This window comes from Anas acuta, chromosome 1, assembly GCF_963932015.1.
Source record: "Anas acuta chromosome 1, bAnaAcu1.1, whole genome shotgun sequence".
NCBI classification, from domain to species: domain Eukaryota; kingdom Metazoa; phylum Chordata; class Aves; order Anseriformes; family Anatidae; genus Anas; species Anas acuta.
Window position 1 is genome coordinate 165,081,124 of NC_088979.1, and position 71,360 is coordinate 165,152,483.

The following is a 71,360-nucleotide window of genomic DNA, read 5'->3' on the forward strand; positions in this document are numbered from 1 at the left end:
ATAGCAAAGGCAGTGTCCTGTGAAAGTTCAAAGGAAGGACCTGCGCAGTGTGATGATATCCTGACTTTAAGGACTAAGCACACATTGTGTTTCAGTTACTAAAGGTTTTTCTTACATATTCTATTGCAAATCCTTATTGTTTTTTTTTTGTTTTGTTTTCTTTTCTTCAGTTCTCCTATGCTACCATGAGTTCAATTGTGTTTGTAGGGGAATTCTGACTCCTTTATCCTTTCCATGAAAGGATGCTCCTTTGAGCAGAAACAGGTACCATATTTTCTTCCTACCACCCCTGTTCCTGTCAGTGGCTATTTAATTCAAATCTGAATTATTTCAGGAATTTAGGAACCTCACTTTCTAAACAGAGCTTAAACTGAATTAAATTAAAAATACATTCTGAATAGTATCTAAATTCAAAGTGAGGGCTACTCATCCTTCCCTGCTCTCCGAAAAAGCAAAAAGCAAGTTCTGTCTTTGCCTTGAGCTCCATCTTCTCGCTGTCCCCCTGATGTGCCTGGGAGGGGATTCACTGCAGAGCCACCCTCTGACTTCCCTATGGCTGTGGGCTGAGGGAGTCTGGAGGCCATGAACGCTGTCTCACAAAGAGCCGTGTTGCCTGGGGCGGGACGTTTTGGGGATGAGAGCATCCCTGTGAGGATGCTGAGCTGGGAACACAGACAAAACATCTCCAGCTGAGGATCCCGCCTGCCCCAGGAGGAGTAAACACCTTGAGCAGCTCACCCCTCAGAGAGTACCTGCTGCAGCAAAGCCCAGCAGCTCGAGGGACCTCATATACTAGGTGGTATATCATATACTAACAGCATTGGGCCTAATTTATTTTGGTTCAGCAGCAGGTTAACGAGTATTTTTTGTTGTTGTTTTTGTAATGCCTCTGATCCGTAGCCAGCTATAACCTCTAAGAAGACAAATTTTACTCTGCTTAACACAGGATCACAATTTTTTGCTTATCACAATGTTTGGGAGTAGCTGTAATTCAGCTTGATGGCCCTCCAAAGCTATAAGCCATGGGGTAGTTTTAGAGGAGTTATAAGTTCGTGGAGAGGTTTATTTAACAGAAGGAAAGGGAATGTCCTCCCTTTTATTTGGAATATCTGTGGAAATTACTAATCCTGAGAGTTTTTCGGCAGGTATAAAAAGCGAATTGGAGTGGGATTTATTTGATCAGCTGTAGTTCTGTTTCATTCAGATAACATCTGCCTCCAAGTCACTGCACAAATTTTAATTCTCCCCCGATCTTTGAATAGAAAATGTGGCACATCTTACCCCAAAATTGGAAAGGATAACTGTTGGACAGACAGACTTCAGTCCTTTAGAGACTTCTCCAGGCAGGCCTTTTGTCCTACCTCCTCATACTGTTGGTAGCACCGTTATTACTAAGGAAGAAGAAAAAAACAACAAAAATAACAATAATAATAATAGTAGTAGTAATAATAATTGTGATGACAATGCCTGACATCTTTCAGTCAGTTTTCTCTTTTTATTTTCAGTCTTTTTTTTTTTTTTTTTCTGGCTTTTCTTCTACTTTTCCCTCATTCTATTCCCTTTCCCCTTCTTTTCCTAGCACCTTCATGTCTCATTTCACTTCTACCTCTAACACTGGCAAGTTAGTTGTGTTCTTGACTGTTGCTTCTCACACAAGGAAGAACAAAGTTTTTGTTCCTCTGGAACCTACAAAAGACTGCTGCTGATCTTTTTTAGGTCCCATTGAAGAAAAACATGAAATGTCTTTCTTATCACATGAATTTTTAATTTCTTACAAAAATGGGAACTATTTTCATTGTCAGAGAAATGTAGGCAAAATTAGTCTTGAAGTTGGGTTGGCCTAAAATGCACTCTCTTCTAGGTGTTCCTTATTCTTCTGTCTTTCAATTCATTGGAATTACCAGGAAGAGGACCTGTTTATCCTCAGGGCAAACCCTCCATGTAGATGTTGCAATGACATGTTAAATCCAAAAAGACAGTCTCAACAGAAATAATGAAAAATGAAGAGTTTAAAAAAATTTAAAAAAAAAAAAGAAAAGGAAAGAAAAAGAAAGGGAAAAGATGAAGGAAGAGAGGAAGGAAGAAATAAAAGATTTGGGGGATTTTATATTTTGTAATGAACTGCTGTTTCACTGGAAAATTCCTGACCAGCTATAACATATGGAAAGACAAGGTCATCATGACCCAGTATTGTCATCTCCTGTTCTTTGGAGGATTAATATGGATCAGTAATAACTGCAGCAACCAGAACAATTAATAATTGAAAGGGTGCTAATGAGTGCATTGATGAAGTCAGAGGAGAATTTCTTACCCATAGTATTTTTGTCTCTTTTTGATCCTTTTCACACCATGTGTTGAGCAAAAAATAAAATAAAAAGGTTTTTCTGCTTGTAAGGCCTCATTAAGGCCTGACCATCCTTTAATTAATGGAATTATGTTTGATGATACTGTGACTGCAGGCACCTGTCTGGCCATTAAAACCCTGCCTGAATTTCCCCAGTCTTCCTGCAACCTGTACTTCTCCTTTGAAGTTCCACGAAGTTCATTACCCTTAGGGACCTGAGACCATCCGTATTCCGAGCATTACTTTATTCATGAGCTATGCAAGTCATCAGAGAGAGGTGACCACACTTTCACCGTTCACACTTCCAGGCTGAGCACTGCTACCTGGTCAGGGCCTTTGCAATGCTAGCAGGGCACCAGGGAAATCATGAGCAGGCAAAAAATCCTACTCTCCAGGTTCATTTGCTGACTTCATTTTTCATGTAAAGTCAGTTTGGGCTGAAACCCAGACAATCCTTTCTAGATGCTCAGGCTGGTGCTCTGTGGTCTTTCTCTGCTGAAGGCTCTGGGCTAGAGGCTGTCTTAATGAACTGTGCTTAATAGGGGACCTCCTACTTCGCACATTCTTTCTCTATGAGGACAGAAAAAGCTGCACCAAGAGTGTCTGCTGTTGTTTAAGTGCACAATAAGGAATGATAGGGCAAAGGAAGACCAAGATCAAGAAAGTAGTTTCATTTCCCCAGCTGCCTCATTCTTTCCCTTCAGAAAACCCTTATAACATTATTATTTCTATCCAAAATATCTTTAGGGTTTTACTGGAGATACCTTAAAATAGAGTTTGTCCTCATGTGTGCTTCTCACCACTGTATGTTTAATTTATGGGATCTGCAAAATGCCACGTATTTTTAATGGAACATGTTTTTCATGGATATTCTGAATGTAAAGGACAGATTAAATGCAAGCTGTAGAGCTCTGAAAAGTGCTCTAAAAGCATGTCATTCTCATTAAGTTAAGAAAGGGATCCACAGCCTGCAAACCTAAAATTACCGTGGCCATTAGTAGCTACTTCTCTAGCTGAGGAACTCCTGAAGCACACCAGGCTCCTGTGGAAAGTAGGAGGAAGCAGAAGCAGGAGCAGTGTCAGTTAACGGGGCTTCAAGTAGGAATTTTTATTTCCAACAGGAGGGAAACAATTTGTTAAAATAAGGTGTAATGCAGGGTTATATATAAGGTCTCCTGGTAGACAGAAACATTGGAGCAGAGCAGCAGTTGTGATCTCCTACCCATGAAGGCAAAAGCACAGCCAATGTGGGAACAACAGGGGAGGGCTGTGAGCGTGTGGCTGATGGCATGCCATTACTTAGTAAGGAGCAGGGCATTTCTGCTCCAAGTGACCCACTTAATGGTTGCATACTCCCAGCAAACATGACTAATGCAGATGAAGCAGATAAAATACACATGCTCATATTAAGGAAGAAAAAACCTTCAATTATACTGTTCCATGGCACTAATCCCATTAAACAGAGGCTGCATACGGAAGTGCCACTGATGGGGAAACTGCATACTAACCAGATGAAAAATCAAAGCAGGGAACAATTCCAGGTGTCACTGAAAGATGATGAGCTGTTCGGTTTGGATCTCTGCAGAAGTGGATCTAAGGACAAAGGCAAAGATGTGTAACTCTATCCTTTGCTGATGCATGCTCTGCCTCCTGATTGCCCTAAGCTTCTGCCAAAGAAAATGCAAAGTTCCCTTAAAAAATGATTGCTGCCCTGTGCCATGTGTGTGCCCGTGTCAGGGAGGTCAAAAGTGGAAAAGTGTTACCTTTAGTTCCCCCCTGAGTTCCCCAACTCCTGGGAGCTGGAAGGATTTTTAATCCTCATACAAAGGGACTTTCAATGCCTTCTGTATTCACTGATTCCCTGGAGTGTACAGACACCCATCCCACCCCTTCAGCCAACCTTGACAGTACTTCACCTAGCCTAAAGCAATGAGTTAACAACATTTTACAGTCCAGGAGCCAGCTCTATGTTTTTAATTTAAAATTTATTTTATTTTGCTGAGTAATGTACGCAGAAGATCAGGCCCACGGTCATATATCATTGCCAGCACTTCACAAATTTTTCCAGAACACTCTGAAGGAAAAAAAAATACATGGTGGTAAGTAAACTACTGAGAGTAAAGAACACAGATAATGTGAGTTGTAAGTTAGCTGCAGGCATCGAGCTAAAATTCAGGAGGCCAAATGCATTTTTATTTTGTTAGAAGCCGTTCCCCATCTTAGTTAAGTCTGAGTCTAAGTAGCCTCCAATGTTTAAACATTTGTGGCATTGTTTAACAACCTTTGGAGGCTTTGGAAGGACTGGGGCTTTCCTCTGGAAGAATTTCTTTTAAATATTACGTTCCCTGCATGCTGCCAAGAACGCATGCTGTGAGGTGGTGGTTGTGTTACCTGACCGTGTTAGCCCTTAGCAGCTTTCTCGATGGCCTGAAACCCTCAGGAGAATACAATTAATGTCCTACAAAGAAGTAAGCATTTCTGTGAGGAGGGGCCTGGCTTCCCCCACAAAATATGACACAGCCAGGAAAAAAAGAAAAAATAAAAAAATAAAAAGGACTAGAAAGGAGATTAAAATAGAAAATAGTCATTGTTTTCATGTTTTATAAAACCACACAACTTTGCTCAGTGAGCCCTCCAGTCCTTGAAGCTGCACTTCATTGCACCTGCCTTCCCAGCCTGGCAGATGTTTTGGGTTCATCTGTAGGACTGAAAATGCATGTAGCAGTAATGAGGCAGTCTGACCTTGACTAACAAGTAATGATCACAGTTATTGATCACAGGAGCTGAAGGCTAAACCCGTGTTTGCAGCTCGGTGAGGAGCCTGGACGGAGCTGCAGTGCAGAACCAGGCTGGCTGCCTGGGAGGGAGACTTGAGGAGGCTCTGGGCCATGCAGCTGGTGCCACAGCAGGCCGGAGGGCAAGGCAAGACCAAAACCAGGGGCCAGGCCAAAGTCTGGAGGGCCAACAGTCAAAATCACCCATTTTGGTCCCAATCAGGGTGCCAACAGGGCTGTGGCCAGGCCGGTTATTTGGGAGCAGGAACACGGGCAAAAGGAACTGATCAACGCGGCCGATGCGCTCAGCAGCTAATGAGATCCTGGGAGACTGAAAAGCGTCCAGGTGGCTGCCTACCGCCTGCCTGCCTCCTGGGATTCAGGAGGAATGGCTGTAGGTTTGGATATTTTTGGAGTACGAAATAGCAGACTCGGTTTAACGAAGCACGATTCCTCCAGTTCACTGAATGTCAAGAAAGCACATTTGCAGAGCAGGACTACAGCAACTAATGTTGTACCACTCAGAGTGAACTAGGGCTTTGAGCATTTATAAATATTTGGAGCAGTACTTCCCCGTGAATTTATAGCCTATTTACTAATGATTTAATTATTGTAGCATCACAACTCTCATACAAATAATTCCACTTTGATGTTGTAAACTGTTCTGTAATGTGTAAGGTCTTTAAAATACTGCAATATCGATGGCTAAATATCTAATGGGAAACAAGGTAAGGAAAAAAAATATTGTTGGGTAACATGATAAAATGTAGTAGTTATATCATTAAATGCTTGTGTTATTATTTGATAGAATCCAATATATTGATGTATGAAATGCCACTACTTGGATAGTTACAGATAAATTACCAACAATAGGCTAGCCTAAAAGTAAGACTGGTTAGAGAAATCACAAGAGATCCCGAATACAATTTATTTCCTAAGCAGATTGATAGATTGGAAACTAACAAAGGTTCTCTAGAATTCTGGAATTTACTAAAGACTTGTCATAAAATTCATTTATATAATCCTGCATTTATAGAGGACACCTCACAGCTATAGAACAAATTTCATTATGCCTGTCCTTTCCTAAATTGAAGGTAGGAAACATTTTAACTACATCTGTATTGCCAGTGCTTATAAATTATTTATTCTGAAATTGTATTATTTTTCATTGTGCATTAGCAGTGAATTCATGACTGGCTGATCAGCTATTAAGAACTAATCAGAGAATTGGAACTTGGGCTTTTGACACAAAGGGAAAGTTTCCTTCAGAATCTCTTTGGGGATTTGCAGACAGCCACATTTCACCACTTATTCTGAGTTCCTTGATATTTTACCCACTATTAAATATTCCTCTGGAGTTGGAAAAAAAGCCACTCCGAAGTGATTTATTTTCAGGAAGTTTAAGTAACACATGCATATGTAGATTAACAAAACTGTGTTCTGTCTTTCCTCTCTGCATAGCACTGTTGGATCAGATGCCTGTTCACCAGTATGGCATCATGTTTGGATGAATCCTCCACGCTTTACTGCGGCCAGGTATTCTTAGCTCACTGCAGATTTGCTTACCCCAGGGACACATACTCATTGTAGCAGCTACAGGCTACACCTAGACCTTTCAGGAATCTTGGCCTGAAAGGATGGAAGGGACACAGGGGGCCACTGAGGGCATCCAGGAGGGCATCCAGATGTCCCTGGGAGGAGATGTCACCCTTACAGCTCCAAACCCAAGCTGAACAACCAGTTGCCACGTATACTGTCTGCTTTTCAGACCCAGACAGCACTGTGGAAAACATTAAGGCAAAACAGCACTCGAAAATAACATGTGAAATACAAATGCTAGGTGATTTGAAATAACTCTGTTCCAGGTGCTCTGTGGCACCACTTTGCAGGCACGAGCTGTGGCAAGTGCAAGCTGCCCCAGCCTGTTTCTGCTGTTTGGCTTCCTTTTCTTCACTTTAGGAGTTCAAAGCAGTGCCAGGGAATTTAGGTAGAATCAGTGAATGTACACATTTACACTTGAGCCAGCCAGTCTTCTATGCATTGTCAGTAGACACAAAGAGGCATTTCTAGGACACGAGCCATCCCACCTTCAAACAGAGAATTAAAACAGGTCAGGCGAACTGCACTGTACCAGAGCTTATCTTTGTCCGCTACTAGGACAAGCCCAGGAAGCTGTGACACTGAAGCTGAGAACATCTGAAGTTAGGTGGGATTAATTTCACCCCTTATTTTTAAAGGCTTTGGTTACTCCGGGTAGCAAATCCCATACCTTTTGTCAAACTTCCTCTCCTCTGCTATGCTATCCCGTGCAACTGCCCCACTTTTGCCCTTCATCTTTTTCCAGCTAATGCAGCAATACTGGAGTTGTTGAGAATGGCAGATCTGATTATGGTAGTGGAAGACAGAGAATGATAAAAAGTAAAATCAGCAACATATGGCAACAAAAAAAAAATCACACACACACAAAAAAGAATACTCCTAACTCCAAAGCAATTTCATCAATACGCTCAGTTTTTAATACTGTTATATTTCATAAGAAAGTTGCCAAAATTAGGCTACAGATTTGATATGAAATCCATAGAGGTTATAAGACTAAATGATGTAGAAGCAATCTGTTCTGCAGAACATTAAAATGCCATATTTATAACTAGAAGCCGGCACGGCTTTATAAAAAACAACAACAAAATACACACACATGCACACAAAGACCACGAATAAATGGCAGAGAACACAGCAAACTTTCGGTTCCCCAAATATGAAGGTTTTTTTTCCCCATGCAAATTTGCCTTGCAAATCACAGAGAACAATTTTGATCTGCCTTCTACATGAACTTTTTGGAATTAGCCAGACGGATGTGCCAGCACTGTGTATGTTATACATGTTATGCTACTGATTCAGGAGTTTTAAATTAATGGTAATTTTTTCATTGAGAGAAAATTAGCTGAGATATTTTTCATAACTTTTTAATCTTGCCTCCCCAAACATCAAATGCCAACAAAGCTTATATGTAAATGTCACAGAATAGTTGAGTCTTTGAGAGACCTTTGGAGAGGTTCCTCAAAGCTGGAACAGCTAGAAAAGGTTGCTGAGGGCTGTGTCCAATTGGGGTTTGAAGATCTCCAGTGACAGAGACTCCACAATCCCTCTGGGCAACCTTTTCAAGGTTGTGATCACCGTCAGAGTGAAGAAGCTTCTTCAAATGTTTAAATGAAATTTCCCCTATTTCAGTTGGTGCCCACTGCCCCCTTTCTGCTCACTGGACACTATCTAGAAGAGGCTGGTCTGTCTTTTTTACCATCTCCATCAGCTGTTCATAGCTTTCCCCATGGTCTCAGGCACCTGCAGTTCCTAGAGGCAAATCTTACCTGCTAAAACTGAAGGTACTGAGCACCTTGGACCTTCTGCAAATCAGGAAGGATGGTCTTTGAGCTTGGAGAAGGTGATCCCTGAAACTCAGTGAACTCTCCTGGACCCTATTTTCTCCAGGTCCATCTCTTATAGGATTCCTCCAAGCAGGTCCCTGAGCAGGCCCAAGTCTGCTGCCCTGCAGTCCAGCGTTGTGATCCTGATTTTGCATTGCTTCATCCTCTCAGGACCGTGAACTCCACCATCTCACAGTCACTACAGTGAAGGCTGCCCTCAGTCTGCACACCCCTGAACAGTTCTTCCTTGTTTATCAGTATGAGGTCAAGCACTGAGCTTCTCATCATCAGTCCTTTGATCATTTTTGTCAGGGAGTAACAACTGATGCACTCTGTAAATCTCCCCTGGACTGTTTGTGCCCTGATGTGTTGTCTCTCTAGCAGATATCGTGGCGGTTGAAGTCCCCCTTGAAGACAGGGGCCTGCAAATGTGAGGTTTCTTCCTCTTGTCTGACGAAGGTGCCTCAGCTACTTCTCCCTCAGCTGGTCTATAGCCAAGACCCATAACACTGCCCCTGTTGGCCTGCCCTGAAGTCCTAACCCATGAGTTTCCACCTGGCTCATCAGCTCTCCCTAGGCCGAGCTCCATGCGTTCCCGCTGCTCCTCTCCTTCCCCGCCTTGAAGGATACCTGGTCTGTCCTTCCCAATGAGCCTGGATCCACCATGGCACTCCAGTTGTATGGGCTATCTCACCACTTCTCTGTGATCCCAGGAAGACTGTAGGAACAGCAAACAGACCTCTAATTCCTCCTCTTTCCTTGCTGTGCTGCATGTGTTAGCAGACAGGGTGCTGAGAAGCACCCAGTTGTGCTGATTTCCCAGGAAAAACTTCCCCCATAGTGATGTTTTCTTGGCATTTCCCTATTTGCTATGTGTACACCCTTCAGTGCTGTACTGCTGGTCTCCAGATCTCTTGTCCACCTTTGCTTGCTGACCTGGCCCACCACATCCTCACTCAGCTGTGGGTTGTCATTTCTCTTCTGCATCATTTCTTGTTTCAAGCCATCTTTTCCAGGTTGGCCAGCCTGTTGGCAAAGATGCTCTTCCCTGCTTAATCAGGTAGCATTCTCTTCCAGCAGCCTTCGACCCTTAAAAAGGACCCATGGTGAAAAAATCAAGTCCCTGCCATTAACACCATCTGCACAAACAGTTGTTAATCCACAGGATCCATCCACTCCTTGTCAAGCCCTTGCCCCTGACCAGCAGAATCAAGAAAAAAAGACACTTGGGCACTAGGGTAATGTAGTCATGCTTGATAAACTTCAGGCCTCCCCAGCAGCATCGCTGGTGCACATCTGGAAGAGCAGCAGGGAGTAGTGGCTTGAGGACTGGACAAGCTGTGTCAGCCTCTTCAGAGCATCCCAGGTCTGGGACCCAGCAAGCAGCAAGGTACTACATCAGATTCTGCAATATTGATTTTCAGATTTTCAGATTTTCAGATTTTCAGCTGAATGCTCTTCCCTTCCCTCTTCCTCCCTCTCAGCTCCAGCCCCAGGTCAAAGCTACAGAGGAGGCAGTGCAAGAGTGAAGACAGAAGATGTTCACTAAAAAAAAATAAATTTAAATTCCCACCTTTTTTTACACACTTATTTAAACATCATGGAGCTAGTTCATATCTCTATTTTGATATTCTTCCGAGAGCTTTAGGTATGTGAGTGATCAGTCTTTGAATGCCAGCCACATGAATTGTTGTGTTTCAAATTATAATTTTGAGGCACTCAGTTATATAAGGCCTTGAGCTTTTTGCTGACTGAAGTTGGGTAGCTGCAATACTTTTAACCTGTATTCTGCGCTGCTTTGTGATGTCAAGTCTTCAGGCAAAAATGTTGTCTGTGTTGCTGAAAATACAGTTTTGGAAAAATATAATGCAAAAAGCAAGTGGTCTGTTTTTGTGTCTGTGCTTACATCTTCTCACCATCTTCTGAGTAATCAAGTTGCAAGGAAGGAAGGAACTCTGTCTCATGTGCCACATCACACTCTGACTAGGGCTACTGAGAACCTTTTTTTAAAGGGCAAGGTCAGAGATTAAGCTGGGAATCATCAATTCATTGAGAATGAAATTACTCATCCAAAAGGGTTAGCCTTGGCAAAGGTTTCAACTGCTTAAAAAAGAGCGTGGGACAAAAAGTCTAAAAGACTAAAATTGTCAGGGTTTCATTTTGACTTTTTAAAATTGCAAAACAAAACAAAACAAAAGTAATTAAAAAAATCCTGGATTTACCTCAAATTTTAATTGAAAAATCAGAATGAATGCTAGTAAAGACATACTGAAGTGGTAAAAAGTCAAAATAAAGCAAGCAAAGACAATCTAAATGGAATGTTTGGATTTGCTCCATCTGTGGGGAGGGAGGGATTACAGCCCATGGAACGGGATATTGCCTTCTCCTCTCTGTTTGGGATGCTATTTTCTTCATATGGATCAGAACTGTTCCTGGCACAGGAAAACCATCTCCTGCCAAGTTCTGGGACTGAATATGTATCTTGTCCCTGCCGGTGGTGCTACCGTGGGCATTTTTAGCAGTAACAGAGTTCTGGCAGTGGCTAGTACGCACTGCTACAGTGAAAATAAAATAAAATAAAAATTAAAACAGCAACAAAACGGAAAACCCCAACAAACAGAAAAACCCAACAAAATGAGCTCCAAACCAGGAAAACTGCAAAGGTCAAATAACTCCCTTTAAGGTAGTGAGCTTGCTCCTTTCATGTATAAGACAACTATGAGAAAGTTGTGCAGCCTTTAGACAATACATGACTTACATTTTTGCAAGACCACAGCAAAACATTGACTATATCTATCAGATTTCATGGCATTTTATCATGTGAAGTAACCAATGATGCTAGAAACAGTGACCCCTCTGTATATGGTTTTACTGTGGTGTGAAAGTTAGATATGTTCAGGCCAACCACAGGCAGTGCAAGAGATACAGCTTATTCTACTTAATGTCTTCTTTTTCTTATGACCTAACTACTTGATATGCATTATAAAAAGATTTGTTCTAATGTAATAATTTAATAATGTATCAGTTTCCACATACAACTTAGTAAAAGGTTCCATTCTACAGTAATATTTTAGTTGGTGCTCTCGTGGTTTCTTTTTCTGATACTTTTTTTTTTTTCACAGTAAGCACTATATATATATATTTATACATATATATATATATGTATAAAAGGCAGTAAGTTCCAGCCCCCAGCAATGTCCCTAAAAAACGACCAGGTGCACTGTACTTGACATTTTAACTTCTATGCTACCTGTGGGATACTTGTACATCTATTTCTTCATTGATTTCAATACATATTAACCCTTTCCTTTTTTTACCCAGTTTATCAGTCCACACTCTATCCCTATTTTCTTCAGCTCTCTCTAGGGCTCCTTTGCTGTTACTTTTGGTTTATATCTTCTGTATCTATGAGCAATCCCTATAATGTAAGACAAGAGTCACGATTTAATCCCCAGAGAGTTAAAAATATTGAGAAATGAAAGGTGCTGAAGTTTTATTATGTCAAAAAGTGTATAATCGCATTTGATTTTTTCCAAACCATGTCATTTCTCTTTGTCTTTTATTACAGTACCTCAAAGGTTATCAACACTCTATTTCTTTAGCTTGCTGCTACCCCTGCCTGCAAATATGTCCCCTAAGGGAAAATTTGCTCTCATTTCACAAAAGGAGAAGCAAGTGCACAACAGAAATCTGTGAGAGGTGTTCATTCAGCTCTACGCAGGGATTTGTATGATTTGCCACGTGATAGTTCAGCAGAACTTTCTATGCTGTCTGTGGCCCTGTTTATAAACCACAGCTTGCTTTCTGGGATGCTGTACTTTCCTTTAGAAAGCAAGTAGTTCCTCAAAAAGTAAACACTACCCAGAAGAAATAACAACAGCTTTGTATCATATCCTTCATTGGCTAGCCATATAATTTGGAATTGTCGTTCTGTAAGAGTCGAAAAAATTGCTTCTTGCAATCCAGTGTTTTAAGAGGAATATTCAGGATTTGCTCTTTTCATTGTGTACCTGTAAATCTCGTACTTCCGCACAGAATTTCATCGCGGTTTGAAACAGTACTGAGGAAAAGGCATCTCTTTGTGGCACTTGGGGAACCTTGGGCTTTTTGTTCTGTAAATAGTTCAGTGAGGGTGTTCTCATTTTCAGCGGCTGATGATAACTTCCATGGTGATTGTAACTAAGCCAGCTACCGCAGGCAGAAGCAGAAGAGGAGCACTTGTACCATCCCCTTGTTGTAACTCAGTGCTCACACCAGGAGCACTGCCAACAGATTTCAGGGGAGGGTAACCTTGGGCAGTGAGTACTGTGCAAAACTGTTGGGGTGAGCTGACCTGAAATCAGCCATGACCAGGAGTGAACAGCTATGGTCAGAAGGTCATGGCCTTTCCTGTGGCACATGTCTGCGGTGCTGAGCAGGACCCAAATACTGTAAAACTGAGCCTTTGGTAGGTGCCTAGTACTCTGACGGGGTGTTCAAGCGGGTATTCAAGTAGGTCCTTACATCCAGGTCCTTACTAAGGGTCTTTGCATATTTCTGTTAGTATAAAAGGGACTGAAAGCAGGTTAAATGCTAAATGGACCCCCTGTCACAAAGCTCTTGATCAGAACTGAGCAGACCAAGCTCCACAACCTACACATTTCCCATAACTTAACCAGTGTAGCTTTAGTTTATCTGTAGCCTGAATACGCAAGCACATAGGATGCACACTGTGCTTAGGAGAACTGGGCCTGGATGCGAGTGCCAAAACCATTTGTTGCAACAGGCTGTTAGAGAAATACTGACAGCCCTCTACAACAGCTTCAGGCCCCCCAGGTACAAACCCATGCCCATGCTCTGTCCCCAAGTGTCCTCATGGTCTCTGCCTGGAGGTGGCCGCTGCTCGGAGCCTCTCCCTACAGCAAACATGCAAGGCAGTGATGCAAGCTGCAGGGGGAAGGACTCAAAAGTGAGCACAGCTGATAAGGTCTGTGTACTCAAGGGAGAGATCAGATTCCCTGATATTTAATAGCTCCGTGAGCAGGATACTCAACTAACATCTCGGGGAGACAGTTCAAACTCTTCTTCCTCTGATTTGGGCCAGTGATTTGACCTCAAATCACTATCCTCAGGAGGCTTGCCCTAGCTGCTGTGCTATAGGGCAGTTTTTCCTGTGTCTCTTACCAAAGCTTTTCCAGTTTGGAAAAGACTGTGCATTCAATAACCACAGCTGCACGTTTCATACAGACATGTTTTAAAGCTTTTTGAAAAAAAATTCAAGATGTAATATTTTGAAAAATGATACAAGTTCATGAGGAAAATCTGCACCGGTATCTAATGCATTCTCAGGTGATTTGAATCCCAACAACACCCCAAAAATATCTGTCTGGCTTCCAGTCCAATACCAAGGCAATACTCAGCTGTGAGTTTTGGATGAAAAGGAGTTTCCCTCTAGACTAGAGGTAAGTTTGAATCACTTTTGGGAGCTTAGATCTGTCCCCACTCCTTGGCGCTGATGTTGTCTAGTTTAACACTTCTGGCTTCTGCACATCTTATTTTTTTTATGTGTATCGGTCCTCTGGAGGGGCCACTGGGTCTCACCTCAGCATGTCTCGAGGTGGCAGGCTGCAGGAGGAGGAGGCCAGCCTTCGTCTTGTGAATCTGCCCCTTCCCGTGTCACTTGTTTACAGCTGGCTGCCACTCCTTCTGATTGCACAAAGGGAATGTCTGCATGAAATGTAATCAGTGTTGCAATAAACACCGAACAATTGTTCACTTTTATTAAACGCCTTCTGTGTTTCTTCATGTTACCAAACATAGGACACCCCAGGAAAAAAAAAAAAAAAGAACAAAAAGTTATCAACTAGTATGTTCTTAAAATCTGAGGGCCGTATGTTATATGTTAGAAAAATCACATTACATCATTATATTTCTCCCTAATTGTCACACAGACTGTGCTGTGCAACCTTTTGCTTGGATTCTTTTTTTTTTCTTTTTTCTTTTTCCCAGTTTCTAGCTATCGCAAGTTGCATGTTGTAAGAAGTCCCACCTCCCCAAATTCAACATGCTGGGGAATAGAGTACCCCTAACTTCTCTGCATAAGTCCTCTTGGTCTTGCAGACGGGATTTTTATGTTTTTATTTATTTATTTTGCCACAGAGACATCCGCTTTTGGGGCCTGAGATTTCACTGGAACGTGCTTTAAAAAACCCTAATGGTGTGGCGAAGGACAGGACCCCTTATCTTCTGCTTGTTTTGTGGCTTGCGTTGTGGATGTTGGGCACATCCATCACTCTTTCTTCTTTCACTTTCTGTTGCCACCTCCGTTACTTAGAAAGCTATGTTTACACCGCCAAGTAGACAAATAGACGTGAGAATTAAGTAAAAGGCAGGGAGCAGCCGTTGGGGTGCCTGGCGTTAGGTGCTTAGCGAGCAGCCCTTGTGGCACCACGCCGTGTGCCCGGCCAGCCCATTTGCCTGTAACAACGCCGGAAACCATTGGCTCAGCCCAGCCAGGAGGAGGTGAGAGCCTCACAGACAATGTTAGGGCTCTTTCCCGGCCCAAACGGCTCCTCGATTCTGTGAAGTTTCCCCAAGTTCAGGGCGGAGGTGGGTGCTTTCTGCAAGTACGCTGGGGATGTGCCACTGCGCACAGCGGGGGGCTGGGGCTGTGAAGGGGCGCTGCGGGAGAGCAGCTCGGGACCAGCGGCCGGGGCTGCGGCCGCCTCTGCTCGGGGCTGTGCGGGGCGGCCACGTTGGGGCCTCCCCTCGGCGCGGGGCGGGCGCCAGGGGAACATGGCGGGGGGGGGGGGCGAAGGAGAAGAAGGGGGGAGGGGAAGGAGGGGGGGGGAGGGCGCGCGCGCGCGTTGCCAGGCGACGGCGGCGCGCGGCGGGCGGGGAGGCGGCGCTGCCCGTTACGTGGTGACGTGCGGTTATATGAGCGCGAGCGGCGGGAGCGCGGGCCCTTTCCCCGCCAGCCGCCTCCGCGCGCCGCCGCCTCGCTGCTGCCGCCGCTGCCGCTCCCCGCCCGCACGGCCCGGCCCGGCCCGCGCAGGTACCGGCGGGGGGGGCGCGGCGAGGAGGAGGATGAGGAGAGGAGGAGGGGGAGGAAGGAAGGAAGCGGGGGGGCAGCGCGCATGGCGCCGGGGGCCGCCGCCCGGCCTGGCGCTGCGGGCCTGGCTCCGCGCCGCCCTGCCCGCCGCCACCGGGGGGCCGCGGCCGCGCCTCAGCACGGAGCCGCCTGAGGCAGCGCCCCCGGCCCCGGCACGGACCCTCCGCGCCGCAACCACACCGCCGGGGGGCTCCGCGGGCCCCTGAGACAGCGGGGGGGGGAGCGCGGCTGCCGAGCGCCGCTGGGCCCCGGCGTGGTGCGGAGCTGCCTCTGCGCCTCGCCTGGAGCTTGCTAGTAGCTTGCTAGTAGCTTGCTAGTAGCTTGCTAGTAGCTTGCTAGTAGCTTGCTAGTAGCTTGCTAGTAGCTTGCTAGTAGCTTGCTAGTAGCTTGCTAGTAGCTTGCTAGTAGCTTGCTAGTAGCTTGCTAGTAGCTTGCTAGTAGCTTGTTAGTAGCTTGTTAGTAGCTTGTTGATGCTAGTCTCCTGTAGGACCTCTCACTCTCCTGGTGCTTAGGGCTAACAGAATTTGAGGTTAATGTGCTATGAAACAGAGGTGATGTAGGTGCCTTAGTACCAGGCAATGGTTTAGGCTCCTGGGGCTTTAGGTACCCGAAGCATCCAGTACAAGGGCTTAGGGCAGGCCACTGACACTGGAACTGGTGTTTGCATGGTTTGTGTACTGCTGCGCAAGAGGCGTGTACTAGCCATGTCCCTTCCTGTGTTCTGTGACAGGTCACGCATGTCACATGTTCTAGTTTCTGGTGATTTATTTGTTTATTTATTTGTGTATTTGTAGAATGAGAGTCTTATCCATAGGTCTTATACACAGGTGGTAGATCTGGTGCCTTTCAGAGCACCCGTTCCTCTCCTAATGTTTATAGGACAGTGAAGTGCTGCATCCATGCAGGCAGCCCAGCATTAAAGCAAGTGCCCAAAGCAGTGGGTTTGCTGTAGTGGTGCGTGTCTAGCCTGTACCTCACTCAGAAACTGCTCTTGGGGGCAGGCAGGGGAGCTGTTATGGTTGTCACCTCACCAGGCGCCCTGAAATGGGTGCTCTGCTTTTTTCTCAGCTTCTTGCACACGTGCAGTGCTAGTTATACACAAGTGAAACCGAAAGCCAGGCAGTGTGGGTATGTATGTTATGAACCCTTTAAAGAGTTTTTGCAGCACTGAGACCGGAATCTTCCAGGCTGACATCATTTTCCTTAATGGAGTGACAGAACTGCAGATCTTCAAGGAAACTTTGGCTTACCCTGCTGTCAGTTGTGTTGGTGCATATCTGTTCATTTGCTTAGCTCCCAAAAGTTGAAGCAGTTGTACCAAGGAGAACTTAATTCAATGTGTCAGAGATCGTATCCCTTCAGGGGAGTGAAATGGCTGGAGGATTTGAATTTCAGCAGTGAAAAAATCTCAGGGGAAGCGAGACAAGCATCTATTTGAATTCTTGATGAAAACACTTGGTGAAAGCCCATTTGTTCCAGTAGGCCAACAGGTATAATAACCATGTGTGTCGCATCTGTTTGTGTCTGCTGGTATGGCTGTAACCCTGTTCATCTGGGGTTCATCCATCATCATGGATCCTCTGATGCAGCTGCAAACATGGTGCATCTCAGACCTAACTGCCAGAGGTCTGGTTCTTCTTTCTTTGGGAAATTTGGGCAGGTTGCAGAAAATTGAGATGTTTTTTAAATACTTGTTTGTTGTCCTGCACTTGTATATACACTCCATGGTACAGCTTCAACCACGTCTTTTCTTTCCTTCCATGAATTGTTATCACTTGTATTTGTCTGGTACCAGTAGGCACACGTAGAGAAGACACTACTTTGCAGACAGAAACAAGACTCCTTGGTGCCAGTTGTGTTTTACTACAACTGGGGTCTTCTGAGAGAGCTGCTGGCTGGGTGGCTGCCTTCCATCCAACTTCCCATTAGGAAACTGGTTGGTAAATAACAGGGCAGGACAGTCCTGTACAGGCGGCGTTTAGTCTGAGGATTGGTTGTGTGATGATTAACCTGATGTTTATGGGTCAGCTTTCATTGGTAAATTACTTTGAGTGCAAAAGCGATTATAATAAAGTTAATTTAATCTATCTGGTCCTTGCTCTGCTCAGAGGCAAGAGCAGTTCCTCACCAGCTAACTTTGTTAAAATGGAGAGTAGTTCTTGTGTCTTGTGGGCTCATCTCAAAAGCCAGGTGTGCCTGGAAGGTGTCAACAGCAGAGGTTGTTTGGGGGATTTGTTTGACCTTCTGAAAAATCAAGCTACTAAAAAAGTAATCATGCATTGTTTTTATAAGAACTTCCTACGCTCAACAAAACTAATGCGAAGGGGAAATTTAATTATCAGTATGGCTTCATGTATTCAGTGAAAGATTGCAGATGAATGCAGCTGAAACTGTAGCCTGCAACAACGAAAAAAACAACCTCAAACCTTTGTTAACTTACATTTGAAATGTTGTATGTAGTTTTATTTTTGTTCATTATTATTCATGTCAACATATGAATAGTTTGAGCAACTTAGAGCAATTTCTTTTCCCTAAAGCTTAAACTTTTAAAATAATTTTCATTTTGACTATTTGTGATCTGTTTTCTCTGCTGTCAGAGGCTAGGATGGGTGATCTTGCTTAGCAGAGAAGATGGAAAACTGTTTAGATCTTAGTATTGGGGAAATACAGGAGGCATTTAGGGGGCTTAATGTACATATACACAGAAATAACTTACAGTGGTGATGTTCTGGATTAACTTGCAGTGACATGGGCAGTTGCACATCAGCTCTTTCACCTGGTCTTTGTTGACTCTCAGATGAAATATGGCTGGCTTAGTAGCTTTTCATGATCAAAATGTAAACCAAACTTTCTGGATCTGAAAACTTCAGTTTGTAGCTGTAGCTACAAAGCATTCAGCTGTGGACTTACCATCTTCCACTTATATGGTTAGATGCTAGCATTAGTCTCATTTTTAAGTGCTGGAAATTCTGGTGAAGGGATTGGACTAAGCGGGTACTGGAAATCTGGTGTGGAGCAAGGACCCAGGCTGGAATCACAAGGACTCGTTGCAGTTTCTGACTACCTGTGGTAAAACCAGTGCAGCCCACTGCTTTGTTCTTGGTGTTGGTAAATACCAAAAGCTCCAGAGTAGAGGCAGTTCTTCCACATTTCTCCTGGGACGGCTTGTCCTTGAGGGAAAGCTTTCTTTGCCAGCTCTAGTTTGAAAAGCTGTTTTAAGCATGGAGAGGTTTAGGTTTTGGGGTGGGGTGGAGGGAAAAACAAACCACCCCCCTGCCAGTTATACTGTTTACATCCCAAACAGCGTTCAGTCTGTGCTTCTGAATTTCCTGATGCCTTCACTCCCTTGTGCCATTTCTCATCGTTTGCTTCTCAAGTTCTGCTCATCACAGGTTGTGTTCAGGTACCTCTGGAGCTGGGCCCTGAGCTCATCTGCCTCATCTCTGCCAGTGTTCAGCAGGGAATTCAGGTCTTGTCTGCTTTTGTATGTTGAATAGAAGCGTTCAGTGGGCTCAATGCAATGACACCTGTGTCTTTGCAGAGCAATTTCTCAGTATTTTGGATTCTGAAGTCATTTGAATTGCTGCTTCTAATGCGTGTTACTTTAGATATTAGTACAATTTACTTTGCCTAGGTCGTATCATCTTTTTTTAGGCAGACCAAACTGGTGAGATCTGCACGGCTTGGCCTCTTAGCTGCGGTATCACCTTCTTTGCTGTGAGGAATTTATTAGGTACTTCTGCTGGTGCCAAAAGCACAACTGAGTGAAAGTCAGATGCAAAAGATAATTTTGTAAGTAAGCCTCACATTCCTTGGCTTTCTACAGGTGCACTCTCTGTTTCCAGACACTTGTTAAATTCTGCATCTGTAGTTGTTTGCCAAGTGCCTTGCTGCAGCCATAACCACCTGCATACTTCTCCTGGGTCCCACTGCCAGCAGCAACGTCTCACCCCCAGGAGCCACTAAACTGTATCCAAGGTAGATCATTGTCTTCAGTGAATGCTACCTTGTTGAAAGCAGGACACCTGAGAGCTTGCAGTGTAGCAAGAGCTTCATTTTCCTGGAAAAATGTAGAACTGAAGCTAACAAGGTGCTAAATACATTGTATGAGTTTCAAGGGCTTCTCAGGGAGCGGATGAGTTTCCCATGTTGCATTCATTAGATGTTCCAGCAAAAAAAAAAAAAAACAAACATCTGAAACTGTAAATAAATAAACTCACTGTTCTTTTTAACTTTTCAGATAAGGCTGTAAAAATGCTTTCTAAATGAAATTGGATAGAAACCTTAATGCTGCGGTGGGTGAGTCTTGCAGATAGTGTAACTGCCAAGGTGGTTGGGTTTGATCCTGTGGCAGTCTCAGCAGTCAACTGCCTCTTCAGCTGGTGTTTTGGTGTGCACAGCTTGATACTGCTCAATGTTAAAATGCAGCCTGATTTCTGAAGTGCTTTGTTAAAACACTGGTTTTGTGTCACTCCTTCAGCATGGTCAGCAAACCAATTTGTTGTACGTTATGTACATCATAAACTGTACAGAGTAATACTCTTTGGAAGTTGTAAACATCTTTTTGTACATGAAGACTTATTTCAGCCCTGCAGGATGGGTGTTCCTTTCCCCTTATCAGCGATGGAAAGGAGAAACTGCAACAAGCCCTGCTGGTCAGTTTGTTTAAAAACCCACCATCCTTGGTAAGGCATTTCAGATATGAATTTAAACTTCTGGATTCATTTTCTAATGATGAAACACTGTCCCAAATAGAAATTGGTGTGTCTTCTGCTACAGGATCTTGGCATCCAGAACAAAGGCCATGCTGTGTTAATTACTCTATTTTTAGACCATGATCAGATCAGTGGCAGAGCCAAACATGCAGATATAGTTCAGTCCTGAATTTAAACTGCAATTCTATAGTCCATTTCTTTCTCTTTATGATGACTGTTTTCTCTGCAAAGGTAAACAGGTGGTACCTAAAATGAAAAATAAACACTACAGAAATAGAGGATTTCACTACTTGTCAACTGACTCTTCATTTCCTGCTTTAAAGATTAGAGCTTTCACCTTGACTAAAAAGTGCTTCCACACAAATGAAAGCGAGCCCTGCAATTACCAGTAACGAGTTAAATTAGTTATGTGTGTGATCACTGCCTTATTTTGAAGTGTTTTTTTCCCATAGTGTAACTGTGTGAAGTTTCCATGCAAGCTTAGTACCTCCAAGGTGTAAAACTTGTGCTTGCGTGCCATAACAGGTATCGTGCAGAGGCTTGCAGCAGGAGTGGAATAGCTGCATGGCACAGGGCTGCAGTGGTTCTCCTACCTGAGCAGGAGCAACAGTGACAGCTGGAAGGGGAGGGAGCAGACAAATTCAGCTAACTGCATCATATCACTGGGTTCAGCAGTAACATGATCCAGAGTTTTATTCCCCAGTACCGAGTTCCCAATCTTGCTGTGTTATCAGAAGGCAAGAGGCAGGGTTTGTTTTCAGGTAACTCCGAACTTGCCTAACCCCATTCCAGGGCTATTCTGAGAGGTGTCCTCCCTGTGGTGTCCTCCTTCTCTTGACCCTGCTCTTACTCATGCATCTGCACATCTAACCCTGCACAAAAGAAATACCTGGCGCTTCTTTTAACCTTGCTCTTATTCAAACACTGCAGATGAAAGGGGCACACATAGCTGAGGAAGAACCAGCTTTTCCAGCAGTATTTGCCAGTTACATTGGCTTTAGCTGGCTGGGAAGCTGTATGGTCAGCAGAGAAACTTGTTTCTTCCATCTGCTAAGACATGCATCTCCCTTGCGGTGGCCTGAGTGCTTCCATCTTAGCCAACTTAGCAGTGGCATGTTGTTAAAAGTTCTCAGTGTGTTTTGAGAAACACAACTGCTCATCTGAGATGCTTATCCTATAAATCTCTGCCTGGTCCAGAAGATCTTGCTCAAGCCTCTGCTAAAAAAAATTCCCATGTATCCCCGTGCCAGTTAGCATTTCTGGCTGTTGTCTGAGTGTTGGATGTAGTGCATGAGCTGGTGGTTGCACAGTGAACTGCAGCAGGACAGATGGCTTTGGTTTGAGCTCCTGAGGAAGGGTCCAGTGGCACCTTCTTGTTTCTGTGCTGATGGAGCTGGATTCCTTGCCTGCACCGACACTGTTAGGCCTTGACAGCCTTTACCCTTACACTGCTGCTTTCTTGTGTGTTAGCTCCTGCTCTTATTTTTCGAAGCTTGCATTTGGGCAGACAGTCTCAACTTTCTGCTCCAGATTTGAGGCATTTTATTTGTGTTAATTTTTGCTCTCCTACATTAACAACCAGAAATCTTTTGTTAACGGCAGGACTGTGAGGCACTGACAAAAGGAAATAGTCCCTGGAGAGCTCAGTGGCTAATAATGTCTTTCATCAAATAGAAGTGATGCCTTGGTGTTCCAGCGCAGGACTGTTCATCTCATTTAACTGAGACTGATTTGTTTTTTGACCTTCAGCTTTCCTAGGGTGACATCTTTCCATAATATGAATATGATCTGTTTGTAACACATTTGTATCCCGTGTTAATGGGATGCACAACAGCCTCTTCATGGTGACTTTCCATGCTAATAGCATGTTTCATGAATGTGGTTGCGGAAGGAAAAAGAAAAGACTTGGGCCTCTGCTTGATTCCCTTACGAAACAGCACTTGTTTTAAACCTGACACGTTATTCAATTGCTCCTTTTTGAAGAAAAGCTAAATGCTCTCCCAGCTGCTGCTAAACCGTGTGATCCCTCCCTGTGTAACAGCTTTCCCATGTGGTAGTTGGTACCGTCTAACACTTGTGAAATGATTGATGTGTTTTCTTACATCTTGGTACCAAAAATCCTGGTCTGTAACTGTGCCATGTAGTACGTGCCTCTAAACTGTTCAGCCAGCTCTGACATCCATGGAAATGAGACGGCACCGAGCGTCGCAGCTCTTTGAAGTTACAGACCTCTCTTGGTGGTTACAGCAAACTACCTACAAGAATTACTACAAACATCTGCACTCCGGGAGCCTGGTGGTGGATCTCCGTGCTACGTCCTTCAGTTTTTGGGTGGGGGTGGTTGGTGCTGCTTTATGTAAAGCAAAGGGTTGCAAATTGTCCCCCTGGAACGCCGGGCAGCAGCACGGCTCCGAGGGAGCTGCCAGTGAATGTATTCCTCTCGCGTTTCCCAGTCTGCAGCGAGTCCAACTTGGCTGGTGTGGTGTAATTTGTCTGGCACCTTTGGTTTCTGCATGCATTGCAAATAGCAGTTGACAGGACTTAATCCTGATTTTTTTAAATGCAACTAGCTGTCTTCCAGCTGGGCTTCTTCTCATTGCTGACATCTGACTTAGGCCACTCAGTTTATTTTGTGTTGCAGCTTCGTAATTGTACGTAGGGCTTGCTAATTCTAGGCATTTTCTGCTCACATCTTACTTTCAGTTGCCCAAGGCTTGCCAGCGACGGAAGGAGGCTGAGACTGCTGTGCTGTGGGAGAGCTGACTTGCCTGCAGTACTCTGAATTACTGGCTATTGAGGGAATTAGCTTGGGCAGAAGGTAGATTGCTTTTAAAGATGTGAGGCTTGGCTTCGGTATTCTCAAAAGGCCTGTTTGTGTCCCTTGGACGGCTTGAGAAATTTCTCCTACTTGCTATAGCAAGCTAATTGGGTGAGTAACTCCTCCAGAGGGAAAATGTTTCCTGGAAGGGGCAGGATGGGCATGGTGCATGGCAGGTCACCCACAGAGGTGCTGAGCAGCTGAGATTGAGGGCAGACTGCCAGGAGAAAGCCATCCGGCTGCAGGCACTGGGGCTGGGGGAGGCCTCGCCTTGGCAGCTGGCTGCGAAGTCACCTCGCTGTGACCTGTCCTCCCGGGGCTGGGACGATGGCAGGGTAAGGTGACAGCAGCACGCTCCCACGGGGTGCTCAGCCTGACCTTCTGCAAGGGAAGGCTGCTGGGCACAGCCACAGGCTTTGGCGTGGGCACAGGGGGCTGAATGTCTACAGCTGGTGTCCTAAAACTGAGCTCCACCTCGGCGTAACTGCTTTGTGAAGCAATAGCTCGTAATTGTCAGGGGTTACTGACGGACAGCTTGTGGACAAATGCATGGCCATGTTATTACTTTCTGCATGTGTAGGGCTGCACTTCTTAAATGACACCTCACTTCCAACTTTCTTTTTAAGCATGATGACAAAGAGCACACTTTTGATACTGTTTTGGTAAGATTGAAATTTTCGAGGGAGATCTGATAATTTTTTTGTACTTTTGCAGCACTCAAAACTGTGACTAAGCGCGTGATTTTTTTTTCTTTTTAAGTCTCCTAACCTTTCAGTTATGAAAAAGAAGGTGCTCCTTGTGTGGCAGCAGGCTTGTGATCAAGCTTCAGCTCTCTGTGAAAGGTTTAAAACACTACCCTTTAGAAAGCTCCTACTGTAGCTTGTGTTTGTGTTCTTTTGCTTCCTTTTTGTAGCATTAACTTCCTATGTGCTGTCTTTAAAGCTGAGCACAGATAAGATAAGCATTTATTTTCCTCAGTGTTTTTTTTACAGTAAGCAGCAAAACATCTTTCCCTGTATGCGAAGCCTTGGGGCACCTCTGTCTTTGACCATAATTCAGTGCTCCTGGCTGTAGCTGCTCAAACAAGAGGGAAATGAACGTTTTCTGAGTGAGGAGGTTGTTTGCCTGCTGGATTGGAGCAGTGGAGACTCATAATCCTTCCCTTGCGTCTCCCAGGGATGATGCTTCAAGCAGTGATACCCATGAACATCTCTCCTCACTCATGTTGAGGTGCAGCTGCTGTTCCCAATCCTAAATGAAAGGAGTGGGGAAGGAGAGCCATGGTATTCTTCTGGAAAGCTGAGTGGAAGGAGCATTATATGCAAAGATTCGGTTTTGGGGAGATGATGCGTTTTAGTGTTGCTGTTGTATCTGAAGCTGCCAAAACTGAGACCTTGTAGTAAGTGTTGTGCAAGACCGTCTCCTCTTAGGGAAGGTGTTTCCTCAATACTCATCTGCCTCTGCAGTTTTTTCACCAGTAGAATTGTGTTTGTAGAGAAGCTTATGGTTATTTAAGTAAATGACAAGCTAAATGTGATGCAACTGTATAGCCACGCTGGTGGGTAGCACAGATTAGTCTGCCTGCCAGCACAGCGCTGCTGGCACGGTGCCTCGCAGCCTCGTCACACAAGAGCTGCTTTCTAGAGCTGGCAGATGACAGTGCCATGACAAACAGTAGTGTCTCCTCACTTTGAGGAAGAAACCTCCCAACTGCAAATGTTCTGATACGGAGCAGTGTAAAAAAGCAGAGGGCAGATTAAACACAGATATGGCAAAAGCTGATGCAAGGAGAACAAAACAGGGTAAAGCAGATAGGAACACGCTGAAGGGAGGTTCTGAACTTGCCAGCTAACGTGGTCTACTTGAATTCCCTGAAAAGACTTTTTCAAAGTTGTCCAAAGGCTTGCAGTGAGCTGGGCCCTTGTTGCAGAAGGTACGGCCCTGAAGTAAGGGGGTAGAGAGCAGGCACAGCCTCCCCTTGCAGAGATGGGAGCTCCCCAGGCAGGGCTCTGCGCTGCTGTGAATGCTTTCAGCATGGTCACACGTGGCCTCGGGGAGAGGGATGAATAGTGAAAGGACGAAGGTGGTTGATGGGGGCGGTTATTCAGAACTGTAGAGACAAGGACCCGCTGAGAAATTCAAGAACGTGGAAGCTGCTGGTGAAACTTCATCTGCTGCTCTTGCTCAGCACAGAAAAACTTGGCTTAATATCTGCAGGCTGTTGTAACTAAAACCCACATTTCGGTGCTTTGATGCTTGAACAATATCAGCTCGCCTGCATTGTTTCAGGGAAGACAAATCAATTTCATATACTAGCCCTTATTATGGGCTTGTTAAATATCTGTACTTGCAAAGCCAGTGTTTTTTTTCTGAATGTAGCTGAAAGCTACAGGAGTTTCTGGGGGAATTCTTGCTCTGTCATTGCTTGTAGATAGCCATCTGCTAATGGCCTCTGTTGGGGATGGGATGGATACTTGTTAAACATTGTTTTAGCCTGACTCGGTCATAGCTGATCTCATGGCATCATTTAGAAAAAAAGCTCAGTTGAATTTTGAAGTCAGTCTGTTTCAGCAAACCTGTACCTGGAGTGCTTCAACTGCTGGCTTGGGGAGACACCTGGCTTGTGGTCCCTGGTGCACCTTTGAAAGAGCTGTCTCCAGATAGATAGAAGATGAAGTGCTGTTTTATGTGGAGAATGGAGATGGGGAAATGTTGATCTCTGCATGGAGCAATAATAGTTAATGGATTGTGTCTGTCCCACTTGTATGACAATGTGCAGAAGGCAAAGTGAGCTGTGCACCTAGATTGGGGCTGCTAGCCTCTTTACAAAGGTCCTGCATGAAGGTGTTTATTTTCACAGAATCACAAAATCATCTAGGTTGGAAGAGACCTCCAAGATCACAGAGTCCAACCTCTGACCTAACACTAACAAGTCCTCCACTGAACCGTATCACTAAGCTCTACATCTAATTTGGCATTGATAAAACCTTTTGCAAACCAGAAACCGTGCTAATTGTGGTATTGCTCAAGAAATATGGAGGCTTCTAAAAGAGCTGTAGTTGTTTTAAGTTCTTAGTTTCTGTAGGTCTTCAGTCTCTGCTGTCACTTATTTGAGAATGGTTTGGGGAGGAGGCTGGGACTGGTCTAGAGGCAGCTTGCATCCATGTGTGAACCTGGGGTCACACAACAGGCAAACACGAGCTGGATCTTACAGAACTTCCAATGAGTCAGAAATGTTCCTGGAACTCGTCAGTTTCTTAATGAATTGTTGCACGATCTTGGGTTTGTGGTAGTGCTGCTGTTCTGTTTGATAGGAAATACTGCATTTTTCTGAAATAGATGGACAAACAGCTGGTTTTCTGTTTTTCCATGTACGAGGGAATTGAATCTGGTTACATGCAACCAGAACATATTACCAGAAACATATTTTTGTAGTCTAGATTTCTAAGTATTGTTTTGCTGGCAGAAAGTGTTGTTCATCTTGTAATACATTTGAGAACGCATGTGCTTTGTGGCATGCGAGATGTGCAATAGTCTCAACACGTCGTGTTTGTAGGCTTGAGCATGCTTATGGTGATGCTGAGGTACTTAAAATTCTGATTGTTCAGGACATGGAAATTAGCTCTGTAATTAGCTTGGTGCAGTGTCATCAAATTAATTATATGTGGCAATTCTCTGGGTGTTTTGAGGAACTACTTGGATTGGTTTTGTAAAGTTAGGATTAAACATGAATCCACAAGAAGGCATGTTTAGTATTAAAGAACATGATTCAGCAGTAAGAATTGTCTGCAATTACATGCTGAAAGTGAGTAAAATTTAGCAAAAGGGTTTTTAGCACTCTTGTTACTTTACTTTTTCTCAGATTACGTTTCATAATTTTGTTACTTTTAATTAGATAAGATTAGTTACCAATTTTTGATATTAACACAATCCTGTGATACAAAATGCGATGTGTTTTTTTTCCTGGTATTTAAATGTATGTTAGTAGATTTATTGGCTCTAAACCAGAGTGACATTTTCCAGTATTTCTGTATGCTTTAGAGTGAAAGTTCAAAACATTTGCATGGGGGCTATGCCACTTTAGACTACAATATGTATTTATCCTATTTCTAAAAGCTGGCATAGTTTGTTTCCTTTTAAGTGTTATGGCACTTGCCTGTAGAGCTTGTAAATGAAATCTAATGCTGTTTTTGCATTGTGTTTTCTTCTAGGGTTTGAAATCTGAGCATGGCAGACATCGACAAGTAAGTAAAATCTGTAGGTTACTGAGGCTGTAGCTGTCCTGTTATGTACTTCAGATGCCTGTTCCCTCCAGATATATGAGGGACAGGGTCTATCTACTACAACGTGATCGTGACTTTGTGGCAAGATGAGTTTTATAGCATTTGCAACTCGTGCTCTCCTCCCACGTGCTTATGCCAAATTGGTTTGGGATTTTAACTGTATAAGACAGGGGTAAGGAACCAGTTAACTTACCACATTAGCTGGAATTCTGTAGGGAAAAATGCTAGTACTACCCGTTACCATTATTTCACTGAACGTAGCTTTCTCTGTACTTTGTGTGTAGTTTTGTGGGATTTGAAGTATTGTTTGGGTGAATCTAATCTCAGTTCTCAAGGCCTGCACATCATAACAAAGAGGATGCATAGGGCAGGAGGAGGCTTGTACTTGCTGATATCAGTAGGAGCTGAAGGAATCCTTCTGTAAAAGAATTTTAACTTCAAAACTTTGAAAAGGTGCTAGTTCTATAAACTGCTCAGTCTGAAACTAACACTAAATCTATGAAGACAAATTTGACTTTGGCTATTACAACTTTCGAATTTTCATAGGTTAAAAATTAGTGCATCAGTTTGCTTGTACCAATGTGATCTCTGACTCTTTGAGCTCATTTATAGTTTAAAAAAGTTAACTTACTAATTCTATTATTAAATATTCCTAATAGCAAAGAACAGTCTGAACTTGATCAACAAGATATGGAAGATGTTGAAGAAGTAGAAGAGGAGGAAACTGGTGAAGATGCCAACAGCAAAGGTAATGTTGAAAACAAGTCTTTTGAAGTAGCTGCATATGTGCTTTCTTGTTAATGTTAAATTTTTCTTCTTAAAAGGAAGTGGTAAAGCTTAATGGCTTATACAACAGAGTAGTCTCTGTTTAAATTCTGAAGCAAGGACTTTTTTCCCTAGTTGTGTCTTTTATTAGTTGTACACTGTCATTCATTTTAGTCATGGTCAGTACCAGTGCAAGTAGACCTGGCCACCTGTAGGGTTGTATAATTGGAAAAGAGAAGGTTATTGTGGATGTGTTAACAAATTATTTCAAAGCTAGTAGCTGATAGCCTTTTTCTTAATAAATAAATAAATAATACATATATGTATTATTTTGATTGTTTCTCTCAAGAAGGCCTGAACATGTATGAGAATACTTGTTTCATCTCTGTGCTGAGCAGTCCTACTCAAATGTTACAGTTAAAAATTGGGGATGCAGATAGTATCTGAGAGCAATTAGCCAAATGAGAAATAGCTTGTATGAGAGATGATAATCTCTGTAATAAAATAGCTTGGATTGCTGATAATGCTACATTCCATGTTTTCCTGAGCAAAGTAGTAACACTAATGAAAAACTAGAAAACTTTCCTCAAGGTGGCGTTAGAGGCTTTGTTATTACTATTGAAAGTGTTTCCAAAGCTGGATTGCAAAATTTTGGATAATGTAGGTCAGCTGAAGATGCTTACAATAATTAAATGTTAAATAATCAGGTGTCCCAAAGGAACCTAGAGTTGAGTAACGGTATTTTTAGTATTTAATCCCAGCAATGATACATGAGGATCTGAGAGGGGAAATCACACTATATACATGTACATCTTGGAGGGAAATGGAGTTTTGCAAGTGAAGAACATTTCAGTACTAGGGAACTTTTCAGTCTTCTGAAATGAAGACTGCCAAGCAGTTCTTTTGCTGGCTTTCTAGTGTCTTTTACCATGCACATTTTTTCCACATCCTAGCCTTTTTCTTTTTTTTTTAACCTGTTTAATTTTTAAATATATTGAAGACTGTTCAGGTAACACTTAAGTAAAGCACTTTTGCTTTTTGGTAAAAACCTAACTGAAAAACAAAAGGTTAATGTATCCAAGGACTTGCAGAACAGATATGGGGTTGGCTTTCAGTTTGAGGGAATGTTGGCACTGGCATGCCATTTTTATGGTGTGTACAGGTTTGGTATTTAAAAGAATACCTCAAAACAGACTCAAATTGCACAGTTGGGTAGGTTTTTAGGTTAAGGAAAGTAATGATTAGTAAGACCAGAGCAAACGAAGATAGCTTAACAAGATGGTTGGTGTTAACTAATGTGGTATTGTGCTTCTAAGAAGCAACTACATCTACTGCTGAAATGTGTCTTTATGGAGATACTACCGGCTTCACAGAACAGGCCTCTTTTTTGGGTGTCACTTGAGATAAAATTTCTCAATATGTAATTTAATTGGTAGGACATAAAAGTAGAAGAGGATGCTCACATGGTTATTCTAGCGAAGGGCATAGAAATGGTGAACTGAATATTACTTAACAAAAAAACAACTTGATGTATCAGGAAGGATTGAAAAGCTCCACATTCATTTGAAGGTGCCAGTTAATGAAGATATTTTCTATGCCTTATGATATACTACTTGTTTGCATACCTGTAAATGTTGAAGATGGGGGAAGAAGGCAAAACAGCATGATTAAAAATTATAATAAATTCTTATTAAAATGAACTTCTGCAGGTTGCTTAGGCACAGACTTTGAGCTGAAGTAAAAGAGGTGATGATACAGAGCACTTAAGCTAGCAATTTGTGTGTTTTCTAAAATGTACTTCTATCATATAATTTGAAACAGATTTCCCATTTGGGCAAAACGATTTCTAAAGAGGCTACTAATAGAAATTAAGTACTTAGCACTGATATTCTGTAACCAATAACGTGTCAGACTGAGTTGATTGGATTGATATGCTATTCCTTTAAAAATGTTCTAATGAATAATTTATTTTGCAAGAAAAAATATGTAAGCATAGATTTGTAAAAATAAATAAATAAATAAAAATAAAAATAAAAATTCTAAATCCAAGTCTGAAGCAGTCTTGTTTAATCTGAAATGGAATGGAAATCCCAACTCCAGTTTTGACTTCTTAAATTAACGGCATGAAATCTACTACTTTGCATTTTTCTAATGAGTTTTGAAGTAGAAGTCAAGTAGAAACAACGGATGCTTTTAGGAGTATCATGTAAAGCCAGACCTTTTAACAAAAGCTCGGTTTGCTGAACAGTGGCAATTTTAATCCAGGTTTTTGATGAGGATGGGATGGACTTGATCCATGCTTCTCAAATAGATGTCTGAAATACTTTTCTGCCTGTATTTCTTCTCACAAATGTATATAATAAACTTACTGCTTTTTATAGTAATCCAAGATGAATCCAGAAGATGTACTTTTTGCATTTACAGTTTTTTCTTTTCCAATTTAGCTCGGCAGTTGACTGTGCAGATGATGCAAAATCCTCAGATTCTTGCAGCTCTTCAGGAAAGGCTTGATGGTCTGGTAGGAACATCTACAGGATATATAGAAAGGTAAAATATTCTAATTTAGTATGACAGAGTGGTATACATGTATATGGTGCTCTTGCTTTGTGAACGTTGTAGGATTAATAATAATAAACCATTGTTCTGCCTAAATAGCAAACTAATGTAGTCAGTCTAGTGCATTTCAGAATTGAAGGCTTTTTATTTGAGCCTTTCTGAAGAAAAAGCATCAGCCACTAAATATTTTAGCAGTCCCCTGCAGTTGTGAAATGGCACACTTACAGGTATTTTCCTGCTCTTTGGAATATCTTTTGTAGGTTTGCCTTAATCTGAAACATGGGCAAATATATGGTCATTTTATGGTTATAGTGTAACCAGAAAGCTAATAAAATTAGGGATGTTGTATCAATCAATAGTTGATATGGACTCCTTATATGCAACCTTGAAACAATCTCTCTTGCTTGCTAAAATTTTCTTTACTCATGCTTTAACAAGTAGATCTTTTTTTATTTTTTTTGTAATCTGTGTATGAACTTTTCACCATATTCACGTGATTTGTAAAGCACAACTTATCTTACTGTGATAGGGTCCTGCAGAGCTATTGATGGTAACTGGGATAGCTACTGAATAACAGGCTTTGCTGCTGCTACTCCTACCCCCACGTTCCTCTGCTACAGATAGTAGCACAGAACAAAAGCACGCATAACTAACAGCAATACCCTAATAAATGCAAGCCCCAGAAGAGCATGGGAGTCAAAGGGGACACACAGGTCCTTTCTGTATACTACAGGCTTTCTATATCCAATTATTTTTCTTCTGTTTTTTCAACAGATGTTAGTTAAGGACCTGAAAGATTAGTAGAAGTTGATTTAAGAATTGAGCACAAGTCATAAGGTTGATGAATTTTATATGGCATTCTTCTAGTCAGCTGCTCTCTAAGATACTGTACTACTTCTTCATCTGTTCCAAGTACAGTAGGGCATTCTCTTAAAAAAGCATTGCAGCTTTGCTGTTGTACCAAATGCTTAGTTATTTACAGTTTAAAAATAGTTGTAAAATGTGTGCAACTTTAATCTGCACTTTTTCAACATATGTATGCTGATTTAACCATGCTTTACAGGTGCCTCTTAAATGTCTTCCTAAATATTTTTTAAAGTTTGTTTATATATGGAGTCTAGACACTAAGGAGGCGCAAGTCAGCAGGAATCTGGGATCCTAAAAGCCTGTTATGTGGGCTGTAAAGGAACTAAATGCATAAGCTGGTGGGAAAGATAAACACGTTCCAGGAAAACATCTATCTGATCAGGCTTAGAATCCACTAACTTTTGGCAATTATTCAGTAACTCCTTTACCTGTGCCTGGCTACAATAATTTTAATGAAACTTTTCTAGGGTAGGTTTTCCCTCACCTACTATTTAGACATTGCATTCTTGTGTTACTGTAATGTTTTCTAGTTGCTTGTATTCATAGAATGGCTTGGGTTGGAAGTGACCTCAGATATCACTTGGTTCAAACCCCCCTGCCACGGGCAAGAATGCCACCCACTAGATCAGGTTGCTCAGGGCCTCAGAGCGATGAGTTTTACTTGCCATTATTGTACTTGTGCAGTCTGGTTCAGATTTCTTGGTCTGCTTCTCCATTTCCTATTTTTGTATTAGCTATCTCTTTGAATCTACTTTTTTTCTAGAATTTATGGACATTATAAATGTAGTAGATGTACAAATTGTAAAATTTGATCTAGCTGGCATGGACTGTATCAAAATACAGCTTTCTGATGCGTGCAAAAGATTCTAGACTTTCTAATAAAGGAATTAAAATTTGTGTTCAGATGTACTGGAATTGGTTATGTTGCATGTTATAGCATTAGCTTCTTCAAATGTTGCTTTTTTAATATGAAATTATGAAGACCAGTATTTAGTCTAAATACATGCATGTGGAGATAGGTGGGTAATTATTGCATGACTTACCTATACAGTTAATTATTTTCTTCCTTACCACTTTTTTTTCTTGAACTGAATTTGCTACTTTGGTTGCTTTTACATCATTCTGATGTTCCTGAAGTGAAAGATGCAACAAATGGTGAAGTTGACTACATTCTAGAAAAAGTGATAGCAACTTGAATGTTATCAACTCCTTTTGAACACTTATGATTAAGCTTTTCTGGTAGCATGTGTAGCAGATGTACTTTTGCTCAAGTCAGGAGGTTAAGAGAAATCTTGACTTACTGGTTATCTGTGTGTTGTCTTAGTAAACAGAAATAGGATATTTATATTGAGCATAGAGTCATTAGGGAGATGGATTTCACATTTTAAAGTGAACAAGGCTCTTTTAGAATGTGTCCATATCCTACCTAATTAGAGGTCAGATGGCATTAGTAATATGAACTTCCACTGTTTAGCTTACTTAACATTCTGGTTACTTACTCTAACCTGACTCTGATACTAACAATTAAAAAGCAGCTGTTAACTACAGTGTTCTAAATAATGTGACCAACTGCTTAAATACAGAAAATTAACATGGTAATCTTCTGTAGCCATATGCTGGGGGCTGTCTCACATCATAGGCAATGGAGGCTGTCAGCAATCTACCCCATGGATGTCACTAATAGCCTTCACATAGGTAAATTTCTGTCCTAACAGTATCTTAGTGTAACTTCCCATAAGTGAAACTACTATTAACAGTTGTAGTTGACAACTCTTTACAATGAAAACTACATTAATTGCTTTCCTGTTACACATGTATAATATAGAGGCTCACTTAGAAAAAACAGTTCTCGCTCATTTTGGGAGGGAAGGGGAATATGAAGACAGTAGTCCTAGCTTCTTTCCCAAATGAAACAAATATGAATGTTGAAGATTGACTTCTGTAGTGAAGTAATAACTGTCTTGGGCTTTCATAAAACTAAACAAATTAGTAGTTAGTTCTTAATTATGCTCAATCTTACAAATTTGCTGTGCTGCTCAATGATAATGTAAAGCTTAATGGGAAGTTTTATACAAGTCTATCTCATGATACCCCAGGTATTTGAAATTCTTTGGTTCTCTTTCAGACTAAGCCTGTTTTTAAGAGATTATGATAACAGTTTCAGTCTGCATGGTACAATGGGTCATTGGTTTGATTTGTTCAGCTTTTTAAGGTTTAAAATAGAGTAAAATCTGTTTTGATGCAAGGTGGTTATTAAGGGGGCTGAGTAAGGAGGGGTAACGTGTTTAGAATGCAGTGTTTGTAACAGCTCTGTCACTGAATTTTTCAGCTTGCCTAAAGTTGTTAAAAGACGTGTGAATGCTCTCAAGAATCTTCAAGTTCAGTGTGCACAGATAGAAGCAAAGTTCTACGAGGAAGTTCATGAGCTGGAAAGAAAATATGCTGCTCTCTATCAGCCCTTATTTGACAAGGTATTTTAATGCTAATCTGATTTGTACTTAAAAGATTTAGTTAAAACATAAGGGAACATAAACTGAAAGCTTATGCATGTTCTGAATTACTTTGGTCTTATATGCGCCTGTTCACTTGAACTGACACCATTTTACCATTCATGTGAACATTACTGAGGTTAAGGGGGAGAAAGGCTCAGTCTGCTCCATGATTAACAGAATCACTTTGGTATATTAGGCCTCATCCTGTTAACTGAGCAGATGTTAGGTGATGTAGTAGCCTTTCTGGAATTCTTGTGCTTATTTTAGTGAAATTTATTTATTTGAAAAGCTGGTAACTGATTAGCCTTTCTAGGGCCAGAAAAAGTTTTGATAAGTAGTTAATATGTTGTATGAAATTAGGATGAGCAATTTATTAGTTATTAGGTATTGATGACTACAATAGCTAGATCATAAAAATATTCTTGGTCAAATTTTTCAGCGGAGTGAAATCATCAATGCAATCTATGAACCTACAGAGGAAGAATGTGAATGGAAAGCAGATGTTGAAGAAGAAATTTCAGTGAGTATTATAATCAGTTCTCATCAGTATCTTGAGCTTTAGCATGAAACAAGTTTCAGTACGGTAAATAAAACTTTCTTTTAAAAAAATCAAAATGATTGCTTTTATTAATAATTCATAATTGATTGCTTAAAGCATGCACATGAAACTTAATCTGTGCTGTTAGCTGTACTGCATAACATAGTTAACAAGCCTGGTGGGTTATGCTTTTAAAACTTGGAAAACTAAAATTTTTATTCTATCAAGGAGGAAATGAAAGAGAAGGCCAAGCTTGAAGAAGAAAAGAAAGATGAAGAAAAAGAAGACCCTAAAGGAATTCCTGAATTTTGGCTGACGGTATTCAAGAATGTGGACTTGCTCAGTGATATGGTTCAGGTAGGTGGTAGCCCAGGTTGCCTTGAGGTTGCTTAAGTACTTAATCCAAGTTTGCTCTTTAAGGAAGAAGTAGGAACAGTACAGTACTTGACAAGTCTGTTGGAGAGTGAAAATGAAGTGAGTGCTTGGATGTAATCTCTGGGACTTTATTTGACTCAAAGCAGAGAGCACTCTGAAATATCTTCTTGCTGTGTTCTTATTTGTGGAACTTTTAATTTTACCTTACTAATGCACTTTCTGAATACATAGGAATGTGTGCATGAAATGTAATGTTGCTAAAAGCTGTATTTTGTTTGCATGGGATTCAGGCTGTGTAATGCAGCAGAAATTCTGTGCTGCTGTTGTTGCCACCTGCTGGTCATGTATGTGGAAAATGTTTCCCTATTGTAACGAGGTTCTTGTCAAGGATTACTCATTCTAAATACAGCTTTTTCTCTCTGCATTGTCTCTTAAATCTGTGTAATTTAATCTTATGAAAGTTGAATAATTGTGTTTTTCTTTTTCTGCAGGAGCATGATGAACCTATCCTGAAACACTTAAAAGATATAAAAGTGAAATTTTCAGAAGTTGGACAGCCTATGGTTAGTTTAACCTACTGAACAAGATTGTTATATTAAAGCTTGTGTATATCAATAACATAGCCTGTTGTAAGAAATTATCTCAGTATTGAGAAATATGCAGCTTCTTGTCCTAAGAAAAACAGTGCAAGATTTAGTGCTAGCCATGAAGTACCATATGCATTTATATTTAACTTAACCTTCAGATTCAGATGAGTTAATAAGTTGGCCATAGTGTTTGACTATTTCACCTCTTTAATTTTCAACATTTTCAGGTGCTTTTTGTATAACTATTGTAATAGTATATAATTTCCTTGCCAGAGAGCAAATAGCTTGCTAAGCTTTAATATTTTAAATTTATAAGCTGTTTCTGTAACATAGCACCAGGAAATCTGTACATCAGGAGATCGCATGTCATTGCTGCAAGCAGTGTATTAAGTCAGAAGTGCAAGAGCAATGGATTAAATGAAAATATTTGAATATTTATTGCACAACTTGGGCAGCAAATTCAAGAACAAGTTCTGTGCACCACTTTAATATTGGTAGAGATGGGTATGTTCTGTTGCATGTATGTTTTTTGTTTGGCTGTTAAGTATTTAGAAGGTAAAGGTAAATGTAGCTAAATTGCTAATGTTGTCTCTCTGCAATTCTTTTTTAAGAGTTTCACATTAGAATTTCACTTTGAACCAAATGACTATTTCACAAATGAAGTGTTGACAAAGACATATAGAATGAGGTCAGAGCCAGATGATTCTGATCCCTTCTCCTTTGATGGGCCAGAAATCATGGGATGTACTGGGTAAGTGCTATTGAATAGCTTTAAGGTAATGAAACAGTCTTAGTTATTATTATTATTCAACGGTAGACTTTTATAGATCTCCTAGGAAGGTGCTGGAAAAAATGCTGTTACCCAGTAACTTGTAGGCTAGGCTCAGGTTGACATTTTTAGTGTATATAAGTAAAATAACTTTTTAAAAAATGCCATTTTATATATTCAAATTAGTCTGAAACACCTAAGAGTTTATTCTTTGTGTCCATCTAGTGTTATTTTCAGAGTTTTTAACAATTTATGTACCATAAATGATATATTTAATAGTTTAATATATATGTGCATATAAAACCACAACTGTACCTATAAATGGTCTGCAATCACTGAAGCTGAAATGGAAACTAGGTAGTATAATATACCAGTAGACCTTGATAGCTTTATTTTTATTCAAAACTACTTTGGTCACTTTTTTTGGAAACCTTATTTATGACATGCAGTTTTGAGAAGACAAGTCTAGTTTTATATTCTGTATTGCAGTAGTCCAGTTTGTTTTATAACAGTTGAATGTTTGCTTCTCTGTGCACCTTTCAATTAATCTATTTATGAATAGAGAGCAGTCATCTGTAACTCTAGTTTCCTCATGATTTTGAAAATGTCCCATTCCTTTCTCAGTGATCTCTTCTAAATTAGCTAAAGCTTCTGAAATTATTTAATCTCTTTTCTGTGCACATCCACTGTGAACAGAAAGAAGAGACATAACCTGAGTCATAATAACTGCCCTTACAGGTATATCAGGGGTTTATGTATGTATCACGAGTTGCTTTTTTGTTAATGCCTCCTTAATGTTTTGACTGCCCACCTGAGCACTCTTACTCTTTTGGGCAGTATACAGCCTGTTGCTGTAGAGTAAGATTTGGTTTTACCCATGCACTGCTGTGCATTTTATTAATACTGTCTTTCATTGCACTTCATTTCAGTCATTTAATGTAATATGTTGCTAAAAATGTCCTGAAAAGTTTAGTCTAACTGCTTGAGTATATTTGATCAAATTATTTTGTGTTCCGCAATTAGGATTGTTACTGAAAAGCGTAAGTCCTGGCGGAGGTCCCTGTAACATGACTCTCTGCTTTTACGAAAATGATTTATTCCTAATTCTTGTTTTGTATGACAACTAAGACAGCTTATTCTTACTGAAAAACAACTTCTTTCCTTTGAGTATTTAAGGGATCTAATCAAGAAATTTCTGCAAGTACAGGCAGCCTTATTTATGTCACTGCTTCATTTACATGTCCCCAGTGTACTTTGCAAGAGTCATTCAAGCCTATGCATATGATTTTGGTCTGTAAGCGGCAAGTAATAAGAAGAAATTACATATGTGCTTGATGCATTATTTTAAGGATTTATTGATTTTATAATGTGAGTGGTAAACCTTAACATATTCTAGTTTTAATGTATTAAGACCAAATATGACACTAATGTTTTGGTCACACTAAAAATGGTGACGTTATTTTTTGATAGGAAACTAGGTAGAACTTTGTAGCAGATGAGACTTAATATTGCAGAGATTGAATGGTGAAGGAGAAGGTTCTGGATGAAAAAACTTCAATCCTAAAAAAAGGTATTTTTTTTAGTGAGTATAGAATAACATGAAAAGATAGCACCAATTAAATGTTATCCTAACTTTATATTTACTGTATCCCTTACACTTGTGATAACCTCAGCAGGTATTAGTAACAAGTAGAATTTTTCTAAGCTGCAACTCTCTTCTTTCCAGCTGCCAAATAGACTGGAAAAAAGGAAAAAATGTTACTTTGAAAACCATTAAGAAGAAGCAGAAACACAAGGGTCGTGGAACAGTTAGAACGGTGACAAAAACTGTTTCCAATGACTCCTTCTTCAACTTCTTTAGTCCTCCTGAAGGTAAAGAGATTATTAGTTTATTTATGTTAATTTTAAATGTCATCATATATACTTCACTCACTTGTCTTCCTTTCTTTTACAGTTCCTGAAAGTGGAGACCTGGTAAGTTGTTTTATCAAAAGTAAGGAGTTTGGGCTGGGGGAACCACCAGTGGAAGAATTCCTGCCTTTTTATACAATGTGCTTGTTCATATTATTTAGGAATTTGTTAAATAGGTTCAGCTTTAAGTGATTCTGTATTTGACTTGGGAATATTTGTGATAAACAGTTTGTGAATTTTCCTTTACTAAAATTGTTTTTTTCTTTTTTAATTGGAAGGGGTAGAGTTCAGCTTAGTTCACTTTAACAGCTTATTAGAGCAGAGAGCATTTTTAGGTGCTCAACTGCTTTACAATGGGTTGATTAATAGGAACCATGGAGATATTTAATTGGGCTCACCTGGTTAGTGGTTAGTTCTTAATGCATGCAGACTGAAAGTCTATGGGAGGTATTGAACTATTTTTGTACTTAGATGTAAGTTGGGATGTGGGGGAGGAATAAAATTTTAACTCCAGAACTTTGTATGATTAAGCTTACTAAAGAAGCAAACCACTAACTGCATGATGTGAGTAGAACATCTGAAGTGTAATACTTGATCTTACAACCTCAGTTTCTATAAAGCAAATGATGAACCATGAAGTCAGCGCATGGCATTTGTGTAAATCTGGTCACATCAAAATCTCTGCAACTTGTGTTTTTGCATCAAAAGTAGTTATTGACTTAGTTTGGAAAATGATGTTGTTTTATGCAGGATGATGATGCTGAGGCAATCCTTGCTGCAGACTTTGAAATAGGTCATTTCCTACGTGAGCGTATAGTCCCCCGATCAGTATTGTACTTCACGGGAGAAGCTATTGAAGATGATGATGATGATGTAAGTAATGGTCTTTCAAAGTACTAAAGGCTTCCAAATGTTGCTTAGAGACTGGGTAACTTTGGACTATTATAATTAACATTAGCTTACTTATAATGGGAGGTATCACCGTTAGTTTCAGATACACTTCCTAGGGTGTTAAATAAGGAGCAGTGGGAAGGTAATTAATCTTAGAAGTAGTGACTTCAGAGTTTTATAACAAAAGCAGTGATAGAAGCTGCATGCTTAGAGGCATGCATGAGTAGAAGTTTGTGTGTATGTGCATAACAGAAAGAGGGGTGTGCGTAATACTTCCACTGAAATACAGTGAGCTTCTAGAGAATTAATCCATCTGTTTATATAGCTCGTCGGAATGTTCTTTATAGTTATAGTGATACTTAGCTACCCAGTTTCTTGAGATTCAGGTCTGATCCTTTCAGGAGGGCACTCTTTAGTGAAATGTAGATATACACATTCAAAGCATGCTATTTCTTTAAAGCCAGCTCTGCAAAAGCTTTGCTTCTTTGCATTTAAAGGAGCTAAGGTTGAAAATCAACCCGCAGAAAACAAGAACTGTATATAGATAAAATATTTCCTTTCCCCTGCCTCCCCACAAACAAGCATAGTTTGACAACCTTGATGAATTTATTGAGCTGATTTGGGTGAGATACATTCAGCATTGAGCTGGATTTTCAGAATGTTGAAGGGTAACCTTTAGTCCAGAGCAGTGGATGGGGGTTGGGTGGAAGAGGGAAGTGATGGTATAGACTGCCTGATGCTTTGACATGCCCTGCTGGACAGAGGTGTTAGCACAGTTTGATAATCTCTTCCAGTGTAGCACATAAGGAATATAAAGCAGGAAGCTTTCTCTGCCAGAGCGTAGCTTAAGAGATTATTCATGCTGATTCATGAAGCTTTTTAAAATCTGTCAGCTATAGGATGCTCTCTTAAAGCACAACACAATGTGGATGGTCTCTGGCACCTACTTAAGTTATCCTGAATGAATTGATGTCTGAAATGACTGCATTTATGACCCTCTCAAAACCATTTCTTTTTTTTCCTAGTATGATGAAGAAGGTGAAGAGGCAGATGATGAGGTGGGTTGACATATTCCCTTGGTTTAAATGGTTCCCTTTCCGTTGTCTGTCTGGAATAAGTTCCTTTAGTTTTTGAATGCTTTGGATGCTCAGTTTAAGTTATACTAATGAATGTAAGGTACAACAGCTTGTCTTTATGGATCCAGACTGGGAGGGGAAAGCAACCCTAAGATATCTTACGAATCAAGTTGAAACAGTAAAAGGTGATGCACTTTGTAGAGGGTAAACTAATACCAAAAGCGTAATTTGAAGTGGTAGTTAATTCATTTCAGAATAGGATTTAATGTTCTTGAAAATGGTTTGGGAAGCTAATGTAGATAAGCTAGCAAAATGTAAACAACTGTTTTCTTTTAGGAGGGGGAAGAGGAAGCAGATGAAGAAAACGATCCCGATTATGACCCAAAAGTAAGAAATTACAAGGAGTATTTGAGTTTACATCTTCATTCACATTCTTAGTGATTTTTCTGGCTGAGACTGTTTTAGTTCCAGTTCTGACAGTAATGTTGATGTGGCAACTTTTTTTTTTAAGTTCTTTCACTAAGAAATGTTTTGTAAAAGTAATGCTTTGGTTTGAGCATGGAGATAGTCAAGTTTGGTTTTCCTATAAACTTGTCTTGCAGCAAGTTGCTGTCTTAGTTCAGTGATGAAAATGTTGAACAGATGTCATAAGAACATGCAGAGAACTGTTCAAGTAATGTATTCAGGTTTGGGGAACATGTTGCAAGCTGATTCTTGTACTGTGCTGGGGAAATCTGTCACACTTTTTTCAAGGGGAGGTGACAGTGAACCTGTTTTTTTTCTTGAGGTAGCAGAAGACAAAGTTCAGGAACGCGTTTACAGTCAAGCACTAAGATGTGGACAGCCAGCAAACTGGCAGCTTTGTTTTAAGTTTCAGTCAGGGCAAATGGCTATTAGGCTTGGTTAGCTGAAGGTGATTGCAAGGCACTAAATTGACAGTTTTTTTACTAGCTGAGCTAAAGGCATCTTGGAAACACCTGATGGTGTAAGCTGCATTCAAAACCAAAACTGTGTGAACTCAAGATGTCTGCTGTGACATGTTCCTATTATTTCAAATGAGGCAGTATATTTTTCAGTGGGAATGGTTTGAACTGCAATCAAAATACTATAATTTTAACACTAGTTGAAAAGATGTGGGGTTTAGAACTATTACTCAAAATATACAACCTGTTGAGGATGTTTCAGCTGCAATAGTGTATTTAAATTGCTTCCAGTTCATGAAAGTTTTGGAATCAAAATGAAACAGATGAAAATTGGACTTCTTATTTCTACCACTTGAGATTGCTTTTTGCTAGGCTAACCAGCTAAGGGCAAGATTGTTTCAGAGAACTGCCAAAGGCTTAGAGAGGCAGATAATGTGTGAAATAACAAATAGTTGTAAGCTAATCACGGGCTGAGAGTTAGCACTGGGGTTGTAGAATAGCAAACCCAGGCAAAGCAGTGTAGTAAAACTTGCAACGGAACTTGTAACCACCCAGACACTTTTCAATAAGTGCCCATATTATACTGTTAGGTGTAGTTGATTGCCTGCTTCAGCATAGAAATGCTCTTAATTTGCACTTGGGATTTTTCTAGCAACTGGAATTTATTTCAAAAGAAGTTTCCAGAGTGCTGAGAATGTACCATGATTTGGTGTTTCAGTGTACCACTATGCAATGGCTTCTAGAGAAAGGCTGTGCCTTTATTGACTATGGGAAGGCTTTTTGCTTCAAACTGTATATGAGGTACGGTTGTTTCTGAAGCCTATGCTTCTGAGCCAGCCTGTTTGATATGATATGTAACTGACCTCCTCCTTTTCCAGTTTTGGTGTCAGAGTATCCCACTGCACTTAATTCTGAACTGATTTTTGTTCTGCATCCATCATATATATGTATGCATTAACAAAAGTGTTGTGAATGTGCCACACCCAAAGATGATTGGTATCTTTGGTTGGCAGTATTACTAACCCTGGGCAATTAGCTTAGGGGAAGAGATGCAAGAGCTTGAATACTGGAACTTGAGGGTGTGCTTAGCAATTCTAATAACTCCTTTAAAGTATTGATATCTGTAAACTGATATTTCCTTTTTTCTCAGCAGAAGGATCAAAACCCAGCAGAATGCAAGCAGCAGTGAAGCAGTGTGTATGTGGCCTTGAGGATTACCTGCACTGTAATAGCCTAAACACAACTATTAGTTACTTACAGCCTTATGTTTTGTATCTTGGTAGAATTAAGTAACCGATTTGTTAAAAAAATAAAATAAAATCAAAAGCATAAGAACCAGTTTAAAATGTAGGTTCAATCTACCTAGCATTTTAACAGTATAATTTTCTGCCAATATGTAGAATGCAGTAAATCCCCTAAAGCATGAATGTTAATTCATTGCTACATAGTTTGGTTCTTGTGAAGTCTTTGTCATGTAGCTATTAGACTGCAGCTGTGAAGATTATCAGAACTGTTAACCGAGACCAATATTTGTTTAGAGAAAACTCTCTCCTGAAGAACCAACCAAAGTATTTTTCAGCCCAGTAGTCTGAACGGGTTTAAGTCTGCTTGCACTAGCTGTGCCTTCATTACTTTGTTATAGAAATGGCAGTGACTTGTACTAACTAGGAGATGATGATGATGCATTTCGAATTTGACTACTTGAGAAGATTAGTATGACTTGTTTAATTTCCAGCGAGACCACATTAAACATTCATAACTGTCAGCTTGTTTATGCTATGGGTTTTGTATTTTATGTGACATAGTGATCTACAAAAGAAACCTAGTCCTCATATTAAGGTTATTGTTTACCACTGGGGTGTGAATAAAACCTAGTATTTTCAGAAGCTAGTCTTGTTTTATTATGATGTGTGTATCTGCATGTGGAAACTGATGAGGTGTATCTTTCATGCTGCTGTTCACTCTTTGCTAGAAACAAAAATTGAGTCACTGAAAAGCAAGTTACATAGCATTTTAAAAGCAGTTTGGAAAGCTTTTGATTCACACTTCCATTTGCAGCGTGATACTTGTGAATCTGAGCTACGTGTTTCAGCAAGTGGTCAAGACTGCCATTTTGAGAAGATGGTATTTTAGAAGTGGGGCTAGATCTGATAAAAGGACTTGGATATTGCCATGCCTGATTCAAGGGCATTGGGTTATTAGTATGAAATCTGGGCCAAAGAAAGGTGCATGAATTTCCAGTCTCTGTAGACAGAGCTACATTGTCCTGAATAAAATCTGCTCTGTAACCTAAGAGACTGCTAGAACATGTAGCTATACTCTAGTTTATACTCACTATTAAGCATCTAGAGAGGAGGAACCAAAACCCAAGAAATTTTTCCTTCCTCACCAAATGTTTTGTTCACTATGCTTGTTAGCATGCTGTGGTTCATGTGTTGTCTATACTGAATGTTCACTGTAAGTTGAAGCACGGGCTAGATCTTTCATACTAGTTTTGTCTGTAGCCTACCAGTGAAGGTGCTCTTGAGACGTTGGTTTGAATGCACTCAACTTGAGGAGACCATGAACTGATGTCGTCCATTCAACTTTTCCCAGTCAGCAGGATGCTATTGTACTCCACAGTCTTGTTCTTTACATAATTGTAGAAATTCTGATCTTCTAAATAAGTATGTAGGCAACTTTTCTGAGGGATGAGAAGGTCCTCACAGGGCAGTGAAGAAGCACCCAGCTAGCCATGCGTCTATTTCTGCAGTAGCTACTCTGTTCCTTGCCACTGATATACTGAAGTAGCCATGATGGGTTAAAGCATTGAAAAAGGAAAAAAAAAAAAAGCAGGACAAGCAGGAGTCAACAGCCATGGAAGGATGGGGTTGTGGATGAAGTTTCTCCAGTAAGTCTCTTGCTTAGAAGGTAGGTAATACATAACAAAGCCTATACCAAGTGCCCTTCTTAATCCACAGATGCCTGAGAGGAAGCAGGTCTAGTGTGCCTGAAACTGATTTCTTCTTTGTATTCCTTGAAGCTTTGAATGCTGCACGGCATAATTTCAGAATCCCTGCCAGGTGCCATCTTTATCCGTCCTAGGTATCTATGGATTTGGGAGAAGGAGCCCTTGTTATTTAAAGCTGTATATGAAATGGTACTGTCAAAGCTGTGTTCTTAAGCATTTATTTAGGTTAACAAATAGATCACAGCATAGAAAAATACAGTAATAAAAGGTCAGCATAATTATGGTGCATGTCTTAATGTGGATGTGGTCTTGTGATAATGTTAATCCTGACAGAATATGCTTACCTTTTGAGATGGCTGACCCTGCTGCAGGTTTGGGTATTGCTTGGTCTCTGTGAATGTCTTCCAGGATTAAGCTGAAACCAAGCACTTCTTGTTTAAACTTTAGGATATGTGGAGACCAAACTGATGGTGTGTTATGACCCCTGTCAGTAACTAACACAGGGCTCTGGGGTTCACATTTCTGGACATGAGAAGTATCTGAAATCCTTACTTAGATCTAGCCCATTCTTGCTAACAGCATCTGGCAACAGTATCCTGAAAAGAGGAAGCACTGTCACAAGGTGTCCAACAAATTTCTGAAGCCACTGTTCTTATGAAATGTAGCTTGTGTTGAAGTTACTTTCTCATTTGTTACTTACGCAATGTGATACTGTATTTGGAAAGGAGAGCTGGTAGATGTTAAAGATCACCTGCAGCCTGCAAGATCCAGAGCCGTGAATCCATGTGGGTGACAGGTTTTGGTAAGCTGCTCTCTAGATTGGTTTGCTAGTACTAAATCAGCAGTTCTTGTGCTTCCCAGGCTGCAGCGAAAGGAAGGATATAATCATACAAATTGAGGTGCCAGTTCTTATGGCATTGGTTAAATACAAACTGTTTCAGTGCTTGTGATCATCAGCTCTTGTTTAGCAATTCAGAAAGGCAGTATGTAGCAGGAACATTAAACTTTCACCACTGATTGCAGTATTGTGACTCATTCTTCTTGCTTCCTATGGATTTATACCAGCTGTAGAGAAACTATTCATTAGTATTTCAGGAGAGTAGGTTAGTTATTTTATGGACTTCAGGCTAGGAAAATGTGTCACTAGAAATCTGATTTCTTAGTCAGCTGTTGCAGTACTGTGCTACACTAAAGTTTGATTTGTGCAAGTAGGGTCTTCTGGTTTTGGTTGCTATATTGAAGTGAGAATTATCAGAGGGGGGAAGAAATGAGGCTTGTGAGGAAAGGGGCAGGAGAACTGTTCCTTTGCATGAGGCGGAAGGTTGCTCAGAGCTTGTGCTTGGTGGGTTGGGATGCTGCTTGTTAATTGGGCATTTCTGACAACTGTAGATTAGATTATGTTAGCATTAATGGGTTTTACTGTATGGAGTAGCTTCATTAATATATGGTTTTAAACAGTATCCTGAAATGAAGCAGTAGATCAGATTTAAGCTTAGCATTCTTAAGGCTTGTTTTCTGGAGAGGGATGATGTTCTAAATACTTGGCATATCATCTTTTCTTACCAAGGTCTTCTGCAACTAGCTTCACAGGCTTAGACTTATTAATTAGATTCTTGAAAGCAATGTTTCCCGACCTGTATAGCAGGGAGTATAACTTTGACATGTTTTTTACTTGTTAAATGAAAAACACAGCAGAATGTAGAAAACTGCAAGAGCTTACTGGGTTCATCTTTGCCTTCAAGCTGATGCTTAAACTTTCCCTTTGTTTTAGGGCCCACTGCTGTAGACCTGAATCAGAAATTGAGAGTACAAGATTCACCAGAGATTTTTGTATTCACAAATATCTGTGCAGCAGTTGTTTCTCAGATGCCTCGTGTTGTGCTGGGTATGGAGACTGCACTGTGTTATTCTTTCTCAGTGGAAACAAATTGCTGAGCTGTGTATAAAAGGGACAGTCTGATAACAAAGGCGTTTCTCTATGTAGTGTTATGGATGGAACTAAAGCTTCACAGGTGTTTGGGAAGGTGGATTCAGCTCTACAGCTCCTCCTTTCTTCTGTAGCCTTTTCCAGGTGGTTTAGCCCTGTCGAAGGTTTGCTTGCACAGGTTAGTGAAGTAGCTGATACCCACCCCAACCTTTGGCTGCACTTCAGAACTGATCAGTTCTGTTTGAGATGCACTGAGTCCTGGAGTTATTTGAGTGTCAAAGTAGTGATCTCTAATTACTAATGCTTACCTAAAGTGAATATAAATCCATTTCCTGGAAATAGTAAGGGTCCTACACTGTCAGATCAAGATGAGTTGGAAGTTTTTGTATGACAGGCTGTGTCAAGTGATGGCTTCCATCTCAGCACTTCTTAAATCCTTCTGTTAGGCTGCTGTTAGCCTTCCACATGTGGCCTGTGTCCCTCAACTTTTGCAGGAACATTCGAACAAGCAAAGCAGGCAAGCACAGAGCACACCAAGTGAAAGATAAGGTATTCCACATTTGGATCCACTTGGCGTATGCTAGAAGTGGGCGCAAAAGGAGCGTGGAGGTTTAGTGGAAGAGCTCTTGTTGTGTCAATAGGTATCTAACTGAAGCGTGCTGAGATCGCAAGAAGAGTCCCCTCTGCTCCTGAATTTCAGCTATTGTCAGACGTACTTCTATGTGCTCAAGTGTTGCAAGTACCCACCCAAACTTGATGCTTATCCTGGAGCTGATGAAAAGCAGTTGGTATGTTTGAACTCGCAGCATGTCTTACTCAGCACTAGGTGATCAACACTGAGAGAGAGACTTCAGGTCATTTAAACCATCTTACAGGCTGGCTTTGCTCTCCAGTGGGTGCTCAAGTGCTTTATAATTTTTTTTGGAAGACAGACAGCTACCTGTGAAGTGCAAGGAACTCCGGAAAATGCCAGACTCTGCCTTGCACACAGCTTCTCCGTTTGGTACTGCCCTGTGCTTCGTAGGGAATGCCAAAGCCTGGAGCAATGCAACTGGTAGTTTGGGTAAACACTTCATCTGGTTATCCCTGGTGTACTGAGAGATACACACTGGTATCGGTAAGAAGGAATTCATAGAAGGAAACAACTGCTCCAGATTCCCGGCTCGGTGCTTCAGTGTTCAGTCAGCAGGAAGTTCCAGTGGAGTTACTTGGAGACACTAAAGGTCAAGAAAATCGTTTATGAAGTAAGCACTTGGTATAATTGTTTTAATCTATTGCAACACATCAATTTGTCATGTATTTCTCAATGGCTGTCTATTTTCTCATCTTCCTTCTGTCCAGCAATGACTAGATCATGCTTCTAAGTTTCCCCCTTAACCCTTTTGCTGTTTTAGCCATTTATTTCTATGTAACGGAGTGTTACCACTCAGTGTGGATCTAGCATCTCTGAAAGTAGTAGTTGATTGTTGGTATCAAGCTGCTCTTTTTTATTACCCAGGAGAACACTAAAATTTTGGGCTTCTTAGTCTTTCATGGTGGCTTCCCAAAACAGTTTTTAACTTGCATCAGGGTTTGAAAAGAACACTAAGAGTAATTACAGTAAGAGTAATTAAGTTTACACATACAAAATTTATTCTACTGGAGCCTTTAAATTAGGGAGCTTATGATATAGGAGACTGAATGTACCTAGTGACCAAATATTTGTGTTACCAATATTAACTTAGAGCATTTAAACAAACAAAAAAAAAACATTTAATAAGGGAAAAATGGATCTTAGATTCTTTCAGGAATCATTTTTTTCAGGTTGTAGTATTTCAGGTTTGACAGTAGGAGGCATCTGTGCATCAGCTATATCAGCAAAACTTTCTCAAAGCAGGAACAGATGCAGAACCTGCACAATATTTAGTGAAACTTCACGGTAGCAGCTGTAGATCATTTAATATCATTGCAGTGGTTTAAATACATATTTAAAGACAAGTCATGTAAAACCTCAGTGAGACATGTAGTGGGCTTAACCATGTTGAATGTGGGTTTTCAAGATACTAATTTTTAAGAAATGTTTCAGGAAGTTCAGCTGTGACTTCCATCTAGGAAAACAAGGCTTGTTGTTCTTTGAGTTCTGAGCAATAAAATTTGGGACATGTTTTTACCATGAAACTGTCAGTATTTCCTCTAACCCGAGTTTCCTAAATTCTGACTGCTCTGGTGTTTTTGGTCAAATGTAGTGTATTTTAAATGGCTGTTAATACTTGTTGACATACAGAATACAGTTTGAAATGGATGTTTTGCATGCTTACTTTTGATCACATGCTTAGGTGAATTTCACCAGGAATAAACAGTTGCTGTGAGTACCTACATCAGCAGAGTATGTCCATGGTGCTTAAAGTTGGGTTCAAAAGCTGACATCCAACATTTGCTACAAGACAACTGAGAGCTTTATACGATGGAAGGCCAAAATGGAACAAACTTAATCCCCTTCTATATACAGGATGAAATTCTATGGCCTCCTGTACTCAGCTTTTTGGTTGATTAATTGCAAGTTACTCCCAGTGCTGAGAACAAGCAAAAAAAAAAAGCTCATGTTAACACACTCTATGTAAATGTTACAGTGCAGTGTTGCAGGGGAAAAAAAAATGGATGCTTGCTGCAGAGTAACATGTGGGACTCTACAGTAGTTGCCATGCTGCTGGGTAGTGTGTTTGCTAGGAAGCAAAGGACTGTTCACTTAGAGTAATGAAGCAGCAACCAGAAGTGTACAGGTCAATTAGAGTCACAGAACGGTTTGGGTTGGCAGGGACCTTAAGGCCTGCCTGGTTCCAACCCCCTGCCATGGGCAGGGACACCTTCCCCCAGACCAGGTTGCCCAAAGCCCCATCCAGCCTGGCCTTGAGCACCTCCAGGGATGGGGCAGCCACAGCTGCTCTGGGCAGCCTGTGCCAGGGCCTCACCATCTGAAGGAAGAATTTCTTCATAATAGCTAATAAAAAATTGAAGATTTAGATCTTAAAACCATTACTCTTTGTCCTGTTGCTCCACTCTCTCCCCAGCTTTTCTGTAGGCCCCCTTTAGGAAATGGATTTGTTGGAACTGGTGTTCTGTGGGTGTAGTTTTATGTCCTGTACCTTACAAACTTCATGTTTTAATCAAGTTGTAGGTTGCGATAGATGAATATGGATGAATGTTAATACTTTGACACTTAATCAAGAGTTAAGTAGATGCAGAACAAATGTGAAAAGCTGGGAGATTCTCTTACTCCCTTTGAGCTGTGTGTGAGGCTCCTTGTGTAGATGAAGATGCAGGTAATTGCATGGGGAATTTAGGTAGAAATGGCGATGAGCTACAGCTTGAGATAACTGAATGATGTTCAGCTCTTCTTAAAATGAGTGTGTGCCTCTAATAAAATAAACATGAGACTTGTGAGAATGGGCTAACTTTTAGTACATATCCTAAGCCCTGAGGGGAAGGGACTAGTCTCTAAAGCGACCTTTAAGCTATTAATCCATCTTCTTCTTGTAGCTAGTAACTTACCTTTGTTCCTGATTTGAGCTTCTTCCTAGTTACTGCAGGAAAGGTAAAACAACCACATCACTTTTAATTGCCTTTGCTACTTAAATCATGGAGAGGTAAACAATTAATCAAAATTAACTTACCTTTTATGCTTGAAGTTCAAACTTTGATAGTTTCCCTCTTGCCTAACAGAGAGAAACTCCATTGAAGCAATCAACAATGTTGATTTTTTTTTCTTTGTTCCTACTGACCTCTGCCATAGCCTGACCTCCTTCCTGGCTGCTAAGAGCAGGGTGAGGGGGTGGTTTTCATTTTTATGGCTCTGTTAAATACATGTTTAAAAATAAAAAATAAATAAAAGCAAAGCAGTGCTCTTGAGTAGAGAGGGACATACAGAGCTCAGCCTATGTTAGCTGGCAGTGCTAAATTCAGTTACGCTCCCTCTTGATTTTGCATCTCATACATCAGAGAGTTTTAAATCAGTTTAACTCTCAGTCACTTCGCTTTTCTATGCAAATAAATGCCTTCTGCAAACATAAACCAAAAGCTGGCCGGGGGGCAGGCATCTAACAATAAGCAACTGTGTGCTAACAGCACAGGATCACCACGAAAAGGGGTCTTATCTGGGGGCTGGTTTGGACATTTTACGCGTTTCTTCTTGACGTCTCGAAGCAGTGAGCGTTCCCCGGAGCTTCCCCTTCCTCCCTCATCCCTCCCCAACCTGCTGCAGGGGGCAGAGGGCGGGCGGGCGGCTCCTGGCAGGGCCGAGCCCCGACTCCTCCATCCCGGCCGCCTCGGGGGGCTCCCATCGTGGCTCCCCCTTTGCCGGCGGTGCTGGGGCGGCGCCGGCTCCCCGCGTGTCGGCGGGGGCCGCCCTTTCCGCTGGGTGTCGCTCCGGCCGGGGTGGGCGAGGCGAGCTGAAAAAGGGGAGCGGGAGAGGAGGGGAGGGGAGGGAGGCAGGCGGGGAGGCAGGGCGCAGCCACGCCGCGCCACGGGCGGCAGCCGCTCCGCATCCCGCGGGCCGGGGCGCTCCGGCGGCGGCTCCTGGGCTGGTGCCGGCTGCCGCCCGCCGAGCCCAGCCCCCGCGGAGCCGGGAGGATGCTGGAGAGCGGCTGCAAGGCGGTGAAGGAGGGCGTGCTGGAGAAGAGGAGCGACGGGCTGCTGCAGCTCTGGAAGAAGAAGCGCTGCATCCTCACCGAGGAGGGGCTGCTCCTCGCGTCCCCCAAGCAGCAGCCCCAGCCGCAGCCCCAGCCCCAGCAGCCGGCCCAGCAGCAGCAGCAGCAGCAGCCGCCTGGCGCCGAGCCGGCCGCCAAGATCAAGGAGCTGCACTTCTCCAACATGAAGACGGTGGACTGCGTGGAGCGGAAGGGCAAGTACGTCTACTTCACCGTGGTGATGGCCGAGGGCAAGGAGATCGACTTTCGGTGCGCGCAGGAGCAGGGCTGGAACGCGGCGATCACGCTGCAGATGGTGCAGTACAAGAACCGCCAGGCCATCCTGGCCGTGCGCTCCACCCGCCAGAAGCAGCAGCACCTGGCGCAGCAGCCCCACGGCCCCCGCATCCGCAGCGCCTCCAACTCCGCCTAGCGCCGGCCCCGACACCCCCCCGGGGGGGCTCCGGCCGCCCCCCGAGCCGGGCACCCAGCGGACTCGGCCGGGAGCCCCCCGCCCGGCCGCCCCCTGCGCCCAGGAGCCCCTCCAGCCCCGGGTTTGGGGAGCTCGGGATGGATCCTGCGGTGCCCCGGGGACTTCAGGCAGACGTGACGTACTGTAACTTTACCGTGTCTTATTTATTAGTTCGGTCGTTTGTTGGCTTCTTGTTTTCAAAGGCTTGTTTGCAGGACGTTTCGGAGCGCAGGCTGTGCCCAAAAGGCGAAGGAAAAAGCGGGGCGTGTGTTAGCGCCCTGCAGAAGCCCCGGGTAGCCCGGCCGCGTGCGATGTGATAAAAAGTCCTTTGGTTTTACCCAAAATATGCTGTATTACGCTAACGTGGAAAATGTGATGTCTGGCTCAGAATTTGGCTGAAACCCATGCTGCGCGTGAAAACTCTTCTCCCCAGTGAGAAGAGCGATTACAAATCGGGCTTTAAATGATTCTCTTTCAAAATACACGCCTGGTGGAAGACGATAAAATTCTATACACGCTTGGTTATTCAAAAAAAAAGTAATGCTGGGGGTTGTTCCGAGACTAAAACCCATCTGTTTGACGTATGAGCTGAGGGGAATCCAACCCGATTCCTCGGTGGTGCAGGAATCACGGCTGGATTCCGCGATGGGTTTGAGGCTTCGGCTCCTTCAGGCCGGAGGGCAGGAGCTGAGAACCATTTATGAGCGTTTCTTAGCATCCGAGTTCAAGGCTCTGTCTGCTTGTAAACGGTCTGGGCTCTCGACCTTATTTTCATGGCAGTTTTTAAATGTCTCGCATTAAAGTAGCCCCTAGTTTAAAATTCATCTCGCATATGTCTTAGTGTCCAAACGCATCGTTCTGGTCACAGCCCCCCTAAGCCGAGATAAACTAGATTAATTTTGGTGCTCAGCACTGTCAGATGCTGAGAGAGGCGTGCGATCTCGCCTCTAAAAATGTTGATGAAGCCACCAAGTTGGAAAACAAAGGGCTAATTGCACAGCTGGTGCGTCTTCCTGTGCCTCTCGCAAGCCGCCGGGAGTTCGGCCGTGGGCGCGAGCGAACGCGGCTGGGAGCTGCTCACCGGGGTGGGATGGGCACGCACCCTGCGGGTGCACATCCCGTGGGATGTGTGTGCATCCAGGATGCACACCCCATGGGATGTGTGCTTCCCAGGGTGCACACCCCATGTGCATCCCAGGGCTCGCACCCTGTGTGCATCCCCGGGGAGCACCCTCCAGGCAGCGCCCGCTTCGTGGTGCTCTCCGGCACGAGTTGTGCTCGTGAGCGGGGCAGACCAGCTCGGGGCCCCTCGTCTCTGGCTCAAGGTAAAAGGCTGCAGCCGCAGAGCTATTTATTTTAACTAACGCGGCGAGGAAAACCGCTTCTGGCCCCTTGACAAGTTACATGAGCGTAAACAAAACCTTTCAAAGCTGCGCATCCAGCACCCCATTGTTTGTGTAACCGAGACATAGTTTGACTGTAAAACCCCCACGATCTTGGTTCAAGCTGTTTCTCTAAGTGTTTCAGGCAAAACTGAAGCGACACTCAAAAGGAGAAATCAGAACTTGCTACTGCATGCAATGGTCCTTTCTGGTCTGCTCTGCACCTGAGCTTACTCCTAGCCCTGTAAGGAGTAACCGGAGATCTCTTTTCGTCCTCTTCTTCCTTCCCCTGCCCCCAGGTGTCTGGGTCACACACACAGACACACAAAATGTGGCAGAGTTAAAGCCCAGACCTCCCCAATCCTCCGTGGTTACCCCCGAGCACTGCTCTCAGATCTGGCCCTTGAAAAGGTTGTGCGACAAGCCTGGGGAGGTAGATTACAGCTGTCCTAACAAAGTTATTACTTGGAGACTAATTGAAATCGAAGGTGCCCTGCATCTTCTAGGATTAGATTCGCTGTCTTGGCAATCATAATAGCCAATTTCCACATCTCTGTACATCTGCCATTATCATTCTGCTAATGCTTGGATGTTAGAGCTGCAAGGGGATTCTCTAATGAGCTAGTCGGAGACTTACAAAATAGGCTGTAATTTGTAATTTGGCTCCTCTCTTTAGAGTCGTTAATTACAGTTTACTGAGTAACTAATCCACCTTTTCAGATATACAGACATATCGCTGGTATCTCACCTACTAAAATATGTTTCAGCCTAATGAAGAATAAATGTACTTGATGAAAAACTGTTCCTACGTGATTGGAGACGTGCATATTTCTCTGGTGGAGGCAGGTATTCCTGTCCCAGGCAGGCACAAGCCCACTGAATGCTACTGAAGTCTACGGATCTGGTGTAAAGCTGAAATGTTACTGCTCTTCTGGGAGTATTTGTACTCTGAAAACAAAAGATGAGGGTTTTAGTGATATAATTGACGTAAAAGGTTGAAGAAGCAAAGGAAATTCAAAATGAAAGCTGTTTATTCACTGATTCAAGGTCAATGCTGTGTTCCACCTCAGATTTCTTGTTTTAAGTTGGTTTGAAGGATGCTCTCAAAACCCTTTGGACTGATCTAGTTTGCTGACAAACTTTTGCCTGCTGTCATTGCCCACCGTGTTACCTTGTAGAAATGCTGGTGTCAGACGGTCACGCCACAACATCCACCTCGAGCTGTTTCTGTGCCTCAGCCTGGCTGACAGGTCACGGGTGGGATGGGCACGGGCACCCAATGTGCTGGAAACCAAAGGGAAATGAAGGGGCTGGGGTTCCCCGGGGACAGTTGTGCTTGCTGCTCATGCCGTGTCAGTATAAAGAAGGCTAAGGTGTCTGACGTGGTCAGTCTGGTAACTTTCTCACCCTCTAAATTCCCTGTGTCCTTAACTTGATAGCAATTTTTGACCATAGTCCTCACTGGAGCTGCTTGGTTAAATACTGTCTGTCACTGCCTCGTAAGAAATGGCTGTGAAAGTAAGTCCAGCAGATAGATTATATGCTCCATCCTAGTGGAACTGCAAGAAAAGGAATAATAGTGTCTTCCCCCTCACCAAAACAAACAAAAACCCCACAACCAACCAAACTAGAGACAAAGCAACCCCCCCCCCCCAAAAAAAAAAATATCACAAAAAACAGTATATGGTTGAAATAAATTTATCAAGAATAAACAACAATGCCAGTAAAACACAAACGGGAAAATGCTTGGTATAGGTAACAAAATTGTAGACAGTCAACGAGGAGGTCAAAATTTTACATCTTGATTAAAAATAAAGAAAGAAAAGTGAAGAGCGGCTGAGGGGCAGGATGCAGCCAGAAAATTCAAGCTGTGGTGACCGTTTTGTACCAAGAAAATTTAGAAACTGGGGGAAAAGGAAAGATCGAGTGGATGTTGTTTTTGTGACATCATGAAGTATTTCCTCTCTGTGACTGTTCATGATATGCAAATGCCAGCTTTGGAATTATAGCTGCAGTGATGTACCAAATGTTTTCTAGCATATCCTATTGTGAGCAGAAATATCAGTGTCGTCAAAAAGATTGTGTGTAAATATGACTCATAAATGATTTCCGAGAGATGTGATTTATTTTTCATATTTTTCAAGATGCATTCCATTTCAAATAAAGAGGTATCTATTGAAAGAGTTCTCGCTATCTTGAAGGAATGGTTGTTTGGGCTCTTTTCTAGCTTTAAAATGATGAAGAGCTGATCTAAGCTTTTCCTGTGGCCTAAGAGGAAGGCATTCAACCCGTGTAGATGTCTTCTGAAGGAAAGACCCACCTAGACGCTCCAATCAATCTTTACACATAGCATGATTATGAGGCTCAGTGTCCTGTTCCCCTTCTTGCAGTGAGAGATGTGAGTGCCCACACTGAGTCGCCCTAATTTCAGTGGTGCTCTGCTTGGCTTCCAAGGCAGTCCTTGTAACAACTAGGAGACTCTCCTTTTCCTTAGTAAACAGCTAAACTGTAGGCATTTGAACTTAATATTTGATACATAAACAACTTATTAAAGAGCTAACCTCTCACAAATGCTGATTCTCAGCAGCTTTGAAAAGTTATGTGCTTGCAATTAAGTGTCTGTGGATTTATTGTCTCCTCAAGTGCCCACCGTTGCTTATGGCTTTTAGAGATGCCCCTCATGAGCTTTTAACACGATAGTAAGTGTCTCTGTAAGGACATAAATATAGCAGAACAAGGATTGCACTGCTTTATGTTGTTTCAGTTCCTGCGTCAATGGTGATGTCTTTATAAAGGTGTATAAAAAATACACCTCTGTTTTTCTGCTTTAACTTTTGACTAAGAGGATGCAAAACAGTACATGCAAAATGGTTCTAAAACCAGGGCCATTGTTTTCCTGTTGGTGAATGTTGTTTTTCTGGGGTTTTCTCAAGATATTTTTCTGATCAAACAAACAAAAAACATAATGAACATTGAAATTTAGAAACCAGCATAAGCTTCAGCAGTTAAGTTCTGTGGATCTGATTCAAAATGCATTGAAATCAACAGATTTTTACTTTTATTTTTTTCCCAGACTAAGATTGTGACATTTTGTAAAAACAGTGGCTCCTTTTCTGTTTCTGTTTAGAAAAGAAACGAATGAGGGCCCAGAAGCGAGCTGTCCGCCCAGAACCCGTGCCAGTAGTGAGGGTGCAGCGATTAGTGTAGCACTAACATTGCCCTTTCATCTTTTCCGATGAACTCAGGGGGAGAGCAGCAAGAAGATGGAACAATGCCTGTGTTTTCCAAACAAAATGAAATATGAAAGAAGTCCCATCTGAAGGGCTTTTTTTTTTTTTTTTTCCTCTCAAAGGAAATCTGCGCTGGCATAGTTCTTTGCAGACCTGTTGAATTCACAGCAGAGCTGAAACGAAACAATTTCCTTTTTAATTAAACCCAAATCAGAACTAAACCCGAAACTTTACTTGTCTGACTGCCCGTTTCCAAGCAGCTACAAGTTAGCCCTGTCTAGAAAGTGCCCAAATGGCTTCCCTCACCTTACCCCCTCTTTTTTAGATCAACCATTGCAATGACTGCCAACTGGAGTCTTTTAAACAGTTTATTTCTAAGATATGAAGCTACAAACTGTACTGTGGGGACTCTAGTGTTCTTGATAAGATTTTTCTGTCTTTCCACGGAGAGATTTTTGGCTTGTGAGATAAGGACCCTGGAAACACCACACAGCTCCTCCCTGCTGCTGACAGCATTGCCTCCTGCTTCCAGCATTGGAGGTGGGCAGAGCAGAAGACAGTGACCAATCCTGGTAAGAGCTGAAACCGTTCAAGGTGTCCTGACATTCAAGGGACCAGCGATGGGGCTTTTAGGGTCTCGGCCTAATGCTACAAACTGAATTTCCAGGGAAAGCGCCATCAGCTCCCAGGCGAGGGGCTGGAAGTGAAGTCATCTTGCTAGCTGTCACCCACTTGATGCCCGTGACTGGCACAAATGGCCTGGTTTGATTGCAGCACTCACTAGTTTTCCTAAAGAGACTTTGTAGGGAAAGCCAGAGGCATTTCATTTAGTTTTTTTTTTGGGATGAAAAATCAAAACAGAGACATTTGCCCCAGTACAGACTAATCACAGCCACTTTGAATTGGCCAATTTTACAGTCTTTTCGAGTCCCCCTGATGGATGTCTCTATCAATGCCAGCTGCCGCCGCGTAGGAAATGGTCGGATGGTGGCTTGGTTTACCTTTTGTGCAACAGGGTGCTATGACAACAGCGGGCTTCACACAAACAAAATCTGTATCGACCCTGCCTCGTAATCTTTGTCCTGCAATGGTTTGTAATCAGCCATTGTAGATTAAACGTGCCAGTGAATGCATATAGGGTGAGTAACCATTACAACAAGGCGCACTGCGCTCTGCGGTTAGCGGGGTATTTCGAATGAGACAATTTACCACGCGTTTTGTAATGCTTCCAGCAAGATGAGGAAATCACCGCTTTTGTTTTTAAGATCTTGTCAGTGTTTTGTAAATATTTCTGATATTTATGACTGTACATATGGTGTTGATTATAACTTGCAGGGGACTCAAGTATTGTGTCATACGCTGTTTAGGAGGCGATTATTTCATTAACTGTAATTTTTGACCACGTTTTGTCCCTCACTGCATCTTTTGTACCTACGGCCGCCTGCAAAGCTAGAAATATGGAAATAGAGAGCGAGACGGGGCTGTGTGAAAGCACAGACACAGCCTGTCCTTGGCTTTGGTGCCAGGCCCGGGGTCCTCTGAGGGAACGGCGCTCTTCACACCGCGGTGTGCTTGGGGCCGCGGATGATAGCTGCTCATGCTGTGACAGCCCCTCTCTGCAAGGCTCTCAGCCCTCTGCCTCTCCTATCTCCACCTTGGAGAAGGGGAAATTTGGGACTGGGATGCCTGTGCCACCTGCCCAAGGTCATGCAGGTGCAGGCCGGGTGCTTGGGGCCTCCGAGCAGTGATGGTGCCTTGGCCAGGGAGCTGAGCATGACCACAACACCACGGGGTGGGACCCACAGCCACCACAGGGGGGTTAGCGCCAGATTCGGGTGGCTCCTGCTCCTGGTTATTGCCCCTGTGCAAACAGCCCAGCAGGAGTGGAGGGATCCGAAGTTATTGCCCATTTCCTGAGATATTCAGCTCCTCTGTTTGCCGCAGACTGCAAGGGCAAAGGGAGGTTATCAGCCCCGTGATAACTTGGAGGGATGGTGTAAGTATGAATCCAGTGTCAGAGGAGATTTTTCCAGCACTGGAACTGCCTTAACTAAAACATGAAAAACAAGAGAAGGGCCTGATGTTCTTCTGTCCTTGTTTTATTGCCATTCTGCTGTCACCTGCCCATTCCACGCAGAAACTGGGAGTTATGAGAGATTCCTCTAGCCAGAAGCATCCCATACAAAAGCTTTTCCACCAGGGGAAAAGAAAAAAGAAAAAAAAAAAAAAAAGAGGAAACCCTGATTGATGTGCAAGGCTGTAGCAACCCATAGACAACTGGCTGATGCCAGGGGACGCGCTGTGCAAGGCTGCTCTGTGCTTGCACAACCACCCCGTAAGCCCTCCGTGGGGCTGAAAACACCCCCCACCCCCCCACCCTCCTGTGCCAGCAGTTGCTGCAACATGCAGATGACCTTGCTGGAGGCTTTTTTGTGTGTGTACACTGTAGGATGAGCAAGAAAAAAATTACTCATTTCTTCTAAAATTCATCCTTGAAGTGGAAAAGCTATTTCTTTATTTGCTTTTCAGGGCTGCTAGTACTCTTTGCCAGCCACAGAGTGATGCCTCGAAGTGTGCTGGACGTGTACTGGCCGCCCTTTCCGTTTTATCGCAGATAGCTAATATTTCCTGTCCCACTAAAAGCCACGTCCCCCTGGTACTCGTTCCTGGTGCTTGGCTCCCAAGCAAAGTCACAGCTCCTGTCACACGGCAGCGGGCTGCGTGCTGATGCTGTGTGGGAGCGATGACGGGGGCATCAGCGGCGGGGAAGTCACGCTGACAGCTCCGCTCCCCGGCGGCGCGTGGTCGGCATTCCTCACCGGGGCACCCGCAGGCCTGGGAAAAGGCTGTGGTGCCGGGGAGGGTCCCTCAGTGAGTCCGACAGTCCCTTGGGGCTGAGGGAGACAGAGGGGATGGATGCTGGTCATATTCCCGTGAGCATCTCTTCGTGATGCCCCAGGGCCCAGAGGGGTGGCTGCAGTGCTGTGAGCACAAGTCGGGTGCTGGGCCACATGGAGCACCTCCTGGCTGAGAGGGCAGTCAGGTGTTACAGCCGATGTCGGGTGTAACTAAGACATTTTTCGTCCCATTCTCAGTGCCAGCACCGTGCATGAAGCAGAGGGCTGTGATCACTTCATTTTAGGAACCAGCCCACAGGCAGTGGAGAGGAGCAGCTGCAGAGGAGCATGAGCTGCTGCCCCAGGAAAGCCGCTAGGATCACTCCAAACAATTTGGAAATCGTTCCTTTGTGTTTTCCTGAGGGCTTAAGGAACTCGCCACAAGTCCTGGGCCGTGGCCGGGCTGGCTGGCGTTGTGAAACTGCAGCCGGGGGGGGAGCAGCGCCCTGACACCCCCCCGGCATGGGGCCCTGACTCAGCCCGGTGGGAGGCGGCTCAGGGCTCGCCCGGTTTTGGTCACGGGGGGTGAAAGCTGACGGAAGAAGCCTTCTTGGGTGCTGAATTATTACAAGGAAACAGTTTTCTCCCCCACATTTTCCTTAATTCTGCTTGTTTCAGCCACAGAGCCACCTACCAAAAGCTATTTTCTTTCCGAAATGTAATTCTAAGCAATTTGGTCATTTTCCTCTTAGCTGAAAATCTGCAGCAATCCCGTCTGCCTCCAAAGCTCCGCATGCAATGGTAAGTGCTTACACAGGTATCCTTAACTCAGGATTTAATTGTTGTTCTGGGCGATGGCACTACTCTCACACAATGCAAAGCTTGCATAAAAGGGAAAATGACATATCTGCAAAGCTGGCATGGCTACTAAGATCATTTTGCCGGCTTTGATTTCCCAATTTTTTAATTTAATGAGTCTTCAGAGGATTTCACGGTTAATTTTCAGAGCTTTCACTTCAGGATCCTTTTCAACGCACCCACTCAAGTGAAGTCAGAACCTTAAATCAAGCTGAATGCAGTTTTGCTGAGCTCTGGCTGTGTGTATTTTTTCCAGCCCTCTCCCCTCTGCGCCCAGCCTGCAGCTGCTGGTGGGAGAGGTCCATGCACCACAACGCTGTCAGCTGCTGGCAGAGGGGTCAGCACCTTGTACAGGTGCTGCTGCTTTTGGTCAGCCACAGGCATGTTGCCTGCTCGGTCTGTACACAGCCCTAATCTGTGAGGTCTGCCCGTGTGCCCTCCCTCCCCAGGGAAGGTGTTCCTAGCCTCTGTGACTCAACAGCCTCCTGACAGAGAATCAAAACCCTGCGTCCAGCCCCAAATGTGCAGTGGCACCCCTACATGAATGGGAGAGCCAGCTTAGGAGAAGCTGGTTTATGGTGATACCCATTCGCTGATCAGCTGTGCAGACTCTGTGGCAGTCCAACCCCCTTATCACACCGGCTGCCCGAGGGGAAGGACACAATGTGCGGCCCTTCAGCCCGAGCTTGCCCAGCAGCGCATGAGAGCCCTGGATCCTCCATGGCAGGGAAGCACTGGTGGAATGGCTGCAGGAGCACCGTGTCCTCAAAAGCAGCGGCTCCATGTAGAGGTCAGGGGCTAGGGGATGCCAGGGCCTCTCCCTGACACTCCCCAGGCCTGTAACCAGATACAGCACCAGTGTCCAAGGAAGGCTTTCCGAAGGACTTCAAAGCACAGTGGTGGAGGTTTAGCAAAGACCAGACGTGGCTTTCCTCAGCTGAACACCACCAACCCCATGGAGACTCCTTTCACATGGTACAACTGAACCTCACGGGTGTCCCCACAGCCCGCAGGGCTTCTGCTCCTTGGAGAAAGCTCCCTGGCTCCTCTTGCAGCCACCTTTGTGTCAGTGGCACTATTAACAAAACCTTTGCAAATCTGTAGAAGGAATGGGTAAAACAAACCTATGGGGCAGTCAGGAAAATAAAGAATAAAGCTCTGGAGGTGAAGTTATGGCTACACAGAAGCCTATGACAAAATTTCATTGACTTCAGTGAAGGGCTTTGTCCTTTTGGAAATTTGGGATCCTTTCTGCCAATTCAGTTGCCAATATGAAAACAACAATAAAAATAAATAATCAGTCGCATTCAGTATAATTTGTTTTGGCCTCTTGGTTAATGTGAAAAGGAGAATCAGGCACCAAAAAGGAAAAGCATCAGATATCCAAATACTCATCCCCTAATCAGTGATTTATGACAAACAAGTCCTACAGGGCCCCAGGAGAACAGGCAGAGCCCGCTGCCGAAGCTCTGACGCTTGCTGAGAGGCTGAAGAAAGAGCTCGTTTGACAAATGGTCCCAGTTGTGTACACTGGCCCCTTGAAGGGACAGCTGGCCCGGGCTCCAGTCTGTCGCAGCCGTTTCAACACAATCCCCCTTTCCCAGTGGTGAATTCAAGTCAGACAGGGTAACAAAATAGGTGCTGCTCATGTTTCCCAGGTTGCTGGCACCCCAGCTTCCCCCAGGAGGGCACAAGTCACCCGGAGGTGAATCTAAGAACTGGGGAGCCCATCTCATCTTGGTAGCTCTGCAGCTGCCTGCTGTGTTTGAGGCTGGCCAGGTCCCAGCAGTTTGGTCCAAAGAAAATTCCCAGCTCTAACCACTTCAGAAAAATGACCTAGCTAAAATATTTCTCGGAGCTAATGGAGCTTGGACTCGTTTTTAATCCTAGTTGGAAGCTTAAAATATAGACATGCGCAACCTTGAGCCAGAAGGCTGGACCAGACGGCCTCCAGAGGTCCCTTCCAGCCTCGGCCATCCTGCCTTTCAAAATTAAGGAGGCCATGCTTGGTAGCTCCCAGGGATGGCCCTGCCAGGTCAATGAGCTGCTTCTGGTCATAGCTCTGTTAGAGTTGCTGCAAGCCCTGGGAATGCTGCGGCAGAGGCCAGGCCCAACAGGATGTGACAAAGGAGTGGGAATCTCGCTTCGTGTTGGTTTCCATTGAATTCGGATGGAAATCGATTCTTGGACCTTTAAACTGGGAAGTGCTGATGGAAGGTCTGGCTGGAGGTGGTGGTGGCATCCCAGGGAGACGAAGAGGGCACTCTCCTTCCCCTACGTTTGCTCACAGCCAGGGGAGAAGCATTTTGGGGCAGAGCCCCTCATCTTGCCTTGTTTATACAGTACGACAACAGTGGGATGGTTTCCCAGGGCCAGGCATCCTACACCTTGAGGATGTTGCAAGTAATAATAAGGCAATGTTATTCTTTAATGACTGCTGTGCTGTCATTATCCCACAGGCTAATTATGGCATCAGGGATATTGTTGTTATTAGCCCTCACTCTAATGTCTGCTTTTCTGAGAAGAGACATGGACTTCATAGCATTGACCAAGGAGGAGAACAATGGATTTCATCCAGCTCTCCATCTCTGTTCTGACTCATCTTCTCCCTCTCCAATTGCTCTGTTTTGCCCCAAATCTGTTCTTCTGCGGGTATGCCCAGCTCACAGCAAACATCTCCACCAGCAGCACAGGCAGGGAAACTGTTGCGTGACACGGTCATCAGTGAATGGTTTATCTAGCTATAATTCCCATGGCTCCAGCTCTGTGAGTGCTTATACACAGACCTCATTCTGCAGGGGTGGCAAGGGTAAAGGTCAGGGTTTGTGAATCATTTCCTCCTGGCTGTGGCAGTGAGGTTGGTTTGCAGAGTGAGTCATGGCAGCGCGGCCTGGTGCGGTGACAATCTCCAAGAAAAAGACCTTCAGGTCATAAGTAACCCTCAGACACAGCAGCCAAGTTGCCATCACTGTTTACCATCCTTGGTTTGCAGATATCTTTGCTTACTTAGAACAGTAGGTATGGCGGGTACTGTACACCAGTGTGTGAGTAACCATGCATCTCCTGGCCATACTGCAAGGCCCGCTCGCCTCTGCAGCTGCTCGTGCTGGGGGCTGCGTTGGAGAGAGTTGTGCTTGTGCAGCGTGGTCTTCACACCAACACAGAGTAGAGCAGAAACATCTGCAGCATCTCCTGAGGATCCCCACGGGTCCTGCACAGGGCTGGATTTGAGAAGGGAAAGCACAAAGCGCAATGCCCATCCCTGGTCTCCTGTGAATGAAGAGGTGATGCCAGAGCAGCACCAGCAGCACGGTGGGTTTCACGGCTGCCCTGCCCGCAGTGACTGACACTTCCTTATTTTTAAAATAACCAGCAACATGAAGTCCCAGCATTTCACACGTTCGAAGGCCAGATTGTTTCCTCTGCAAGTAATCCATAGCCATCTCTGATTACTGCAGAAAGACAATGGTTATCCTAACAGCATAACGTCCTGTGTTGGATGCTTTCGATGCTGATGACTGCACTGCGATTAACAGAGAGTCACTCCAAATCACAACAGTAATTGTCACATATGTGTGAAGGTATCGCTCAGCCTCAGGGATTTGGGCCTCTGTGGCATAGCATTAATGAATACAATCCTTTCATTCACTTTAGGGCTTTAAGTCTTTCTCACATATCTTTAGTATCTTCAGAACTACTAATCATAATTCACACGAAAAGCCTGAATGTGAAACACATGTTTCAGCAGGATTTTAAATCCTTACAGTCAACATTTGGCTTGAGACACTTCTCTTTTTCCTCCCTCAGGAGCTTATGGATACTGTTGTTCAAATGCACAGCAACTCTTGGAGGCTTTGCTCCCTTTGTACCTCCTGAAAGGCGACAGATTTATTCTCTTGAAACAATCAGCAATAATTGAGGAAGGGATGTAAGATAATTTTGAATTTACACAATGTCCTTCCATGCCAGATTGTGCCTGCTTTCTTAACAAGGCTTTAGCTTTCTGCTGTGTTCCCATATATTGGTAACGTGCGGGACTGTGCTTCAAAAATCTTCCACATCTCCATTTTTGTCTCATTATAGCAACTTGTATGCTTTTCATTACATAGCTGAATCATCTTGTTTGGTAATAATGTTCAAGACTTTGTTTTTTAAATATGTTAGTAACCTCAGGTACACTTGTGTGCCTAGTCATACTCAGCAACGGGTTGTTTTTGCTTTATGATCACTTTCTGGATGGACCATCTTGTGTGCAAGTCAACAACGATTTCTTTCAGCTTTCCTTTTCAGCTTTTTTTTTCTGCCTTTGCTTGAAACCCCTTGTCATAAATCTCTTTGGGGAAGGCAGGGTGAAATGTTCCACCTGTCTTTAAAACCGTACTGCTCCCGGGGGAGCATCCTCCTCCTCCTGTGTTTGATGAAGCACAGGGATTCCTCCGGATGCAAGATTTTCCCTCAGCCCTGCTGCTGGTTAGCACATGGCCTTGGCAGGAGATGGGGAGATGCGCCCAGGAGGAAATCCTATTTGTGAAGGGTTTTGAGCCTTCAGATCCGGCCTCAAGTGTGAAGCCCGGCATCCTGCTCCTGTAGCTCTGGTGCTGCTTTCTGCACACTGAGTTTCCCATGTGCAAAGGCCGTTTTTCTTGCTGTCCCCACTCTCTGCCTTCCAACACATTGTCAGCATAAAGCATGCAGATAAGTGCTCAAGCATTTCCTGAGCTCATAGCCCTGTCTCCTGAGGGACAGTTAATCTGATCCAGTCGAAAGCCTGAGTACCGAGTGTCAGTGTGTCTCTTATATACACACCGCATGCAATGGTGAAGGTTTCTTCCCTTCTCTGAATAAGCCACTAAAGCGTACCCCTCTCTGCAACTGCCTAGCAGCAGGGGCATTTTTGCTATAATATTATGTATCACGTGTCTGTCTAAATATAATGACATTCTGCTTTATACAGAGACTGCCTCTATATATACCCACACTATATATACACAACATATATTGTAAAACTATTAGTAGATGTCTTTGGCTTTTGGGGGATGCGAAGAACTCCCCTCAGCAATGGGGTTTATTTGGCTGGAGCAGTGGCTTTAAACTGTGGTCTGTGGGCCCGCTGGGGATCTTAAAAAAGGAGCTACAAGGAACAAAACCCAGTAGGTTCAAGAATCTCCATCCGTGGGCCTGTAAGCAATGCACCGGAAAAGTCCCACAGCCCTGAACTTTGCAGGGGTTGAAGCACATTTAGCCCGTAGCCTTGTTTTATTGCCTTGTAAGTGTCCAACCGGTCCAATAAAGTGGCATTGGGACAACTGATATGCATATAATTTAAAAGATTTTCCCAGTTATCCTGTTTCTACTAATTCTTATTCCAAGGTTATCACTACTTTATGTATAGCCTGCTTGACTAATTTTATCCATCTGCTCCTATGAAGGCTATTTCGTTTTCCTGTAAGAGAAAGCCTCAGCTCTAAAGCTGAAGTTGTGCCAAGCCCAATATCCAGCCAGCAAATGTTTTCTTCTTCTTTTAATTTGATTTAATTTTTATCCCAGCCCAGTATATTGTTTCCTTGCATGGGGAAAATGTTAGTGCAGTGGGCTGGTAGGACACCTGTTGTGTAAATCTTTGCGATTTTTATAATGTGAGCTCCTGCTGGCAGAGACAGCTGTGTCTCACATTTAAGCAGAAAGGATAAGGTATCAGAGGAGGAAGGAGAGAAAAAAAGGCTTAACATAAGAAAACAATACATCAGTGGCCAGAATCTGTTGTCAAGTTTTATAAGCTAAATGAGTTACAGTTGAAGGGGATATTAAAAGAAAACCATCCTGTTCCTAGAAGACAAAGTGTGTTTTCTTACAGGGATTCCCAGAGGATTTTGCATTTCTGACAACGGACGGAGCTGACAGCTGGTCCACACAAAAATGTACGTGCTAATTAACTTATCCCTCCTGTTACACCCAGACAATATTTAACAAGCAGACACATTGCTGAGGAATACTGGCAAAACTTGGGGGGTTTCCTTGCACAGCACCAAATTCTTCTAACTTGCTGCACAAGTTCCTCAGTCCCGCTGGGTCAGCAAAATCCTTGGCACGAGTGAGGAAAGCGGGACTGTTCCCTCCATCAGCAGCACTTTGAAACATGCAGGGTATTTTTTCCATTGGAGTTTGACCTCCTCCTCTTCACCACAGAGGTTCATGCCCAGCAGCAGAAGCAGAGCCACAAAGCCAGACTTTTGCTGGCCCCCTGGACATCTGTGGGTTATCCCACCGGTGAGGGGGAAGGACCTCACTTCCAGCAGCGATGGCTTGGGATGCTCATGTTGGGCACGTGTTGGTCCTCTCTGGCCAAAGCAGGAGGCAAAGGCTGCCTTCACCAGGCTGCTGGGAGCAGCCTTGCAGGTGAAGGCATCATGGTGCTCAAATCCCTCCAGGCTCCAGGTGGGAGATGGGCTTGAGCCCATTGGAAATTTTGGAACTGAAAAACTTGTCAATGCACACAAAGGGGAATTGGGCCTTCAGGGATCAACCCTACAAGCAAATGACAACACTGTGGGAAGAGTGATGTATGAGAGAGGTCAACATTTACAATCGGATTAGCTCAGACTTTCTCCTTCAGTGTTTATGCCATTGCTCAGATCATGTAAAGTTTACTCATAGTCAGAGAGTGCTTTCCAACAGCTTCTCCTGAACATTTTAATTCATTTATTTCTCCCATCCGCTTCCCTTTCCTCTTCCATTTCACTATTACAGATGTCAGTTCAACAAATAAAGTATGTGGGCAGGACAATGAAACTATTCTCTTGTAAAAAAAAAAGATAGAGAGAGAGAGATTATTTCATTCTCCTGCTATTAACTTTAAAAGAAAAGGCCTTTTGTACCTTTCATAAGCGGGTGTAATGATACAGTTGTGTACCTCGGCTCCTTAGCTTCTGAGGAAATGATTCAGGAGAGCATCTATTTGGAAGACTGTCGGTATATCCTGAAATTTCTTTTACCTAGGAACCTCTTTCAAGTAAGACAAAATAATTCCTGAACATAACACCACACAGGTAGCCTGGACTGCACTGCTTCCCTTCATCTGCTCCACACTCCTGGCTGGGCTGTTAAAGGATCTGGGGGATTCTCCATCTATTTGGATAAATAATCTGATTTTTCTTAATTTCTACATCATGTTCTATTATGAGGGTAAGGGAATGAGGGAAAGGGGGGAAAAAGAGGCTAGGATAGGTGAAGGAAAAATATATCTTCTGGGAAAATAAATAAATAAATAAATAAATAAAATTTTGGTGTTTTGCTTGATATTAGGACAAGTACTATCTGTCCAGAGTATTCCGCTGCCAAGTGAATAAGAAAATAAATAACTTTTTTGATATATTATTTTCATTATTTTCACAAAAACATTTGTGTTGCTATTGCAAACGCTGACAGTAGGAACACGTGTACCATTGTTCTGAAAACACAGGTGGTATCTTCCTAGCCAGAAAGGGCTGTGATTTTTCTCATGCTTTGAATTATTTTCTCTCCACACATGGCCTGAGATGTGGTCTGCTACAAGCACACAGTATTTCAGCATCCCCCAGCACGTTTTAAGGAGATGGGTTTAGTGCCAAGACATTCATGCACCTTGTCAGGACAAGAACAAAGTCCCATTGGATGTGGCTTTCACCCCCCAGCTGTGCAACACCTTCTCCATGTGCCTCTAGTCTCTGATCTCATCCCTTGCGGTAATTACACCATGCACTTGGCCACTGAGGTGGTGTGGAAGGGCTGACATTTCTCCAAAATAGAACTTAAATTCAGCACAAAAACGCCTCTCTGGATGCCGTGGCGGCCCAGCAATCGCAGCACTGTGCGGACACAGCCCGGAGGAGCTCCATGGTGCTGGGACCCAGCCGTGCATCACGCGGCGCATTGATAAGGATGGACATTACTCATCAGTGCTGCCGCGCCAATGTGGCAAAACCGTCATGGTCTATTTTGAAAGCGTTATCTCACGCTCATTTCCTTGTACATCATGCGTTAGTCTCAACAATAAGCCACTAAAATAGGACACCGCTTGTTTCTAGGAAAATCTTCTGCTACTTGCCATCATTCAGCGTGTTTGCTTGTGAATGACAAGCCTGAAAGCGGCTACACAGCAGGGTTTAATGAAGCCACTTGGTAGCAAGTCCACATATGCCCCTGTGAGCGACTGACACTTGTCTATGCTCTCCTGTGTTTGGTCTTCACAAACTTTAAATTTCTACCTCGATTTTATTCAAAAGATGATTTAATGAGCCACAGTCGTTTCTTCTCTTATTTCAGATCTTCAAGCCATTAAGGCAATGACCAGGCAAATTGGCACAATACTTGAGTTAAAACTGGCCAGCATGACTGACTGTAGCTTTGTAAATAATATCATAAGATGAATAAGGGCAAGGAACAGAAATGACTTTATTTGAGACCAGATTTTGACATCCTTCTGATGAACAATAATGAAGCCTTTGAATAATCCTGTTACTTTCATTTTATTGATTTCTGTAAATCCTCTTTCAGGGCAGGACTCAGCATAATCTGGGCCTTTATGATTTAATATCCTGTGGTGACAAGGCAACTTTACTGCTCCAAGTATTCTGAATATTTCATAACTTGACTCTGTCTTGATGTCTTCGTCTTCCCCTAAAACCTGGTTAGAATTTGTCTGTTTGGATCTATCATTTTTAAGCTTTCCCCTGAGTTTTTGAAGAGGTCACTGATTAAGTGCGATGCATCTCCTGGAGACAGTTTTCCAATATTTTAGACCAATATTTAAGCACAGAATGACATCTGCATTGTAGTCTGATGACCAGTTAAGTGTTTAGCTTGGAGCTATGACCATGTCTGAATTCACTCCAGCCTTTTTGTAATGAGAAAAACACCACCAACAAACTCAACATCTCTACCCGCTGGGAAATACTGGTTTGTTTCCACCATGTCGCCAAGACCGATTATTCAACCCCATTCAGATTTAGATGAGGACTGCACCCGATTCCATGTCTGCACTGTGCATGCAGGCCTGCCCTAGCTGTAGCGGGTTAAAATGGTGTGCCAGGCCGGGGTGGTGCTTGGATGTGTCCCTCCTGGCCGTGAAATTTGCCCTGGTTTCAGCTCCTGCAGGTGGCCACGCAGTGCACTGGGCCCTCAGTGCTTACATGTGTGCTGCTTCCATCGTGGCTTCCTGCCACAGGGGCTGGCACAAATCATTGCCATCGCTGTGTTCACCCACATGTATGTTAAACTTGCTTCTGAAGTGTGCTGATCCAAGCGCATGATCAAGGGACAGGAGCTTGCAATCATCAGGCAATGCCTGCAGAGAAATCCAGCTGTCTCTTTGCAGAGTCCCAGGCGTGGCCCCTCCTGTCCTGTGTGTCCCACATGTCCTGGTGATGGCTCCATGTGACAATACCCTTCCTGCACTGCTCCAGCATTGCTGTTACAATGCTACAGGTGAGTTACAAGTCCCTGGGCTTGGGCTGCCTTCAAAGGAGGAGAAAGCAGGGGCATACTTGGGTGGGCTGGTGGGATGTGGGCAAGGCAGGCAGCAGATGTCCAGAAGGAAGAACGTGAATGCAAGGAGTTGGACCAGAAAACAGTGAGCTTAGACCCCCACATACTTAGAAATACGGAGATATACAGGGGCCCACTAATACTTACATGAACATTTTCTGCTGCAAGTTTTACCCATATTTTACCTCACACCTTGCAAATAAGTTTCTTCTGCTTTTCACATTCAGATTCTTTGAGAGAGATAGAAAATGCTGAAGTCTTGCAATAAAATGCATTACCATAAAAGAGCTGCTGGCCAAGCCACACAGGAAATGCAGATCTATATTAGCATCTGAAACAGCTGAGAAGCTGTAGTCTTAAGGGCTGACCCTGGAAATCGCGTATGAATATCTGAGTACAAGTGCAAATTCAGTCCTTGGAGGCAGAGGGTTTTCAGGAGAAACTTTCAGCTGTACCCCAGACAGCTCTCTGTGTTTGGGAACCTGCCTCATCTGCTGTCTTTAGGATAAAGTAATTTCCCCTTTCCCTTGCTTCCTTCTTCTTCCTCCTTTCCCTATTCCTGCAGGAGAGGGACAAGGTTAAGAAGCAGCTTGTTGGATACCCTGGCTAAGGTGGGATTTCTGTTGCTATTAATATATGGGAACACTACAAACTCAGGTTGAAATATACTCAATTAAATCAGTGGTATTTATCTTTACTCTTTAGATTTCATCTCCAGTCTTTTCTCGTGACTTTCTCCCATATTAACTTCCGTGGCAGGATGGAGGTTGGAGGAACTTATCTGTACAAAAAAAATCTGAGGGAAGTGTCATGCTTCTAGCACGTGTCCATAAACAACAGGTCTGTTGTTTTAAATCCACTTCACCTGAAATGTGTAATTCTGACCATCCTCTTACTGGGTAGAGGGGTCAGCCTCTCAAGGCTTGGTTCAGAACAGGCATAAGAAGGAGACTTATTCTTCTATTCTTCTCAGATGAACAGAATTAGTAACTTTTTAGTGTTTCCTGATGTCCGTTCCCCCCTGTTCTCTCAGATTAACCCTGCTCCTTTTCCTCTCCTGCTCTGGTTTCCTATCTGTGCCTGTAGCAGAAGTCCTCAGCAGGCTGCAAAGCATTCAGATGCTGTGGGCAGACTTCTGGGCCCAAAGAAGCACGTCCATCCTTGGCCGAATGCCACAGCCTAATGCGTTCTGCATATTAACTTCTGCCTCGCTCTCCCAGGTACCTTACGCAGCCCACGGCACCAAATTCTATTTCTAGAGCTGTAAATGTAAATCGGTGTTCCTGGTGGTCACGTTCCAGTGATATCTGCACAGATGAACACTGCTGCCTGATTTATGCACCTACTGCTGTAAGCCTGTATGTCTTCCAATACAGTGGCTTGCAGGGCCTGAAAATTAGGTTTACTGCAAATTTAAGGAAGCAACAAAAATTTAGAATTGGCTTATGAAGCAGTTAAGCTAGTTGATTTTACTTTGCAAATTAATATGTTTATATAGCTATGCCCATGTGTTTTTCTGCTATTATACACAATATAAAAGCTACATTTGCTGTGAGTTTTTAGCAGCCATTTTGGCCATCACCTTGTGGTGATATCTGTCTGTTAGTTTGCAGCTGGCTTTATCTTATAGGAGAAACAAACATTGTAGGGATTTTACCAGCATAGAAATGGACAGACTTATGTGCACTGATAACGTCTGCCATCATTTGGCTATGGTGACAGGGCATGTTCGCATTAATATTACATGTTGTGCTGGTCACCTCCCAGACAGGTCCACCTGCATGCAGAGCTGGTATGTGTTGTCCTGATTCTGCGGGGGATTTCCCAAGTCATGGCACTTTCCTCGGCAGCAGCAGTGCTCACATTCCTAGAAATCCTACCCCTGTGTGAGGTACCAGGAGGCTCAGGACTCCAGCCTCATCCAGAGAACCAATTCCAGAAGCGCAGCACAGATTGCTGACCTGATCATGAATTCATCACAACAAAATGTTCTTCATTTTGGGACTCTGTACTATTATTCTTCATCTCAGGTCAAAAGTGATTTCTTATGGGAAAATATGGGAGTCAAATCCTTTCTGTTTTTTAACCACTAGGCAATATCAGGGCAGAGGAAGCAGTACCAGCTTGCACAAACAGGCTGCAGAGCAGACGGATACGCTTGTATGACGGCGCGGGGTCCCTCTCACATACGTGCACACATGCTCATCTGCAGAGTCATTCCTAACCTATTACAGAATGTGTTTGTCTGTCGGCTCTCATATTTTTAGCATTTATTTTTGCGATACTGACTTTATGTCCCACCGAGCATTATGAAAACAGCAGCCT

General features: G+C 43.1%; 2 protein-coding genes across 7 annotated transcripts; both read left to right on the plus strand.

The window, feature by feature from the left end:
- The first annotated feature begins 15,004 nt into the window (after positions 1-15,004).
- On the plus strand, positions 15,005-43,082 carry NAP1L1 (nucleosome assembly protein 1 like 1). Of its 6 annotated transcripts, none has more exons than XM_068669141.1 (16): positions 15,005-15,128; positions 27,375-27,407; positions 28,106-28,194; positions 30,656-30,758; positions 33,964-34,105; positions 34,566-34,646; positions 34,893-35,021; positions 35,531-35,602; positions 36,238-36,377; positions 38,122-38,267; positions 38,350-38,369; positions 39,057-39,179; positions 40,223-40,255; positions 40,610-40,660; positions 41,849-41,997; positions 42,350-43,082. In XM_068669141.1, the coding sequence occupies exons 2-16, from the start codon at positions 27,391-27,393 to the stop codon at positions 42,405-42,407; spliced, it is 1,353 nt and encodes a 450-aa protein (XP_068525242.1). In that variant the 5' UTR covers positions 15,005-15,128; positions 27,375-27,390; the 3' UTR covers positions 42,408-43,082. The 6 variants fall into 6 exon arrangements, with proteins under 6 accessions (XP_068525242.1, XP_068525243.1, XP_068525241.1 ...); XM_068669142.1 differs by having other exon boundaries at positions 15,039-15,145; XM_068669140.1 differs by lacking the exon at positions 15,005-15,128 and adding an exon at positions 15,443-15,573.
- A 7,437-nt stretch (positions 43,083-50,519) lies between these two features.
- Positions 50,520-52,679, plus strand: PHLDA1 (pleckstrin homology like domain family A member 1). Its single transcript, XM_068669147.1, has one exon. The coding sequence runs from the start codon at positions 50,679-50,681 to the stop codon at positions 51,165-51,167; it is 489 nt and encodes a 162-aa protein (XP_068525248.1). The 5' UTR covers positions 50,520-50,678; the 3' UTR covers positions 51,168-52,679.
- The last annotated feature ends 18,681 nt before the right edge of the window (positions 52,680-71,360 follow it).

Coding starts and splice junctions, on each gene's coding strand:
- NAP1L1 (XM_068669141.1), top strand. Junction 36,378..38,121: donor GAAATCATGGGATGTACTGG/GTAAGTGCTATT, acceptor TCTTCTTTCCAG/CTGCCAAATAGACTGGAAAA. Junction 39,180..40,222: donor TTGAAGATGATGATGATGAT/GTAAGTAATGGT, acceptor TTTTTTTCCTAG/TATGATGAAGAAGGTGAAGA.
- PHLDA1 (XM_068669147.1), top strand. CDS start 50,679: ATGCTGGAGAGCGGCTGCAAGGCGGTGAAGGAGGGCGTGCTGGAGAAG.